Here is a 70,403-nt window from a genome sequence, read left to right on the forward strand (position 1 = left end):
CAGGCAGAAGGTAGCACTGATTACCCAGAAGCAAATTCCCTCTATATCAGCCCCGGAGACAGACAGCAATCTGCCTGATAGACAGAGAGAGAGATGAGGATGAGAGACACAGCAACAACACGGGTAAAGGAGAAAGAGAAAGTGAGAAGTGGGCGGACCTGCAATTTCCTGGAGGTCAACTGCATCCGCACATACACACGTGTGCACACAATTTTACAGATTTAAGAAGGGAGTGTCCTCAAAAGAGGTGGTGTTTTTGTTCACATCAGCAGAATGAAACACATAAAGGCCCACATGTGCTTTTATGTGGAAAATGTAATATTGTGACATGAGGAAAAGATGGTTGTTTGTTAGTGAAGGTGTTAGAGCCTAAAACATATTCTTGGGAACACATAAAGCAAATAAATATACGTATTATATTGTTATATATTACAGAAGCCACAATTGCACAGGAAAAAAATCACAATATTTATAGTTATTGTTGGATTAGATACAGAGAGTGCAGAATTATTAGGCAAGTTGTATTTTTGAGGAATAATTTTGTTATTGAACAACAACAATGTTCTCAATGAACCCAAAAAACACATTAATATCAAAGCTGAATGTTTTTGGAAGTAGTTTTCAGTTTGTTTTTAGTTTTAGCTATTTTAGGGGGATATCTATGTGTGCAGGTGACTATTACTGTGCATAATTATTAGGCAACTTAACAAAAAACAAATATATACCCATTTCAATTATTTATTTTTACCAGTGAAACCAATATAACATCTCCACATTCACAAATATACATTTCTGACATTCAAAAACAAAACAAAAACAAATCAGCGACCAATATAGCCACCTTTCTTTGCAAGGACACTCAAAAGCCTGCCATCCAAGGATTCTGTCAGTGTTTTGATCTGTTCACCATCAACATTGCGTGCAGCAGCAACCACAACCTCCCAGACACTGTTCAGAGAGGTGTACTGTTTTCCCTCCTTGTAAATCTCACAGTTGATGATGGACCACAGGTTCTCAATGGGGTTCAGATCAGGTGAACAAGGAGGCCATGTCATTAGTTTTTCTTCTTTTATACCCTTTCTTGCCAGCCACGCTGTGGAGTACTTGGACGCGTGTGATGGAGCATTGTCCTGCATGAAAATCATGTTTTTCTTGAAGGATGCAGACTTCTTCCTGTACCACTGCTTGAAGAAGGTGTCTTCCAGAAACTGGCAGTAGGACTGGGAGTTGAGCTTGACTCCATCCTCAACCCGAAAAGGCCCCACAAGCTCATCTTTGATGATACCAGCCCAAACCAGTACTCCACCTCCACCTTGCTGGCGTCTGAGTCGGACTGGAGCTCTCTGCCCTTTACCAATCCAGCCACGGGCCCATCCATCTGGCCCATCAAGACTCACTCTCATTTCATCAGTCCATAAAACCTTAGAAAAATCAGTCTTGAGATATTTCTTGGCCCAGTCTTGATGTTTCAGCTTGTGTGTCTTGTTCAGTGGTGGTCGTCTTTCAGCCTTTCTTACCTTGGCCATGTCTCTGAGTATTGCACACCTTGTGCTTTTGGGCACTCCAGTGATGTTGCAGCTCTGAAATATGGCCAAACTGGTGGCAAGTGGCATCTTAGCAGCTGCACGCTTGACTTTTCTCAGTTCATGGGCAGTTATTTTGCGCCTTGGAAAAGCACGCTTCTTGCGACCCTGTTGACTATTTTGAATGAAACGCTTGATTGTTCGATGATCACGCTTCAGAAGCTTTGCAATTTTAAGACTGCTGCATCCCTCTGCAAGATATCTCACTATTTTTGACTTTTCTGAGCCTGTCAAGTCCTTCTTTTGACCCATTTTGCCAAAGGAAAGGAAGTTGCCTAATAATTATGCACACCTGATATAGGGTGTTGATGTTATTAGACCACACCCCTTCTCATTACAGAGATGCACATCACCTAATATGCTTAATTGGTAGTGGGCTTTCGAGCCTATACAGCTTGGAGTAAGACAACATGCATGAAGAGGATGATGTGGACAAAATACTCATTTGCCTAATAATTCTGCACTCCCTGTAGAGATTTGAAATGTGGCATTATCAAAAGTTGGAGTTTTCCTTCTGGTGCAGAAGCATGCAGTTTCTCAGTGTGAGTTTCAGATAAGCCTAATTCCTCTTATTATACTGTGACTTATAATTTTTGACAAACTGTATCTGTATTGATGTTGTCGTGCCATGTCTGAGAGACGCAGAGAGACGGATGCACGCCGGCTTTCTCCGGTCTTAAAACTGCATTAGTTCACATTAAGCAGAGGGCCAATTAACTTATAGCCTCTACTGCCAAGTCATTACACTTTTATACGGTTTGTGTGCAATTCCTGATCGTAAACTTTAATAGCATCGGTATGGCCTTGGTATAGGAATGAAACAAACCATTAATACTAATGATTTAAATACCGTACACAACGTCTCTAACGTCACACCAATCAGAGGTAACCAATAACATTAGTGTTGAAAACAGGCCAGTATTTGGCTCTAAGGTGTGGAGCAGGGGTCCCCAATCTCAGTCCACGAGGGCCGGTGTCCCTGCAGGTTTTAGATCTCACCCTGGGTCAACACACCTGAATCACATGATTAGCTCATTACCAGGCCTCTGGAGAACTTCAAGACATGTTGAGAAGGTAATTTATCCATTTAAATCAGCTGTGTGGATCAAGGACACATCTAAAACCTGCAGGGACACCGGCCCTCGTGGACTGAGATTGGGGACCCCTGGTGTGGAGGATATTAGCAGCACTAATAATTAGTCTGGACAATGAAAGCAGCGTATAATTCTTTGTTTATGGCAGCCAGGTAGCCGCAATCTGTGGAGAGTACGATGAGCTGGCAGTAAGATAGATACTGAAAATACAATTGCCCAATCTTCTAATGTACTTCGGTGCTTTGATGCAGTTGAAGGTGTTTGCAGGCGGGACCAGGGTTGGACATTACCTCACTCTGAATGCTTTCTGGGGGGAGAAACGAGCGAGTAATTAGCTGATTAGAGGCCCGTCAGAGCAGCTCGAGCTCCAGCCAATCCCCAGCTGGCAGCGGCCTCCAGGGGTGGAGAAGGACGGCTGATGTAGAGGGAAACATACCTCTGTGGGTTAGTTTTCCAAGAGATTCGATGGTGCGGACTGACATAAAGAAACCGGTGCACGCGCGCACATGCGGGTGTCAGTAAGAGTAGCATTAAACAAGTACAACGAGGAAAAATCGTGCCAATGTGTTTTTTAAACGAATATACAGTTTTCGGGCTATTTTTCTTTCTAAAGGGGGGAGAGGAGAGCTTATGATTTTGTGACTGAAGAGCACGGCACAGGTGCGCACCTGGAGAGAGCTCGACTTGTGTTTTCTAAAGACTCCTCAGTCCCGCTCGCTCTCTCTGCTGCTGCTGCTGAAGCCATCATGGAGAAATCGAAAAACTTTAGAATCGACGCTCTTCTGGCCGATGAGACCAATCGGTGTGGTCGAGACCTCTCACCCGGTCTGAGCAGCGACAGCCCGGCCGGCAGCCCGATCTCCTGCCGCCGTGCGGACACTCCTTCCCCGCGAGGAGCGCAACTTCAGACCGGAATAATCCCCAAGCAGAGTGTCCTCAATCTCCCCCATCCGGGTCTTGCATCGCTGCCTCAGGGAGCGATTCCCGGCATGTATCCTGCACCCATGTACCCACTATCGGCGTTGGGTGGACAACACCCTGCGTTCGCATACACTGGCTTCACGCACCTATCGCAGACCTACCCAGAGCACCTGAAGGCGGCTGCCATGGCTGGATCTCTGCCCCTGGAGCACTGGATCCGTGCTGGGCTCATGATGCCACGACTGCCGGATTACAGCTGTAAGTATGATGACATTAGATAAGCAGAGGTCCAGAATAATCAAACTTTAAAATAAATAAATATATAAATAAAAAAATAGATATATTTCACATGAGAATTTATTTGTTAATTTATTTTATTTTCAGACAGCTGTGTGTTACACTGAAAGAGAAAGAATTTAGGCGGAACTTGTCAAGTTAATCTTGATATTATTATTATTATTATTAGTAGTAGTAGTAGTAGTATCATTTTTATTATTATCATTATTATTATGCTCAATTAATAACTAAATAGTTGTCATTTTGGGGGGGGTTTGTGTGTTGCTTATTTTTTCATGATAACAATTGCACACAGCACCGATTTATTGCTTAAATCACAAACCCGACTGACGAATCTGACATTGATTTTTTTTTTCTATTCTCCAAAGTTTTATTACATTTAAAAACCATAATAATTAAAAAATAATCTGAGAAAGAAACGGGCAGCATTTTGATTTGTTTATTTATTATTCATAAATACATTTCACTGGCAGCGTAATTTAAAGCCTTCGGTTAGCTTTGCGTTGTGCTCCTTCTGGTTTTTTTTTTTTTTTTGGTTTTTTTATCCAACTAAGTCCTGTATGTTGCGTTAATGGCAGTCATACATCGTCCCTCGCAGTACAGTGGCCCCTGTTTTACTGCTTCTCTGTCATATTTTAATTTTGCCCCATTTATTTCTCTATAAACGCCAGCCCGATGAAAACTGTCTTTGTGTGACGAAGAAACTATAAACAAACACCTAAAACGTTCTGTAGTTCATCAATAAAATCCCAAAAGCCTTCATTGAATTTTCATTAAGTTAATGGCATGCCTGTGTTTTTATGGCCTCTGCGCCCGCTTCTGCCGTGTCCCCCCCGTCAACAATAAACTGGAGTAAAGCTATTATAGTTAATGATGGCCCGAGAGTGCCGGCATATGTGCGTCTGTTCCCACCCACAACATTACCATGAACTTCTGATGTCCTTGATGTTACAGTATATAAATAAGAGTGGTGGCAGCCAGTGAGCAAATATTCCTGGATAGATCCTTAAATGAATCCAAATAATTAGGAAATAACTTTATAATATTAATATTCACATATTCACCCATCCTGTTTTTAGGTGATTTAGGTTTTTAGAATATACACTTATAGTCATCTTGCATGGGACCACACACAAACTGATAACTTTGCTTCCTCTTCCAGCGGGTGCTCAGTCAGGCCTGTTGGGGAAATGCAGGAGGCCCCGCACTGCCTTCACCAGCCAGCAGCTCCTGGAGCTGGAGAACCAGTTCAAGCTTAACAAATACCTGTCCAGGCCCAAGCGCTTCGAGGTGGCCACCTCACTCATGCTGACCGAAACACAGGTGAGCCAGACCAGAGACTGCAGAGCTCCTCTTTACATCTCCAGAACAAATTTATTGACCTGACGTAGATTATTCTCAAATTTTAAAAGTCAAAGCTAACTACAGCTACAGACCAGATGCCAGCACACTGTATGTGTGTAGTTACAGTTACAACAGTTATATCTATTTTTTTATTTTCTTAATAAGAATAACTTGGTAGAGTTAAAGGAGTGTGAAACCCAACACCTAATAACACAAAATGAGCCACAAAATCAAAATAGAAGAAAAAGAAAACAACCAATCAACAGATTTAATCTTTCTTTTTCTTTTTTTATTGTAGCCTTAAATAAGACCAAACCATTTTTTAAAACCATGAAAACAGCCAGCAGCAGTCTATTACATCAGCTTTAAATGTTACATTTCACTAAAGTATCTTCATTCAGTGATTTTTATCTTGTTGCAGTTAGCTGATCAGCAAACTGCTTCTCATGTCCAGGGATGTGGTGATGTCAATCATCTTTGGCAGTTTTCAGTGTTCATTGTTTACCTATCTTCATATATTCATGTGTGTAAGACTCACATGTCTTATGTTTCTGTTAATATTTATTTGTCGCTGATTGTTTCAGTGTTATGAATTCTAATATCTCTGGTAGGAGGAGGAGGGAGTATTTGTGATAATAAAGAGTGATGTCGTTAAGAGTGATGACCACAGCATGAACCCAAAAATAACACTTTTTATCCTCCCCAACACTGACATGCAACATGAAACATATCACCTTAAAAATGAAGGTAAAATAAACACTTTATAAAGCAGCTTTTATCTAACCAAGAAAAAAGAAATAGGACAGAGAGAGCTTCTGGAGCTGTGACCAAATTTGTCTTTGTTTCTGTTCAGACAAACCCCGGGTTGCGTTTCGTCTTTTAAACATGTGTTCTTCTTCTACTACGATCACTTCCCAGGTGAAGATCTGGTTCCAAAATCGGAGGATGAAGTGGAAGCGCAGTCGGAAGGCAAAGGAGCAGGCCACTGCCTCCACCCAGTCTGAGGCAGAGAGACTACGCAGCTCGGGAAAGACAGGCTCCGACAAATCCAGTGAGAGCAGACGAGCTTTGAACCCGGACGACCGAAGGATAGCTCTCGAATTGGAGGATGGAGAAGAGGAAGAAGATGGAGAGGATGAGGAGGAAGAAGTAGCGGAGGCGCCCCAGCGTGGCTTTCCTCTTTCTGCGGGTAACCGAGTTGGGATCCAGCAAACCACGGACTTCTTGCAGCGTAACAATGAAGCTGGCTACAGCTCCCACAGCCCTTTCTCTGATGATGAGCTGGATGGGGTGGAAGTGGGTGGGGGTGACAGGAAAATTGGGGCAGGACTGTGAATACACACCCAGAAAAAGGTTTAAAAAAACCCATGAGAATTACCTGAGTGTTTCAGCGACATCACACCGGGAAAGTCTGTGTTTGTGAGAGAGGACAAACCTAAAGATCTTCACCTCGTATGCTCTGAGAAGGTTCTTCCAATCAGGACATTTGTTGGACTCATTCACACACAAACAAATGCAGGATTATGACGCGTGTATAGTGCTTAAACTATTTGTGAATAGAATTATCACCAAGTAATTTACATTGCTGCAGCATGCTGGAAAAAAGTGCTTATTTCTTTCCCTAATTTTTGCTCTTTTTTTAATGCGCCAGGCATCCTCTGTGGCAAACTTGTTTCCTCCATCCACTCACAGCCTGAGCTCCACTCAGTGAACACATTTTTTTAGGAATAAAATGTTAAGGGGAGTGAACTGTAACACATTCAAACAGTTTGATGAGGTTCAGGAGGCGCACTAGCCGTGTGACCATTGATAGAACGGACAAAGGCTCAGAAACAGCTGCAGTTCCAGATGTTTTTGCTCCTAGACTTTGCACAGCATCCCATGTAGCGCATTTCCATTTGTGCATTTAATGTGAATATTCAGATTTTTTTTTTTCCAATAATATTTATGACTTGGTTGTCGTCACTTACATGTAAATAAATGAACTTAATTTATTCGAATGATTGCAAGGATGAATCGTACGTGTATTTATCTCAAACTTGTGTGGTGTAAATGTGAAATAAAGAAAATGGCAACAAAAGAGGTGAATTATTTCCATTCGCTTTGATGGAAATGTGTATACATATATTGACAAATACATTTGATTTGAATTGTTTTTAAAAATAAATAGAGAAAAAGAAATCACATATCTGCACCTGAAGCCTGAACTCACACAGGGGTGGTGCGCATTGAAGGAGCTGCTTACCTGCTGCCTCATCATTAAATTACCAGCTGACGTCTGCAAAGCAACATCTGAATGAGCCAGAATCCTCCTGCTAACAGCTGCTGTGGATGGATAAGATATACTTCTATTCATTCTATTATGAAATTCAATTTCAATTTCTGTCACAGGGCTAATACACAGAGAGAGAGAGACAACTTGTTATGCTCATATTCACACCTACGAATTATTGATAATCAACAAGCAAGTCTCTAGACTGTGGGAAGAAGCTGGAGTACCCAGAGAGAACCTATGGAGTTTTTCCTGAAAAAGCAGGGAATCATTTGCACAACTAAAATTAGTCCAGAAAGCAAGAAGAATGTAATTTTGATGTATTTTTCAGTCTGGACCAAAATGCTAGATAACCACTCTGACAGTTGTTGTACATAAGAAAGGAAAACCACAAACAGCTTTATCTCACTCCCGTGAAAATGCTCCTTGGCTACAAAAGCAATCCGCTGTTCATGTTTGAGTCTTTTTCAGCTCCCACCCATTAGCTCACATCCCTGCTGCCTCTGGTAGTAAAACAAAGCACAAGTACGCCTCATTTCACAGTTTTAATTTACTGCAGAGGCTCTCAGATATTAATTACTTGGTGAGGTTTACTGATGGCCAAATAATTAAGCTAATGAATAGGAAGTAAAGCAATCAAAAGCCTGATGGCGAGCGGTCACATAGGCCCATTTTAATTTCCAAGAGCAACGGCATGATGAGTTTGTGCCACCGCAAGAGGCTTTTTATTGGACCCCCATGTAAGGGCTGTGATTAAGGAGCAGACTGGAGGACATGCAGTGTGGTGAAACTTAACCCCTTCTCAGACCATGGTCACATATTTATATAGTGATTAAATGCATTCTTAACTGGTGGCAGTGATTAGCAGTGCTTTTAGTGCCTTTATGAGGCTCTTGGCTGTTCTGTCTTAGATATATAAGAAACTTAAGGGACTCTTAAGTGCATCACATGTTAAAAAATGTACTTTTAATGTGAAAATCATGTATATGTTTGTGTAGGATAAATAATTGGCTGAATAATAACAGCTGACATCAAGTACAAAGAATCACCTTGACATCAAACTTTATCGGAACAAATCTGATAACATATTCATTATGAGACCTCTGCTGAAATATTCCCAGTGTAGCATTTGGGAATATCTGCATATCTTTTAAACTTCACATTATCAAAGTATGGAATTGCCACCTTTTGATTAAAAGCTGACTTTTTCTTAAACGCAACTCTTTGTGTATTTTATTTATCCATCACATCCTTACAGCCAGCGCAAAGCAGCTCAACGTCTAATCTAAACTGAATTAGTTTGATTTGTCTGGCTTGAAATTATACTTCATAGTCAAACACACGAGCACAAATACATGAGCATTCATGCCATTGGTGCAAGTTTTATTTTCTGTGACAGTAAAGGATCAACTTCATGAAAAAAAGACCTCCAGAGCTTCTGAGGTGAGGCGTGTAGTAAACTATGAGGACCTTCTTAGTGGGACTACAGCGGAAATCCCTGCTCAGGGAGACCTCACAGAAGATCAAAGGTTTTATAACGAAGGGGGAAAAAGAAAGAAAGGTGGAAGCGCGCAAGGATACACTATGAGTTTTAACACGTGGTCATGGCTTTAGCAAATCTGGTTAAGATCGAAATGATGCTTAACCTGAAGCAGCATCAAATCCCTTTTTATTTATTTATTTAGCTCGCCAGTGTTTAACTCCAAAGAAGTTTTCGTTTAACTTTGACTTGATTTAATAGGAGTGAACGTAACACGCCTGCAGAGTGAGCCTCTATCAAACCGCAGCTTTTAATTTGGCTGATGAAAAATCTCACGAATCAATAGGAGCTCATTTAGTTGTGTGACTTGTCAGCTCTATGACGAATGCCATTTGGCCCATTTTATGACAGAGGGCCCTCTGACACAGGACGCACACACACACACACAAAATCACAGCTAATTGATAAGGCAGCGGAGGAATATATGGAGGTCATTGATTCTGTTTCTCCTCTAATTTAATCTGAATACACTGTGCGTGTTGATTAAAAAATTTCCCCCCTCGCGTAAATTACACTCACCGCTGATAACGCTGTCACTTTCCGGCAACAAAAAGTGCTGACGGGCCCCCCTGCCTCTCTCTGTTTTTCACCAATAATGCGCAGAGAGCCCGCGTCTTTCTATAAAAATCTTTCACTGTCTATTGAATCACTCAAGTCAGCCCCTGAGACGTCAAGAACGGTTTACCAGAAACCCCCATTTTCATGGTTAGACAAATAAATTGGCCTTCCTTTTTTTCCTTTTTTTGCTTTGTCGGATTATAAATCAGCTCGCCCTTAAAATATTTACACCCTGTAGTTTAATCAATCAGCAAAATGCCGGGCTCATTACGTAAATATGAACAGATTGTGCGATCTTTTAACGTAATCACACGTACCGCCGCAGGTTTCCCGGGGCCCTGTCCTGTCACTTAACTAATGGACAAGTAAGGCTGCAGTGAGCGACGGGGTCCCATAAATCCACATCTGTCCGACTTAAAACGCTGTTCTAAAGCACGAAAAAAGGCACTTTTTTTCTTTTTTCTTTGCCAGTAAAGTTTATTGAAGAGGCGTTTTAGGGGTGAATGTATTCATGGGCGTCATTTATTATTGCAGGAAAAGTAGGGTGAATTAAGGCTGATTGGGACAGTTTTTTTGAATTTCCGTCCCGTGTAAATGTTCGTGTCATAAATTTACTGAATAAAAAAATAAATAAAAATCATGATGGATTTCTGTAACGATGGAGAGGCCGTCCATCTGTGTGAGGAGGAATGAAGGTTATCTTACTTTTCAAGGAGACGTAAACTGACACCAGGCCTGTTTTCTTTTTAAGTGTTTGGATCTTCTGGGTGATTGGGACAACCTTTATCATTAGTAAGGAAAAGTTTGGGGGGGGGGGTTTAAATGATAATAAAATCTCATTTTTCGTGCATATTTATTTGCTTTCCTGATTATCATCATTTTTCTGATTAACTTTATTAAATTATAAAGCCACACTCTCACAACACTTCCCTTACGGTGACAGCTGGATGCTCTGATGTCAAAGCTTCCAGCATCACTGGGCTAAACAGCCTTCAGCATGCTCACCTTGTGTAACTGAGTCATGCCATTATCCAGAAAAGGGCCGTGCAGAGGTCCAGTCTGAACTGTAGAAGCAGGGGTTATGAGAACAAGGTTGTGGTTAAAGTTAGCAATGTGTTGCTTGAAAAATTCAGTTGGTTAATGAATATTTTCTGCATACAAGGGAAGTAAGGCCTGTTCCACCATGGTGTAGACAGGAAGCAAAATGTAGGTGGAGTGATCTTACAGAGTTGACAGTGTTAATATTGTCACTGTGACCATCATGGACAGGATTAGAAATTAGTCTATCACAGGGGCAGTTGTAGAAAAAGAGAGGCAAGGCTGGGATAGTTCAGATATGTTCAGGGATTAGTGAAAAAGCTGGGAAAAGGATGTTGAAGATGGAGCTGCCACACAGGAGGAAAAGACGAAGACCACAATTTGCTGTGCAGTTCATGGGTGTAGTGACACTCGCAGATGTTATCAGTCCATACAATGGGCGTTATTAGCAGATATCAGCCCCATAGATATGGGCCAATAGGGGCCATCTCCACCTGCTAGTTTGTTCAGAAGGTTGTTATCATCCATTCAGATGGAGGATCACTAACGGAAGCATGGGAAGACTCCAGATCCACTCTCGCCGGAATCCAAGGAGGCCACTCAGAGGGGTGGTGTGACAGAGGAGGGTGCTGGTGAGATGGAGGTGATGATGATCTGCGACCTCTAAAGGTTGCATCTGCACACATGAAGAGCACTGATGGGGCGTATGCAGAATATATGCATCTTTTATATTTTTGTTCACTGATAAAGCAATTAGGAACTTTTTTTCCCAATACTAGAAACAAAATATTAACACACATTTACTGGTTTTGTTGCAGCAGAACATCACACTCATGTTTCTATCAGCGTTTTGTGGAATATATTAAATACAACAACTTAACTTAAACTGAACCATGATGCCTTCGCAAACAACTTCCTGGTTGACACTCACCTGTCAAAACAAGGAATTTTGACTTCATGATTTTACAGATGAGCTTGGTAAAATAAATTAAGAAGAAGAAGAAGAATTTTTAATTTTCTGTCATCAGGTAAGAAATAAAGCCTGTTTAGGTACTGTTTCATTCAGTCACTTCTCCCAACCACTCTCTAATTTATATACTCTGTATTATAATAGCTTCAACTAAAATTCATGCTGATCGGCAAAAAGAAGAAGAAGAATAAGAATATTATTTATTAGTATATTATTTTTATTTATATGATATTTTTAATTAAATCTATAAATCAAGAATGAACTTATTATTAGGAGAAAGTGTTCTTCGTGTCACCAGGTGTATGATGTCAGTGAACTTTGCCAAGCTTCGGATTATTTGTTAATAAAACATATAAAGGTGAAATCCAAAAAAAACAGAAACACGCTGACAGGTGTACGAAGATGGTCCATGTCTGCCCTCTTGTGGCAAAACCAAGAATGACACCTCGTCTGAGTGGCCTTACTAGCAGGGCAACAAACTGCAACGCCTCCCCGGCTTATGATTGTAATTTTGCTGGTACATCCTCAAATTAACTCAAATCACAATTGATGATGACACGTTTACAAATCCAGTATTACAATTTGATGTCATATAAAATAAGCAATAGTAATTTTGAAATGCGGTGAAATCAAGACAACATAGCCAGTTACTGCTGTACTGGTGATATGAATGTGAAATTCATAATTTACACAGTTTCACATTTCAAGACATAAATCTAAAGGTAATTAGAAACCCTGCTGTCTATCAGTGAGAGTTTGTAGTTATTCTTATTATTTGTAGTAGTACTTATTGTTGTTGTAGTAGTAATAGTTTGTGTTCGTTGCGTTTTTCTAATGTAAATGCGCATTTTCTGCGCCGTTTTGCTCCTTTGGGTGCGCTTGTGTGCGAGGGGCGGGCCGGCTTCTGAAGGGCGGGTGTTCGTAGTTTTGAAGCGCATGATGAAGCCGTGAGCAGCCTGCAGCTTTGCCTCAGCCTCCTTTGCTTTGCTCTGCATCGTTTGCTAATTGTGAAACTGGGAGAAGCGTGAGCAGAGAGCCAGCCGACGTTCAGACAGACAGACTGCCCACTGTGAACACTGTGACCGTGAACATGGCTTCCTCGGAGCTTGGTGAGAGTTTCTCTGAGCATGAAGCAAACTTTCTGAGTTTTGGTGTCGCGACATGCAGGCTGCTAGCTGACTGGCTAACATTAGCCAACGTGGTTAGCTCCACCTCACTAAAAACGTGCATTTATTCTTCGCTTGCGTTTGTAAAATGACAAAAAGTCAGGGGTTAAATCTCTGCTCGTCCGTCTTTGCAGCACTTCTGAGTGTTTCTGACAAAACTGGACTGCTGGACTTCGCTAAGAGGCTGGTGGGTGTGGGGCTGTCTCTGGTGGCCTCAGGGGGCACAGCCAAAGCCCTGCGGGATGCTGGACTGGCCGTCAGGTGGGTGCTCCACTAGCCCTTAAAGTCAACGCCATAGGCGTCCACATGTATTACTGCAGTACTGTAGTTACCTGCAGCATGTGAGGCCTTCTCTAAGTTCTCAGAGTCTCTGCTTTGTGTCAGGGATGTGTCTGAGCTGACTGGACATCCAGAGATGCTGGGCGGCAGAGTGAAGACCCTGCATCCTGCAGTGCATGGAGGTATCCTGGCCAGAAAAACACCCAGTGACACCGCTGACATGGAGAAGCTGGGCTACAGCCTGGTCAGGTGAGACTAACACAGCAAACATAAATGTGCAAAAGCTTTCTAATACTCTGATGTGTACAATATGATGGATATTTGTGTGTACTTGCAGTAGAAAGAGAAAAAGCTGAGTGGAAATGAAACACTTGTGCACGTGTGACCCATGTCGAGTGCAGGCACGTGCTTTTTAATCAAGAAGCATGTCGAGTTGATTTGGCAGCCGGATAATTGGAAACCTGCTGCCCGTGCGTGCTCATCCTGTGACTCCTGTTCGATTGGAAGAATCTGATTAGATTTCACTGGGTCCTCAGTGGAAAATTAAACGACACGTGATTGAAGTTTAACAGATGACTCTTTCTTAACACCTTTTTGTTTTTTCTTTTAAAGACAAGACGATCAGTGGTTCCTGGTGTCAGTGCGCAATACTTGCTTTTTTTTTTTTGTCGGATTATTAAAAACATTTGGCAACATCTGAAAAAATACTGAAACTGCAGGAAAGTTAATGGATTTAATGATTTTATTTACTGACTGTTTACACAGGTAGTCATAAGACACGCTTGAGCAAAGCTCGTCTTGCTTTGTACTTTCTTTGCTAGTGGTCTCAAATAAAGAAGCGGAGAAATGTATTGCATGGACACAGGATTAACCCATTCAGTTTGTAACACCCTGCTACAAAACCTGATTTTGATCATTACAGGTTGATCATTAGAGCTTTTCAAACAGCAGGTGACCCTGCTGACTAATACCTACAACGAAAAATGCTCAGTGCCCACCAAAGATGTTTTATCCAGAACCAAAGGGAAGCACCAGCACGTTGATAAAACGATCTGTTTAACCAGTTGTGGTAATTTCATTCACATAAGTATGTCAGACACTTCTGCTCAACAGAATCCGAGGAAATGCGTGGATTTCTCTCAGACAAGTTGCTATAAGTTCATCGAGTTTACTCTACACAGTCAGATTATGCCTATATGCATAGACAAAAAACACTATGCATGGATAAGAGAATTAACTGTGAACAGCTTATTTTGAGCATGTGGATTCCCATAAACACCTTAGGTCTATGTAGGATCTCCCAGTGAACTGATCTCCATCTTTAACCTATCTTAAGTATGAAAAGATTTTCCTTTGTTTGCCCTTTTCAAGAGTGGTGGTATGCAACCTGTACCCATTCATAAAGACCGTCTCTAACCCGGATGTCACGGTGGAGGATGCCGTGGAGCAGATTGATATCGGTGAGTCATGCAGAGTAAATTTAAAGTGTTTTAAATAATGCATAGAAGTACACTCTTTGCTTGCCTATCTTACTAATGATGAAACACTTATTTATTTGTGTACTCTGTGTGTGTTAATAAAAACTGTTATTTCTTTTCAGGTGGTGTAACTCTGCTCAGAGCAGCAGCCAAGAACCATGCTCGGGTCACCATTGTGTGCGATCCTGCTGACTATTCGCTGGTTGCCAAGGAGATGGAGAATTCGGCGGACAAAGACACGACCCTGGAAACTCGCCGGACTCTGGCCCTGAAAGTGAGTTTGTTTTGTTGCAAGCATGTGACCTGATTTTCTGAGAAAGGAATTTTAGGAAAATATAAACTTGTAGGTTTTTTAAGGTGGGCATTTAGATTTAAGGGTTTAAATGTTATAATGCACTTTCTGGGGGAAGGGGGGGTTAAGGTGAGGGTTTGTTTTGGATTATGTTTTGAAAATGGGGTAAAAGGGGATGAGCTGTCACCTCTCCAAAACGTCATAGGACAAGAGAGGTGGACTTGTCACCTGTGAGTCACAGGGCTGATTTGTAATACCTGTATTTCTTTTTTCATTTCTTTATGAGTTTCTTCTTTATCATACCTGTCAGAGGGACACCATTTAAAGTGTCATTCAATTCAATTTTATTTATATAGCGCCAGATAAGACTAGACAAGATAAAAACCCTACAATAATACAGAGAAAATCCCAATAATTGAACTACCCACTGTGAGCACACGCTTGGTGACAGTGGGAAGGAAAAACTCCCTTTTAACAGGAAGAAACCTCCAGTAGAGCCAGGCTCAGGGATGGGCAGCTGTCAGCTGTGACCAGGTGATCAGAGACAAAATACTTTACAACTCCACAACTTTATTAGTGCAAAAAAAAAAAAAGACCCATCAATGTATTTTCACTTAAACAAGCAGCTGTTTTTTATGTGCATTAAAGCTATATAAACATTTAACAGTGTAAATGCAAATTCCTCGCTGACAGTTTAACCGAAAGGCATTTCCAGTGGAAACTGGCCGACATATCCTGAGCATAACCATGTATAATATCCACAAAACTTAAAAAGAGGTTATACACACACAACACGGTAATATTATGTAGAAGCACAGTACGTATCACTCCGCGATGCTCCTGACTGCGGTTGCCGTAATGCTCCGACATTCCATCAAGCGGTGCGGCTTCGTAGCTTACCAAAGTCGTACTAAAACATTTTTTGACAGATTTTTGAGCCACAAAAAATAAAATCACCACATAAAATCGGTTCGAGGTCAGTAAGCACAACCAGAATTCATACATAAGGCGCACCGGATTATAAGGGGCACACAAAGGATTGATTTTAAGTGTGCCTTATTTTCTGAAAAACGCGGTAAAGACGACTGCCCGCTGCATGCTCTACCAAAAAATGTGCTTTGGTGTGTATCTGACTTACAAAGGCCAAACCAGTTCCACACCACTGAAGTTGCAGCATTTTTACAAACCAATTCTGGTTCATCGGTTTCATTCAACGATCCGCTTTTGCCCTTCTCATTCTCCGTCGCCGCCGTGCTTTTTCTGCCATGTGCGTATGAAAACAAAGACACTGCACATTCGCGTTTTACTTCTATCGCGATATTTCATTTTCTTATCATTGCCTAACACTGTACTGGTATTACAGTGACCCAGCCCTATTGGGGGGGATGTCTTGGATGCCTGATCATGTATTGAAGGAGCCGTATGTTACAGCTAGTTGCCTTCAAAACGATGTTGCTAAAACTCAAATCTAACTGTAATAACCAGTTGAGTCAAAGACCGTTTCCTGATGTGATTAGTCATAATCCTGCGTGGAGAATTTTAAAAGTGCCGTTTCAGAGTTGATCACATGAGCCTCGAACATCCATTCACCTCTGTTCAGACTTGTTCCACTTTAAGCTCCATGATGAAAAGAGACTTTGTTTGGAGTAAGAGCGGAAATCAAGCCTCCGGCTCTTTTTTATAAGGTATCGTTGCCAAAATAGCTGCTGCTGCTGTTGGAGTCTTGATGTGTAGGGGAGTTCAGGGAGTTTGCTTTCTTTTGCTCAATCCTTCATAATCACAACATTGTATTGTGCTATTTTAAGCTGGCTTATGATTTAAAATAAAACAAAAAAACAAAAGCTTGAGGGTGATCGTTAAGGAGTTGCTCCTCCCCCTGTGGCTATTTGTTCTGGTTTTGCTGTTTGCTCAGAGATGAGGGTCAGCGAGTCCAGGCTGTTTATCACAGAGTGATGAAATGTGTTTAACTTACAGAGTTTAACATTTGAGGAGCAGTGAACTCTAACCTCACAGTCTGACTGCACTGAGTATTGAGTTAAATATTGATAACTGTCCCACTTTGCCTGCAGCCCTTTTTTCTTGTGGAGTGATGGTTGCTTTCCTAAAACATCAGAGTGATATAAGCAGTTTTTTCTTCTTCTTCTTCTTCTTCTTCCTAACCTTTCTCTACTCGTTCTGCTTCCTGCGCAGGCCTTCACACACACAGCACAGTATGATGACGCTATATCCGACTACTTCCGCGGGCAGTACAGCCGCGGCGTGTCCCAGCTGCCTCTGCGATACGGCATGAACCCCCACCAAGCACCCGCTCAAATCTACACTCTGCGCCCGGCTCTGCCACTCAAAGGTACCCTCACACCACGCCACGCCACAATCTGTCCTTTAATGTCACCCATCCTCTTTTAACGTTCCCTTTCTTAGTGGTCAACGGTGCTCCTGGCTTTATCAACCTGTGTGACGCTCTGAATGCGTGGCAGCTCGTCAGGGAGCTGAAGGGAGCCCTCGGCATGGCTGCAGCGACTTCCTTCAAACACGTCAGCCCTGCTGGTAAGAAAGAAAGACCCCATTCAGACGCACTCTTACAGTTAACATTGTCCGCATGGATCTGACAATGACAGCTGTCACCTTGTTTCTGAAGGAGCTGCAGTAGGAGTTCCTCTGACTGAGGAAGAGGCCAAAGTGTGCATGGTGCACGACATGCTGAAGGACCTCAGCCCACTCGCCACCGCCTACGCAAGGGCAAGAGGTCAAAAAGTCACCTATATAGCTGATCCCCTGAAAATGATTGTGTGCTGGGCTCTCTCTTCTTTTTCTTTTCTTTTTTTTAAAATATGTTATACATTTAGTCTTTGTGCCTCCAGGTTCAGACAGGATGTCTTCATTTGGGGATTTCATTGCTCTGTCAGATGTGTGTGACGTTCCCACTGCTAAGATCATATCAAGAGAGGTAAATAAGAGAGCAAGCTTTTAATTTTTTTATTTATTTATATTTTTAAGTAACATCATGTTTAATTGTGATGTTGTTAGGTCTCAGACGGTATCATTGCTCCTGGTTATGATGAGGAGGCACTCAAAATCCTTTCCAGAAAGAAGAATGGCAACTACTGTGTGCTTCAGGTGAGGGCGCTGTTTCCACACGTCTGTATTTCTCTGTTTTTTGGAAGCATGTCTTCGGATGACTGATTAGCTTAAAATCCTCGTAATTCTCAGACACATGCGGATTAAATAACTACCTCTCTTATTTCTAGGTAGATAATGTAACAGGACTAGTTCCAAGTCATACTGAAGATAAAAATGTGTACAGTACATACATACTATGTAAAGTGGCTTATGGGTTATGTCCGTGCTTGTGTCTCAGATGGATCCTGACTACGAGCCTGATGACACTGAGGTGAGAGTGTTGTTCGGTCTCTATCTCAAACAAAAGAGGAATGGAGGACGTATCGATAAGGAATTCTTCAGCAACGTTGTTTCCAAAGGCTCGGTAAGACACTGAGGTGTGTTAACTTTGTCAGACTGGATCGAGTCAGTAAAGATTTTCATGCCTTCTGTTGTGTCCTAAAGCTCTCTGAGGAAGCTGTGCGTGACCTCACCGTGGCAACCATCGCCGTCAAGTACACGCAGTCTAACTCTGTGTGCTATGCTAAAGACGGACAGGTAAGAGGTGGCGGATAAATGAGGAAGGAATCTTGAGGAGCCTCAGTCGTCCTCGAATCTTTCCTCACCTGTGTTTTCCAGGTTATCGGTATTGGTGCGGGGCAGCAGTCTCGTATCCACTGCACTCGGCTGGCGGGTGACAAAGCTGACAACTGGTGGCTCAGGCACCACCCTCGAGTCCTGAGCATGAAGTTTCGCAGTGGTGTGAAGAGAGCAGAGATGGCCAACGCAATCGACCAGTATGTGAGCAACACCATCGGAGAGGTGAGGGAGTAACATTTGGAGACGTGCACTGTAGTTACCAGTGAGAAAAAGTACAACTTATTTTATTTTGTTTGAATGTAAACATTTCAAGACTGCATTTGTGTTTATATGAATATTTAAAATGCGTATATACAACCCTTTGTGTCTTAAATGCAAAGAGGAACCCAGCTTCTGACATGGACACAAATAAATATGCAGTTTTAAGAGTGTTTTGTACAATAGATACAATGAAGAGTTACTGCATTTTGCGAGGAGTAGGATTTTTGGAGCATGAACACTTTAGTAGCTGTATGTAGAAACTAGAAAATACTTTGTCACACAAAGATTTGAGCAAACACATCCTGTGTTCCTGTGCGCATTCAGGACTGAGGCACAAAACAGAAGATTATTTATTACATTAATAGATTCTCACTTTTTTATACAAAAGATTTAAGATGTGCCCACCTCTGATGTTATGTCTAATCACACAGCATGCCAAGTTTTAGACTGTGTGAGTAAATGAAAGGCGGTGTCCTGTGTATATTCTGTCCTGTGCCGGCAGGGCCCAGACTTGGAAGTTTGGAAGTCGATGTATGAAGAGGTCCCTGAGCTACTGTCAGAGACTGAAAAGAAGAACTGGATCAGCTCACTGCAGGCTGTGGCTGTCAGCTCTGACGCCTTCTTCCCCTTCAGAGATAACATAGATCGGGCCAAAAGGGTAAATGCCTTGCACGAAGCACGTGTACATGCTGCACACATTTTGTCAATAAAGTGCAGAGGAAGCTGACCAGCAAATCTCATGCATGCGGGAATGTCACTGCAACTTAAACTCTGGTCTTTCTGTCATAACTCACATTTCCTTCCTGTGTATGTCTGTCTCCAGAGCGGCGTCCAATACATCGCAGCTCCAGCGGGCTCTGCTGCTGATGAGGTTGTGATCAATGCCTGTAACGAGCAAGGCATTACTCTGGTGCACACCAGCCTGCGACTCTTCCACCACTGAGTTCACTAAGCGTTGAGTTCGCTCACAGTTTTGTGTCTGTACGAAGGCAAAAAAAAAACGTGTGCAACATTGCTGATCTTCAAACATTCCTACGTTTTGCTGAACTGTAGAAACAGACGCACAATTTTGTAACACACTAAATACATTCCTGACTTGTGATCAGAATGTTTGAGAGTAATACTGTAACTGCAGCTGATCCTTGTAGGTCAGTCTTGCAACACTGTGAAATAAACTTGGAGTTTGACTATTTTGTCTCTTTCATTGTGCTAACTGCGTGGCACTGTTAGTCCATAGCATTAATCCAGACTCAAGGTCACAGTGCCTTATGGGGATTGCAGTGAGTTGTTCAGCAAAATTGAACTTGCATGAAAGAAATGTGGTTACAGTTAAATCATGATTCAGCAAGGGGAGCAATACATTTTTCACATGGGGCCAACCAGATATGGATAAATGAATAAATGTAAAATATGAATTATGAAAAACCTGAAAATGTAAGTGTGACAAATATGCAGAAAACTAAGAAATCAGGAAGAGGGCAAATATTTTTTTCCTGCCATTGTAAGTTTATTGTTGGCACCTTAACCCACCCCCCAACCCTAATAAGAAAGCGAAACACTGTGGTAATGTTTAAGAATCTCTCCAGCTTTATTAAAATAAGGGACTTCTATTTGTCATCGGTAGAAACACTTTGGCACAAAGTACAAAAATAGAACAGTTCACATTCTCACATCCTTGTTCAACACATTCACACGATGAGATCAAAGGGATAAATTAGAACTTCAGAATGTGTCAATCACACACAGTGCGACCCCTCTGTAATGAAAGAGGGGCTACAGAAAAGAGAAGCACATTTTCGAGGACAGTTTCAGCAACACTGGTAACAACTACATCGACATTTTTTTAGCACAGTGCGTACTTTATGGGTTTTGGTCAGGATACAATTGAAAAAAATTTAAATGGGAAACAAATGTCAATTTCACAGATGCGTAAATCTGACTGGACAAGTTCTAAATAACTTTAGAAAGTGGGGTTTTCTATTTCTAATACATCACAATTTCAGAAGCCTGGCAGTCGACAGTGAATAGACTCAAGTGAAGATTAATGATGAGGGGCAGCAGGGCAATGTGTCAGCAATGTGATAAGGCAGTTAGTTTGTTTCAGTCACAAACAGCGTGGCTTCTACAAGGTGAGACAGCAACTGGACGGTAAGGGAGCAAAGCAGAAGTCGGTTGAGCAGCTCATCATTCCCGAGGATTGTGAGGAACGTGTGCATCTGCCAGCAGTTCAGGCCGGAGGCACTCGATGGGGCAGTGAATGTTCTGGAGGATGAACAGTGGTACAGTTTAAAACTTTGACACGTGCAGACTATTACGCAACAGATTACTGCAATTTGAAAACTGAAATTTACAGTTTATATGTCTTCTGATTTTCAATACATTTCACTCACTTTGCGCAGTGTGTTGTCTCCATATCTGATAGGCTGCAGCAGACCGACATCGACATCACCACCTGGTCTTCTGCAGTTCTCGCATCGCCAGCCCTAATAAAGTCAAAAAAAGCATTTAACCATGCCCTCCATTCCTCTGGATGATGGCATATGATGTAAAGAGAACATGAGGAAGGCTCACGTGTCTTACCTGTTGTCCTCCAAAGCACGTGCAGGTGCAAATAGAACCCAGGTACTCCTTCTGCCACTGGTTGCCCACCCGGTAAGTTTTGCCATCATCGTAACACGTGGACTCATCTGCGTGAGTAGATATTTGGGTTAAAAATGACACGCAGCTCATTCACTTTGTAACACAGCCACAGAACATTTCAACTAAAATGTTAAAGAGGCCTTACGTGGTTCGCACTTAAACTCTCCTTTGCCGTTTCCTAAACAAGTGCAGCTCATTACGTTCCCGTTCTCTGAGCGACGGTCCCATTTCTCTCCAATTCGGTAGTTGTTGCCATTGTCGTGGCACCACTCTGAGAAGAACATACATAAACCGAGTGAAATGTATTCAAATTCCATCTATGTCCACGTATTGGGGAAAGATACCCTAAAAACCTACTAGATGAGTCACATCTGAAGTGGCCGCTGCCCAGGCCCAGACACCTGCATGACAGCTTGAAGCCTGTCTCAGACATTCGCTCCCATTCAGCACCGACTTCATGATGGGTGGCAGTAAAGGCATCGTAGCACGTGTCTTTATTTGAGGAATCTCCCTCTGTAACTGAAGGAAGAAGAAAGTGGGGAAAAAATTAGCCACAATGAGTTTCATTCAGTTTCCTTTAACAATATATCCAGATACATCACAGCTGGAAGCTTACTTGTGTTTCCAGCTGTCACTGTCTGCTCCAGAATCTTGTGTTTGAGGGCCCCCAGGACTGCCTCCACAATAACGTTATAGTCTGCTCCGGGAGTGAGTCCTACCAGGGTAGCAGTAGTGGCTGTGCTTGGCAGGCGGACCTGGATAGACAGGAAGAGATCATAGCTTATTCTCATAAATGAGAATAATGAGAATAATTGAATCATGGACTGGCCTCTTACCTGGAACATCTTCTCATTTAGCTGTGTGATGGGATCACAGGACACCAGGTAGGCGTTGCTCTGCCTGTAAGGCTTCCAGGAGACGGTGGTCTGAGTTTGGGCCTCCAGCGGCACACTTGTCTCGTTAAAGAGTATGGGTCCAACGGGCATGTCTAGCTTCACAATGGGCTTTCTGCGGCCCTCTGCATCAGGAAGGGGCACAAACACCAGGGGCTCACGAACTTGGCCATAGGGAGACAGTGGATTCCGATTATGTCTGTTGTCTCCATTGTTGTTGTACTCTGTGTACTCCACATGCTGACTCTGATCACCAAACCCATCCTGGCTATTGGTGCCCACTAACTGGACGTTGTTGTCCAGAGATTCAGGCACATCCAGCCTGCCATCTCCAGGGCGGTTAGGCTGGGGCAGAGGCAAAGGAAGCAAGGGGTCTTGAGCTGGCGGGAGAGACGGGGTTACGGAAGCAAGCAGGTTAGACGAGGGGGAGTTAAAGCAGAACAGCTCTAACACATCTCAGCCAAAAGGGATGACGGATACGCAGCAATGCAACTCACTGCAAAGTGTGTCATAATGCACTATTGCAAACACACGAGATATTTTGAATGACATTTGCGAGGACATTCAAAATAACAAAGTGGGTATTATCGTTTTAGATTTTGGATACACACTTGATCTAAAGCTCCATACAGCTCCAGCTGAGCAGATGAAAGCTGCCGTTCCACCCCTTAATCTTACCAGTAACTGGCTCGAACTCTGAATGGATCCTTTTTACTTTCACATTTATCACCATACAGAGAAAAAAGTATCAGTATAAGTACTCACGAGTCCTGCTCCTGCCCACCAGAGGTGTGCTTCTCTGCGTGTTTTGGATGGCGATGATCTTGATGATGTACTCCGTGTCTGGTCTTAGATCTGAGCAGAGGAAAGGAAAAGTGTTGTTTTTTCGTTAAATGAACGTCCCGCGCCTAATTGGTGTGTCAGGATAATCCTGCGTGAAGCTTTAAAAGTCAAATAAAAGTACTACCATTTATGGTGGCGTAGTTTTGGCCAGCGTGGGGTCTTGGGAAAAGCTCCTGTGGTCTTCCTCCCGACTCTTCATAGGTGACATAGTATCCTGTGATTTGCGTGGCAGGTGGCTGCCAGGTGAAGGAGATGGAGTAGGGGGTCACAGACGTAAACTGCAGGTTGGTGGGCGCCTGGACCAGCGGGGCGGCTGTAAGGACAAATACGGTTGTTAAACTGGCCGAATGCTATTTTTTTCTCTGTGTGTGCACACTAGGATGTGACCTGTGTGAGGCTGAAGCTGCATTTGTTGTGACTTAACCCTATATCAATGTAAGATCATATAAGCAGCCTGGATTTATTTTGTAATTTTGGCTGTAAAATTACAAATTATTTCTCACCCTAACACTGATACATGCATGCATTTTTGTGACCTCTACATCACGAGTGTGATTTTTTAATCTTTGAAAAACTGATGTACACAATCAGATTAAAAGTGCAAAACTGTCAGAGATTTAGGTAACCTCAAGCTGCTAGCCCCAAACAGGTCAGGAAACCTCACATGCCTCTGCCTCTTCTAGTTGCAGTTGTCTCTTGAATTACATAAATTAAGGAAACCTGGCAGCAGACTGTGATGTGTACTATGCAGATCAGTGTACTGTAACATTATGTAATGATAGAAATCAAAAACCAGAATATTACACTGAAATTAATATTTGTTAAAAAAAAAAAAAAGCAGTTTTTAAACCTGGATTTTTGCATTACCTGTTTGAATACTGAGAGTGAATGGGGTGCTCCTTGTGTTCCCACTCAGAGTGTACAGGTTAACAGTATAAATAGTGTTGGGCTGCAAACCTACAACACAAACACACACACTTTAAAGCAAGACTGAACTCCAAAATCACTCTTTAAGACCTTAAATGCGTTAAAGTGTGGCGTACCGGTGAGGGTGTAGCTGTAAGCTTCACTTGGGATGGTCTTGGTGACGGTGGGATGCGATCTACTCTGGGGACTGGCTTCAATAAGGAATCCAGTGAAAGGTTCCAGCTTGGAACGCCAGGTCAGCGTGAAAGAACTATCCGTTACTTTGGTGACACGCACGCGGCGAGGAGCGCTCAACGCTGCGTTGAGGGGAAACAGAAGCAAACTTAAAAAGATCTGTTACACCATGAGTGAGGTCTGCAGACGTGTCTATTTATGGCGCAGCACGTTACCTTGCAGTGTGGTGGCTTCTGCCTCCGCTGGTCTGCTTGTGACTGTGTTCTTCAGAGCGTAAACCTGCACCTGGTATGTGGTTGCCACCTACACAGTACACAGACACGCACCTCATATTTACTCACTGACCCATTATGGATCCATGTAAAGATTCACACATGAACTCTGCTCACCATGAGCCCTGGCACCACAACACGAGTGGTGTCTGGAGCAACGTTCATTTCTCTGTGAGGGCTGTTGATGTTCTTGGGGCTCACGACTACACGGTAGCCGGTCAGGCGTGCATCTGGAGCTCGCCATGACACAGTGAAGGAGGAAGGATTGACCTCTGAGATCGCCAAGTTGGTGGGAGCAGGGATTACTGAAGTACAAAGACACAGTGTCAGGGCCAAAGTATTAAGATGTGGATATCAAATGGAGACAAATGCTTTGATGTATTTCTGCTTAGCGCTACCTGTGGCCTGAGTTCCCACCAACGGTGAGCTGGGTGTTCGGTCATGGAGGGCAATGACCTTAACAGTATACTCTGTTCCAGGGCGAAGGTTTCTCAGCACCACACTGTCCTGGTCCCCTCTGGGTGCTGGGCGCAGCTCCCTCTCGCCTTCCTCTGCACTGGTGTACAAGACACGGTATGATGTTACTGCACCGTCTGGGCTGTCCCAGGAGATGCGCATGGAGGTGGAGTCGATGTCAGAGAAGGTGAGCTCCTTCGGACGGTCCATAGCTGCAGGAAAAGAGGAACAGAAAGATTCTTCAGTGCTAAATAGCTTTTTCCTGTTGCCTTTGGAGGAAATTTACCTGAATTTCCTGTAGCAAAACTGCCTTAACTGCCAAGTTTAGCTTTAACATGGTGCAAGGGAATCAGGACAATTAAAGTTAGAGCTGAAAGAGAAGTGAAAGTGAATTAAGTGAGACTAACCAGTGACTGCATTTTCTATTAGCGGGGAAGACGGCTGTCCATTATTGCCCAGGGCATAGACACTCACAAGGTACTCGGCAGTTGGCATCAGACCTGTGAAAGTCACCTCGGTCTGATCTGTAACAGGGGATCAGAAAAGGAGCCGATAAGGAGGGGATGCTGTGTTGTGAAAAATTAAATCAACATGGCAATCTGATTGTGAGCATCTGGCATTCCTTGCAGGCCTTACCAGGAGCCAAATCCTCAGAGTAGGAGGGTCCCAAGCCATTTTTGGGAATACTTGTGACTCTGTAGCCTCTGATTGGTCCCCGAGCAGGAGACCAACGTACTGTGATGGCATTGTCACTTATATCAGCCACCCGCATGTCAGGGGGGGCCTCGATATCTAAAGGAACAATGGATAAAGCTTTAGATTTACCATAAACACTGAACATTAAGTTGCTTTTCAGAAAATTTTTCCCGTATTTCTGTACCAGTCCTGTGTGTTATATAGACGGGGACACTGGTGGCAGGGTTATCGCCTCGTCCACTAACTGCATAGACCGTGATGGTGTATTCTGTGCCGGGATTCAGTCCGGTGATGGTGGCAGTTGTTTGAGTGCCTGGGACATTAATCTCCCGAGGAGTCTCGCCACCTGAGAAGACAGTAAAGAAGGCCCAAGTGTTAAACTTGTGTGCCTGACATTAGAGGAAACCAAGAATGCAAAAAAAATGTACAGACTTGTTCCTGCATAGGCGATCCTGTAGTTTCTCACTGAGATAGAGGGAGCATCCCAGCGTATGGTGATGGTGGTTGGGGTGGATCCTGTTACCACTAGGTCAGTGGGCGAATCAGAGACTGAAAAGCATTAAATAACAGAATGGAGAAAATCACAGAGGATAATTATGGAGAAAAAAATTCCATTAAAACAGATGAGGAATGATCACGCCCACTAACTAAAAGAATAGGTGAAACTCACTTGTTGCCTGTGTGCCAGTCAGAGGCTGACTCTCCTGGTTGCTGCTCACAGCATACACATATATCATGTATTCGGTTTCAGGTGACAGTCCAGTCAAAGTGTAGTGGTTTCTGGTTGGGGGGAGCCTCTCATCCTTGGCATGTCCACCACTGGTCTTCTGATAGCGGATTCGGTAGCCCGTGATTCTTGCCAGTGGAGCTTGCCAGTGAACTGTGAAGGAGTCGGTCCGAATGTCGGAGAAGTCCAAGCCAGTCGGGGAATCCAGCGCTGGAAGAAAAATGTAGTGAAAAACTGAGATACATTTTCAGTTACATACAAAGATAATGCCAAATACATTCTTTCTAGTAGAAATAAGCAAACGTTAATGTAAAATATCTGAAATGGATCAACTGATATTAATAAAAATCTAACAAAAAGTCACCAAATGCAGGCAAGCTCTAAACAGATTAGGTAACTCTGGAATAAGAGACAAAATATTTATTGTTGATATTATTTATAGTAGCATTGTAGTTATTCTGTTGTAGTTTATTCTGCAGGTCAAATATGAATTATCTGAAAATTTTGCAGTTGTTTTGAAGCTTTTGGAATTTCAGATGTATCCATCTAGTTTTTCATATTTTTTGAACTCAGATAGGACGAGTAAAAAGTAGATCTGACTGAGAATGTAAGGATAATACACACTCATACGTCTTGTCAATCACACTGTATTCATACTCTCGTTTAACACCCTTTTTACCCTAATGAACATTATGCCATATTAAATAAGTCCAGAAACTAGTGACTGAGATAATAAACTAATAACAGTGAAGCGAGAATTGGGATCTTTATAGACTCATATGCTTCTTTTAAGTTTCCCCCTGCCCATCATTAGAAAAATGATGGACATTTCAGACTCGGGGGGCTACATCCATCTTGTATTTGCAGCACCCTCGGTTCTTCTGTGAGGCCACCTGTGTACATACTCACTTGTTTTTTGAGTCCCTGTGGCTGGTTTACTTTCTCGTTCACCATACACACACACCACACTGATACGATAGTCAGTGTTGGGCTGCAGGTCTGTGAAGATGATTGGTACAATTAGTATTGTTCGAGATGGAGCAGTATAACGCACAAGTCATTTTGCCTTTTCAAGCCTCTGAGGCCTTCTTACTTTGCAGCAAGTAGGTGTTGGTAGCTCCTCCAACATTAACCTCCTTGATGTCATTATCAGTGGATACAGGGTGATAACGGATAACGAACCGAGAGATGTCGTTTGGTGTGGCAATTCTGGGGACTGACCAAGTCACCCTAATGTGGTCAGGGCCCACTCCTCCAAACTGCAGGTTGGTGGGAGCTGGAATGGCTGTAAAAATGAGGGGTTATAAGCTATAGCTATCACTGGTAACGCAATGAGGTTAAGAAAATAAAGGAGAACTTCTAGTGGCACAAAGAAAATATCACAGAAATGATTAAATTCGGATATTTACTGCAGTGTGACACACTTAAAAAAGAATAAAGGTGCCTCAGATCAAGACCCAACCCCTCCCCAGTGATGGACTGAAAGAATAAATCACCAGCATGCGTTTGCTTTGTGTGTGTGGCCGGCTCGCTGTCCCCCTCTTCTGTAATAGTGAAGATACTGATGTCATAGTCCACACCGGGCTCCAAACCACGAATCGTGTAATAACCAGCAGATGCTTCCACCATATCTTGAAAAATTGGCAAGCTCTCGCCTGAAGCTACTACCACTATCCGGTAACCAATAATGGTAGTACTGTTCAGAGGGATCCAGCGTAGGCCAATGGTGGTGTCAGTAATGTCGACAAAGTCAATTTGACTTGGTGCGGGGATGTCTGAAAGGGTTAGGCATGTTGCAAAGCGCAAGCAAAATTAGACAGACAGAAAAGCCCCAATTATTTCATTGGTTATATCAAGAACATTCATTTAATTCCCAATAAAGCATTCAGAGAACCTGAGTATAACAGTAACCATGCAAGACAATTACACATAACTGGATTGGAAAACATTCAGAATTAAAATTATAATTAAAGGTAAATATAAGGCAGTAATAATACTACTAAAGGACGTGCAAAAAAATCCCAGAAATATTCACCCTACCAACTGACGATTTCCATGCAAATGGTCAGTTTGCCAATAATCATGCTAGCAGTAGATTATAAAAAAGCTGCATTAGACATTTGAACCAAAACTGAGTTTAAAAAACACTGACATTTAGATTTAAATTGGTTGCCAAATAATGAGCTCCAGCACACAGTCCCATGTCTACCAAATGTGCAAATGGGTAATTTTTTCGCTAACTTCAAAATGTGTGTATTTTTGTACATAATGACATTATTCTTCTCTCTAGTGGGTAAAAATTAACTAATGCAGCTTTAGTTTCTTTTGAAACTAGGCCAAGCTCTGTGGGGATGGGAGTAGCAGGCTCCATTTTCATCGAATGGGAAAATTATGTCATTTGTTCCTCACAACGAACCAGATACACTAGTCTTTGTGGCTTTCTACCACGTGTAAATGACTTCCTGCGGCTCCTACCTGTGGTGACAATAGCGGACACAGGAACGCTTTCCACGTTGTTCTTGGTAGCGAACACGCTGATGTTGTACTCCATACCCAGAGTCAAGTGCTCTAGAACGACTGAGGTCTGATCAACTGCAACAATCTCTTCAAGGGAGGATCCTCTCTGGCCATTGGTTGGTCTGCTTGTCACTCGGTAGCTTGTAATACCTGCAGAGAGACGGGGAATATAACAAATTCAAAAACTACTATTAGAAATCAAAAGGAAATACCAGGAACAGCTTTTTGTTCTGGTGAAAAGAAAAAAAAACTATTTGAAGGCCAAGGTCTAGAGACCTTCTGTGATCCAATGGGCTGTCAGTGCGTGGGGAGCAAAGTCAATATTTACCTGGTGTTTTGGAGGCTACCCAGTAGGCTGTGAGAACTCCTGTGTTCGGGTTGGACTCAACTCTGAGGTCAGTGGGAGGAGATAGAGCTGCAACAAGAAACAGCAGACTATGACGCATTGAAAAAAACTTCAGGGCAGCAAAAAATGTCTGGCACAAAACCACGCCAAATGGTTTTAACGGCATCAACGGTATCAAATCAACCAGATGATTGGTTACACAACTGGTTTTACAGTTGGTTTTGTTCAGCAGTCACCACAGTGCCTGTCTTTTTATTTGTGAAATAAAAACAGATACGCACAAGTGACAACATTGCGGGTGATGGGATTTCCGCGGTTCTGTCCATTGTAGATGGGCTGAACACTGTAGGTGTACTGAGTTCCTGGAGTCAGACCATCTACATAAACACGTCCTGAGGAAGAGGTTTCTTCTCTGGGAGACTCGCCTTCCTCACTGGGCAGCACAGACAGCTGGGGAAATAAAATGGACATGAGAAAAACTGGAGAATACGCTTAAAAGAAAAAAATTATTTAGAAACAATTAGCAATGGCCTAAAATCTTCCCACACCAGAGGGTACATATCGGGCTCTTTTGCGCTTTACGGTTCTGCTATGTTCACCAGCTGGTTTCTAAATGTGCTTGGACACTGCTTGGAGATAAGTAGTTAGTGAACAGCTCCAGTGACTCCTTTAATGTAAAGAGCTAACCTTGTAGCTGAACCTGCGGACGGGTATCCAGGTGACAACGATCGAGGTGTCGGTAACCTCAGTGCTGAAAGTGGGAGCATTTCCCATCTGGGGAGCTGTAAGAACGGGAGGAAGGGGGGGGACAATATTTTAAAATGATTGCATCATTTTATTCCCGTCTTTACTGGTGTTCGGTTTCTCCAAATACCGACCGGTGGTAAAGTATGTGGTGACGCCCTCGCTGAGCTCATTTTCGAGATCAGAGTGAAGGGTGGCAGTGTACTCCGTATCTGGACGTAGATTCCTCAGTTGGTACTGGGTGACCCTGCCTGGGATCCTTTTTTCAATGGGACTTGAGCCTTCGATGCTCAGGAAAAGGCGGAAACCACTGACAATGGCACGAGGAGCCTCCCAGACAATCAGTGCGCTGTCAGGGCCGATGTCAGTGAAGCGTACATCAGTGGGTGCATCAGGTTCTGGAGGAGGCAGAAAGCATAACACATGTAAGGCAAAAAAGATCTGTTATGTTTTGGATAAAATCCCTGCGTTTATGTATTTGGGCCTTTTTCCAAAGTGGCACTTACTGGTAGCCTTTTCTCCTACAAGAGGCTCACTCTCCACTCCGCCGCTGATGGTATAGACGTAGAAGCGGTACAGCGTGCCTGGCTGCAAATGGGTGATCTCAGAGTATGCATTGGTGGAAACAGGCAGCCCCAGGGGCCTTACGTCAGTGCCATCGGACCCAACGGGGGAGAAAGTGACTCTGTAACCTGACACCTCATTGGGTGGACCGGTCCAGATGATGGTGACCTTCGTATCCGAAACCTCGTAGAACTGCAGGTCTGTGGGGGCTTGGACCACCTCTGTGGAGAGGAGAGCGCTAGGTTGACTAACAAGGGTCACAGTCAGACCTTAGAGTCTCCTTAGGAGTGTTTTACTATGTCATGGGTTACGTTTGGAGACAGAGACGTGAACTTCATACTTATTTTATTTATTAGGCCCTAAAGGTAAAAACATAACCTTTTAAAAAAATAAAACCCATACCTAAGTTATATAAAATAAGTATACAGAGTTAAATATGCATTATTAGGTGCAAATATTACTGCTGCTTTTTAAAAATCTTTAATTTAACTGTGCTTGGCTTAGATAAAATAGATGCTGTTAGCTTAGAGTCTAAAACGGAAATCCATTTAAAAATATTCTCAAAGATATTTGAATGATTTATGAATGATTTATGAATGCATCCTTGCCTTTCTAAGTGTTTTAAACTAAGTTTAAAGAGGTCGCTGTTTTGCGAGTGTGACTTAAAAGAAGTCATCTGAGGTCCATAATATTTAAGGAGACAGGAGGAAAAATATTACAATGGTATGGCTATAACCATAAAAGCACATTTTGACAAAGCCATGTTTTGACAAGCACTCTTAACTGAGCAGTGAAAAGCCCTTTGTAGGGCCCTATAAGGAATCTCCAGCTGCAAGTATAAACTGAATCTTTTCAGCCTTCACAGACAGCCGAAAGGCTAAGAATCACCTAAAAAGAATCCTGAGTGATCTAAAGAACAGCATATTGTTCAAATGTTTCACAAAAAGAAAAATTAAGTTTTACAGTGCTAACTCATGAATTTATTCTGTTTAAAAGACATATTATGTGTACCTTGCGGAGGAGATCCAGCAGTGTTGACCTGTACAAAAACAGGCTCACTCTCCTGGTCCTCCTCCACGGCGTAGATGCTGATGTTGTAAAGCAGACCGGGGCGAAGGTCAACCAGGGTCACGGACGTCTCTGACTCTGGGAGGGTCAGCTCTGTGCTGCTGCCTTCCACTGATGGTGTGTAGACCACACGGTAGCCTGCAGGCACAAGTATCGAGTTATACACACAGCCAGGATAAGGAAAAGGATTTATATCTCAAACAAATACAAAATAAATGGTTTGTTACCAGTAATAGGAGCCTGAGGTCTGGACCAGCTGATTCGGATGGAGGTTTCTCCCACTTCATTGACAACATGCCTAGTAGGTGCGTCAGGAGCTGCCCGAAGGATGAGAGGATCGTTCTTTCAAAAACACTGCATGACTATGAGCGTAACATCACAACATTGGAGAAGAGAGCTTCTCCTACCTGTGGTCTGTGAGGTAGTGAGGATGAGGTTGGGCTGCCCCTGATTTGGGACCTCAAAGACGCTGACGTTGTATCTGCGTCCAGGCAGGAGATTACTGATGGTGACAGAGGTGGATGTGCGAGGAACATCTGGAACACAGTCATAAGGTAAGTCAGAACTCTATATAGTAAAAACCGAATTGATCCGCAGGCAATATGGAGGCATTACGGAGGCTTCAGGGATGGTCAAAAGCTCTCACCCAGAACTTTAGGCTGGGACCCCTCCTCACTGAGCTCATACTCCACCCTGAAGCCAGAGATGGTTGTATCAGCTGATGTCCAGGATACAACAAAGCTGTTTGAGGTGATTTCTGTCACAGACTCGGAGGTGTCCAACACAGGAGGAGGTGCAGTCGTCTCTCCCTCATATGTCTCCACTTTTGAAATTAAGGAGCATAGTGTTATTTTAAATATTTCTTTAGATGTGCTGCTTTGGTGTAGCTGTACAGCTTACTCACAGGAGCCAAGGTTAGTAGTGAAATCGAAGCGTGTGACCTCCCGGCGTCCATAGTTCTGAATGCTGATGAGCTGACCCTCATATGTGATGCCTGGACGGAGTCCGCTAATGGTGTAGGAGTTGATGTTGCCCGGGATGGTGACCTCTCTCCAGGGAGAACGGGTGTTTTTCTGCACATTAGCGATAACGAGAGGTTGACGAGTTTAAACATTTTAATATGTGAAGATAAAGAAGAGGTACTCAACAAGAACTTAGGAAAAAAATGGAGCTTTAAACATCTATATTTACTTTATAACAAGGTAAAATCCACCTGTGGGCAAAGAGAGTGTTCTGACTAAATAAATCTTTTAAAATGTTTGTTTTTTATTATATAAATTTTATTCATGTCTTAATAAAAGGGTGTGCAGTGGAGTCATTAATTAGCTCTGGGAAATAAACCTGTGGTCTGTATATATTGGACACTGGGCAGCCATTCAGTGTCAGCTCTTCCATTAGGAGTATGTCAACTGGCTTTGAACTGTTAGAAAAATATAAACTTTTCAAGCAGGTTTTAGACTTTGAGTGGCTTTGCTGCCCAAGAAATACAGTCCAAACCCATAAAGCGGAAGCTACTTTGACTTCAGTTGAAGTTCATTAACATCTCAACCTGCCTCAAGACCTCTTTGAGGTCTTCAAAGAGAAAAAAAAACAACACTGGATGTTTATCTTGGAATCTGCTAAAAACCTGTGTCTGCGTGTACAGACTGCAAAGGCAAGTAAGTTTACTCTCTAATCACTTTGTTTGTTCAACCTTCAGACTTCACCAGAGGCACTCACCCTCAATCACAAATGTATCCGCCTTTACTAAATGCTACTATTCAGCAAAATTAAAGCCCAATTTTGAGCAAAGAAATACGACTTGCTTTCATTTCTGTAGGCAATTTGTAAAGGAGGGAAGCAAAAGTGAGACTCACAACTCTCCATTTCAGGATGTACTGGGTGATCTGAACAGATGATGGGGCGTTCCACTGAATAGGGCGAGAGTCGGACTGTTTCCCAGCCTCTGTGATGATCACCTGGATTGGTCTGCGGCCATCTAAGCAGAAAAAAAAAAAGATTTAGGAGAAGACATCAGGAGAGAAGGAAAGAGCAGAAGTGAGAAGATTTTTTTCACATAATTTAACAGCATTGTGTGTAGGGAGTGTGGGTGAAAGTTGGCTACTTTTTGGTGAGTTCCGTCAGAGGGATTCATTGCTCGGGGACAGAATCAAACCACCAGACGATGCTAAACCAGCTCAAACACCCACAGACATTTTCAAGTCAGATATAACGTCTGCATACTATATTCATCACAGTTTATCTGGTCTCTGTTCCCTAGGGAAGATAGATAGATAGATAGATAGATAGATAGATAGATAGATAGATAGATAGATAGATAGATAGATAGATAGATAGATAGATAGGATAGGAAGTGACTGCCTTCTAAGCCCCTCACCCTCGTTCAGCAATTCACCTTGTTCCAGCTTTGCAAGTCAACAAAACATCATTCAGCGACAGACAGGGTAACTCCAGCTTGCCAAAATTTCAACATCTGGCAGACTTTAAAGTTACACAAAAAACAAGAAACCCACAAACCCCCGCTTCCCTCCACCTGTCTGCCAAGGTTAGGAGTAAGTGGGAGGAATCAATAATGAATGGGAGTTCGTTTAGTACAGCAAACATGAACTGAGCACCAAAATCCATATAGGTCGATGGAAAAGCTAAAAGAAAAGACTATTTGAGAGAAATTGTAAAAGAATTTGGAATACACCTCTCACCATAAATACTTTGTATAATGGTACCTTGAAGTGATGCAGATTGTTAAGATTCACTGAGCTTCAGACCGATGGTTACAAATGAGAACCGCTTAGGTTTAGGCTGTTTTTCAGGCTAAATTTTGTACCTATTTGTTTATATTCTGGCTCATGTTTGACCACAGAAGTCCCTTAGATGCTGAAGAAACTATTTTGAATAAGTCGATCTGGCCACGATGGAACAGCTAAAATGCCAAAACTAAGCATTCAGAATGGTAGTCTAAAAAAATCAAAGGGCGAGAGTAGCTACGCCCATCTTTCATCTTGTACTCTCTACGACTCAGAACATGTGGACTTTTAAAACAGAGCTGTGCATCTTTACCTTGGTAGGTCTGCTGGGGCTCGCATCTCATTTCTCCAATCCCATTGCCATAACAATAACAGCGGTAGTAGATGCCATGGATGGCTTTGTCCCATGTCTCTCCGATCTGATAGAACGTCCTGGTTTGTGGTTCTTGACACTGATCTATTGCAGAAAACACAAGGAGACAAAAGAGTTGTCAGATGGGACAGATGACAGCGGGGTTGGTTTTCTGAAGCTGCAGCAGTTCTCAGCATTTAATCCCTAAAAAGCCAATCAGCAATGAGCCGTGAACGTACCGATAGCGTCACACTTCCAGTATCCACGTCCTTGTCCGAAGCAGGTGCAGTTCATCATGTAGCCTTGTTCGTGGCGCTTGGTGAATTCCTGGTTTACTTCATAGGTCAAACCATCAACGATACACTGATCTGGATGTACAGAGAAAAGACAGGAAGATGAATTCACCTTTTATTTAAAGTTTCACATTATTCGGAGAGTATTTGAAGACAAAATTTAAAAGGTTTTGTTAGATTTAGCCCTCTGACCTAAAAGCTGTGAGTAAGCAACACAGTTCCACTCCCCACGGCCATTTCCCAGGCATGTGCACTGCATCATGTGACCCAAGATGTCATGGCGTTTGTCCCACTTGTCGCCCACACGGTGCATTACTCCATCAGTGGTGGCGCATACCTCTTCATGGGCTGATTTAAAGAAAGAAACAGAAAAAAGCTATCAGTGTGTTGGTACATGTATACATTCACACGGTGCTGCATATGTCCAGACACAGAGTTTTTCTTGGTCCACTTCAACCCAGAGTTTGTATGTTACTGTTACGTAACAGCCTTAATAGTGTCATCACTCTCCCATGACCTCTTTAAGCACCAATTATTTACTCCCCAATTGTCTACAAGTGAACCTTGCAACCAAATCGTCATTATAGTCTGTGAGAAATGACTTGATGAGAAGAAGACAAAAAGCATTTTGTGCAATCGGAATGAAAATGGAAAAAGCAAGTTAGGGTCATTTTAAAATGCCATTCTTTCTAGACATTTAAATGCCCAACTGTGTTATATAACAATATACCAGTTCAGTACCTTCAAATGAGAAAAACAGCAAACACACTCACCAGCCATGGGACAGAATCCAAAACGCTGTTCTGAATCATAGTCGTAGGTGGTGCCACACCATCTCATGTTGTCACGGCGCCCATCAGTGGTGCAATCGGTGTAGTTGCGACCGCTATAGAGGAAGGGAAAGTGGCACAGGCCCCCGTTGGAGTTCCCACCCCGTGTTGTCACAATTGCTGGATTTAAGAAAGTACACATACAAGTTAATGCATGCTTATCTGGCTCTAACCACACAATTATTCGCGCAATATTTATTATGTGAGTGGCAAAACTAAAGATGCTAGACAACAGTAACTGCACATCAGTTTTTTGGGGAAAGTCGCAGTTTACATCTATGTTCCTGAGTCTCACCATTCTTTTCAGTGCAGAAAGAGTATTGCTGGTCTCTCTGATAGTCTGAGGTTGTAGAGCACCACAGCTGCCCGTCTGAACGTCCATCTGAGGTGCAAGAGTAGTAGGTCTTCCCCATGAAGACAAAGGGGAATACACAGGGCTGGCCATTAGAGTTCCCACCGTACACCTGGTTCCTGGCCTCTGTGTGAACAGGAGAGGGAGGGTGGGAAAAATGACTTCAGTATACCAAGCAAAGAGTAACATGAAGAGCTGAATGGAGCCAACAGAAAAGTGCAAAAGACTGCAATTTCTCTGGGATTGACTCCAGGAGCCACTTGAGCCAGCCTCAAGTGGCTCCCCATAGACTTCTGTATTAAAATACCCAATTTTATTTGCTTTTGGTACACACCCCATTCTTGACAGCTGACTCCATTGCCCAAACAGGTACAGAGCATCTGTTTGCTGCCCTGGTTTTTGATCCAGCGTTGTCCGTCGTAGTAGTAGGCTCCAGAATCTGTGCGGCAGGTTCTCTCAGCGGGAAGCTCAGGCTGCCGGACTGGGGTCAACACGACTCTGGCTGTAAACACATTTTAAAAGACAACCAACATCAGGTCTGTTAACAGCGACAAGCTCAGAGCTCTTGTTGAGCACTGGTTTCTGATTTTCAAGTCTCACCTCTTCCTGAGCTGTGTCCTTCACACTTTGATTCTCCTCTGCCGTTTCCTAGGCACACACACTGCAGGCGATGTCCGCTTGTGTCAGTCCTCGTCCATGTGTCTCCAATACGGTAGGACCTCCTTGTCTCCTGGTCATTGCAGCGGTCTGGTTGGTGTACAACAGTGGTTAGTAGCTGCCCCTGAAGAAAAGCTTGTGTTTGTGCTTGTGTATGTTTGGATTCTGCTTACTTATTGAGGTGCATGTGATGCGTCCATTCCCCTCGCCCATACAGGTGCAGTCCAGCATCATCCAGCCTTGGTATGGCTTCTCCCAGGTGTCTCCTACAGCATATGTGGCAGCTGCGCTATTGTCGTAGCACCTTTCACCTGCAGAAAAATAAACAAATCTTGATTTACTGAATCTGCAGAATCTAAATCACACTGGGAAATTTTGTTTTAGACATAAACCAAACAAAAATCAATAGCTGGAGTGAAAGATGAGCAAATCAGAGGACATGCCGTCTCACTCGCTTATCTTGTTTGACTGGACTCATGTCAAATATTTGCAGTGGTATCAAAGAGTCACGCTTCTGGGAAATGTGTGTGTGTGCATCCATGTTTGTGTGTATGATGAATATATAAACTTTGATCTTTTGCAATATTTTACATTTGTCTGCTTTTCAGAGTTGATATGTGAAATTTTCTTTTCTGCCCTGCAGGTGTAATTACGCTCACCAAGAGGTTTGCATGTCCACTCTCCTTTGCCATTTCCAAGACACACACACTCCAGCATGTTGGCACCAGTGTCATGAGGCCTCTGCCAAGTGTCCCCGATTTTATAAGACCTCCCACCATCGTGGCATCGATCTGTGAACGACAAAATGTGGACTTGCTGATTTCAAAGACCTCTTCTATATGCGAGATGGCACACATATACAAATTCTGGTTCAATGATTAAAACTTAATTTCAAGAATAAACTGAACCATGCAGAGATATTGCCATGTGTGTCATGCACTTTGGCGAAGAAAAAACTACCATGCTAAGACATACCACTCCACCACATTATGCTGTTTCAACAAGGTTAGTATTTAGTATTCTAGGAACTCACGCGCTATTGTGCAGCTGATCTTGCCGGAACCAATGCAGGTGCAGTCCCAAGTCATCCTCTCAAGTAATTTCTCATAGGTTTCACCCACCTGGTATGTCCGCTCATTGTACTTATCATAACAGGATTCCTCCACTGAGAGAAAAAATCAAACAGCAAAAAGTTAAAGAGGCTCTTACTGAGAAGCTGTTCTGGAGTCTTCTCTTGCTGCGTAAAAGCGCACAACATCTGTGCCTTTCTCCGTGTATTCGTTGCTTTTTGTGTGTATTTTGTTTTGTTTTTCTTTTTATTATTTTCACTTGTCGGGATCAACACAAGAGTCGTGAAACAAGTGATAGTGCACTACAAAGACGCACTAACCTTCAGGCTTAGTTTTACACTTGATGCCTGCTGCTCCCCTGCAGGTGCACACCAATGTGCTACCAAGGTAAGGTTTCTCCCACTGTTCGTTCACTCTGTATGAGCGACCGTTTTCCTCACAGCCGACTACAAATAATATATTATTAAACATTTTAACAGTAGAATGAACATTAAAGTTTTTGTTTGCTGTGGCTCACATGGAAAGAAATATATCGAAATCACGTGTTTTTTTTGTTTGTTTTTTTCATTTGACACAAAACGCACTAGAAATCTCTTTCTAATGCATGACGTTACACAGTCAGGGCCCCTGAATTCAAGAATAAGTTCTTGTACCAACCTGGATTAACAGCCGATGAGTCATGAAGCTCGGGATACACCTGATACTGGCCAGTTTGTCTTTTGTTCTTCTTTGGCAAGCCGTGAACTGCGCTGCTTACGCACAGCGCAAGCAGTAACCCTGTGAGCGGGCTACCCTTCATTTTATGGAACGGAGATTTCAATGAAAAGCAGAAGAAACTTAGTTTATGAAAAAAAAAAGCAATAGCAAAAAAAAAGAAGCAAGTGAAGGATTAAAGGGCTTGGAGAGAGCTGGTTCCTGCCCCTTATTCTCAGCTACCTCGGCTGCTCCTTCTCGGCAATTTACTGTGCCGAATCGCAGCTGGTGCGCCAGACCTAGCAGAGGGCTGCGCGCTGGTTTTATACTGGGACCGCCACAGCAGCAGAGGAGGGGTTTAACAGGAGACTGGAAGACCCGCCCGACAAAGTGTGAGCAATACTTATATTCCTCATTTTGAAGAAAAAACAACAAGCAATGAAGATAAATAAGCTTCTGTAATCTGTTCATCTGCACACATGCTACCCTGTGTAGGGTTGGGAAATCACGCTCAGGCGCAAAAATTCAGTGCAAGTCTTACATAACCGCAAAAAAGAAAAAAAAAAAGAAATAACATTTGTTATAATCCCAGAATTATACAGTAATGGCCTCATGTTATAGTTTCTATAACTCCCACAGCATTCTCCTATCTGGATTTGTGCAGCTATTGGGAACAATGGATCTAAATTATGAATTGAACATATTTTACATTAAATTATAATAATTTTTAAAAAAAACTGCAGTATGTGAATTTTACCCAGCTCGGCACAGTCGATGAGTAACAAAAAGTGGAACTTTATGCCTCCACCATGTCTGCTCACGGATTTCACAGACATATATTTTTGTCCATGCTATAAAATCCGGCATAATCATCATTTTTTTCTTCAGTGTTACGTAATTTTGTTTAAATTTTATCTTTATTCCTAAAACTGATGCTTCTTTTCGAAAATACTTAAAAGTAAGTAACTTTAAAATACCATAATACTTAAAGGATTAAATGGATAGGCCTACTGCTATTTTTCTTTTCTTTTCTTTTAAATTATGTTCTTCTAAATGTTAAGAAGTATATTCATCATTGGATGCACATATGGTGTTTTATAACCACGTTCTTTTACCTAATGAAATCATGTTAACCCAAATGTTACCAAATTACCTCAAATCTGGTGTGATCCTGAGGACTCTAACACACTTATCTTTACTTATATATATATATATATATATCATTTCCATGGCATGAAATAAAATATATATATTCATATTAAATATTTCAAAAATGAAGTGAAATAACATTTCCAAGGTGGGCGGAAACAGTAAACCAGAGCACATTGTGCTGTTTTGGACAGGTCAGGAGAGCAGCTACTGTGTGCGCGACTGCGGACTGTAATAATTCCTGTCTCAGGTTCAAGGAACAAGTTATGCCAGAGGACTGAAGAATTAAACAGCAAACAGATGTTTTTTGGGAAACAGAGGAAGAAAAACAGCAAAAGCCAAAAGCACAGTGAGTGCAACTGAGTCACCAATCTCCCCTGTTTGGAAAAAGCCTCTGAATTCTTTCCAGTTGTGCAACAGCGCCAAAGCGTGGAGACTCGAAACACCAGAGAGTTTCAAGCGGCGAGCCTTTAAGTGTTACTTAACATTAACTTCCATATTCACTGCTGTGCAACAGGTTTCCTGAACGTGCGCTCATGCATTTTCGGGAGGGTGATCCTGGTGTAAAAGAACGCATAAATATTTGAAAGAGAGAAACATTTACTCCACAGAGTAAATGTGCATTTTGGGTATGACTTAATTTCTTGGGTTGTTATGTCTCTGTCAGATTTATGAGCTGTCTCTGTCAAAGCCCCTGGAAGGCTGCCTGGCTTATATCATCTCTTCTTTGCTCACTGTCTCTGTTTTCCATACATAAGATCTATTTTGCAGCAAAGATTTATCTCTCACGCTGGTTATTTTCACAGCGATTTCTTTGTTCCCCAGAATGATTTGTATTTGAAAGCTCAGTTGGAAACCTCATTATCTCTGAAAGCTGGAACTGCTGGGACTGTTTTCTAAAGTATGATTGATTTAATTTAGTGTCTGTCATCTTTTTCCACTGATATCAAAACAACACTTTCTTACACAAAGGTATACAGTTGAAAGCTAGACGGGGGGATGTGGAACATCTTCACTGCATTATCACCTGACAAACCTGTATTTGTCTAAAAAAAGCCCACAGATTTAGATCACCTAAACAAGTATGTACAACTTGATGTATGCACTGCACAATATTGTAAAACATCAAATGTTGAGCTTTCCTAAACAGTGTTTGCAGTTTTCTAACTTGTATTTTTATTCCCAAGAGTTTGTGAGAAGACCTGGGAATTTTTTTTTCTCTTTCATGGTAGAAAACAGTTCACTCCGTGAGACAGAAATCTGCCCCAAGTCATTGTTAGAGTGATATGTTTCATCCTTATAGCCACATTTACAGAAGGTTGATCAATATTGGAATTACTGGAATACTTTTTAGCTTTACTCAAGTTAAGTCAGCATTCGTTAAAATATGTTCAACACGATTCGTTAGTGTTAGAAGATGGTTACACTGTAGTTGAAAAGGGATAGACATGGTCAGCAACAATACTCAGGTAGGCTGTGGTGTTTAAACAATGCTCAGTTGGTACTAACGGGCCAAAAGTGCACCAAGAAGATATCTCCCACACCATTAAACCGCCAGCCTGAACTGTTGATACAGAGCAGGATAAATCTGTATTTCATGTTTATGCCATTGTGGACTCGCTTTCCTGTTCTTAGCTGACATAAGTATCGCCTGGTGTGGTCTTCTGCTGCTAAAGCCCATTTGCTTCAAGGTTCAAGGTGCCACGCATTCTAAGATGCTCTTCTGCATTAGTTAAAAGGAGTCGCTATTTTTGAGTTACTGTTGCCTTCCTTTTCCTTTTTCCTTTTTTCTGGCATCAACAAGCCATTTTCACCCAGAGAAATGCCACTTGGTGGATATTTTCTGTTTTTCAGACCATTCTCTCTAAACCCTAGAGATAGTTGCACAACAGTCCCAACAAATCACCAGTTTCTGAAATACTCAGACCAGCCCATCTGGCGCATAAATCTATTTCAAAGTCACTTGAACCAACTTTTTCCCCTATTCTAATGCTCAGTTTGAACTTCACCAGGTTGTCGTGACCATGTCCACATGTCTACATGCATTGAGTTACTGCATTAGTTGAAGGGGACATCCATCCATCCATCCATCCATTTTCTTCCGCTTATCCGGGGCTGGGTCGCGGGGGCAGCAGCCCAAGCAGAGAAGCCCAGACCTCCCTCTCCCCAGCCACCTCCTCCAGCTTATCCGGGGGAACACCAAGGCATTCCCAGGCATCCTTGTCAGATGCCCGAACCACCTCAACTGGCTCCTTTCGATGTGGAGGAGCAGCTGATCTACTCTGAGCCCCTCCCGAATGGCTGAACTTCTCACCCTATCTCTAAGGGAGTGGCCAGCCACCCTTCGGAGGAAACCCATTTCCACCGCTTGTATTCTCGTTCTTTCGGTCACTACCTACAGCTCGTGGCCATAGGTGAGGGTAGGTGCGTAGTTCGACCGGTAAATTGAGAGCTTCGCTTTTACACTCAGCTCTCTCTTCACCACAACAGACTGGTACAGCGTCCGCATCACTGCAGCCGCTGCACCAATCCGTCTGTCGATCTCCCGCTCCCTTCTCCCATCACTCGTGATCAAGACCCCGAGATACTTAAACTCCTCCACTTGGGGCAGGGTCTCGTCCCTGACCCGGAGTGGGCACTCCGCCCTTTCCCGGCTGAAGGGGACAGTGAGTGTTAAAGGTCCACAATGCAGAGTTGGTCAAATCTGTCCTGAAGGTTTCTGACAAATCTGTACAAAATCCAAAGGGTAGAAACAACAGCTTGTGAACTATTTGTTGCTAAGCTAATCAGTTAGTTGCTCTGTAGCCTTAGGTTAAGTAGACAAAGCTGGTGTTAATTTCCTTATTAATTTCCTCATCTAATTATTCTCTGTTGAACTACTCAAACTAAAAGCTATAAAATGTGAAATGAAGTGTTTTGTGTGGAGTTTCCTTCTCCAAATCTGGAAGGATTTTTTTTTTTAAGGTGGACCAATCTGTAACATATGTACAGCCTTCTAGTACTTGTTTGTAATGCGTGGTTCTCCACCCTGGCTTCACCAAACTGTGTACAGCCAGTTTGGAGAAAGAGAGCCAAACGCCCACAGCTGGATGGAAAAACTGGAGAGATGAAATACAGGATAGGGGTGTGTGTGAAATGATAGAGAAAGATGGAAACGAAAATGGAAAGTGTTTGAAAAGAGAAAGCTGGAGTGTAATATGTCTGGCTTATAGACTGGAAGAGTGAAGGAGGAGATGAGCAGCAACCATGACTGACTGACTGTCACACCCACTTATGGCTGTTCTTCCACTGTTTGCCTTCAGCTCTCTGCCTGGAATGAAATGACAATCTGAACATGAAGAAGGCGCCGCTCTTCTAGAGGAATAAAAGAAACATAGAAAACAAAGTTGTTATGCAGAAGTTCATGCTGCAGACAGTCAGTGGATGAAGACAGTTGAGCAAGATAATTTAAGGTTGTCAGCATTCTCAATGATCCTCGTCATTGCTCACGTCTGAATCAGTCAGAATTTTCTGCACAGGATGCGAAGAGCTGCTGCTCTGCTGGGAACAAATGTTAGAGGTCGGTGAGGAGGGATGGCGGTTGTGAATGCAAACTCTGACGAAGCACTTACCAAAGATTCCACAACACACCGCTACAAAGCACAGTTACTGTGGAAACCAGATTGGGGTGGGTCATTTAAAGAGTGACAGTGAGGGTTTGATTTGACATGTGAGGGGTACTAATAACTGTGCTTCATCGCCTGAATTATATGTTGAGTCACACAAGAAAGTCATACACCCGTTAAATGAGCTAACCTCATGGTCAGGAGTCCAGAGGAGCAAAGAGACCAGGCAAAATGTTGGACACATCACGAAAAGCAACTGAGTTTATAAGCAAATGACAACTTAAATGCAATTTTGTCAGCCCTCTGGATGCTACAATGACATATTTTCTCATGCTTTCTCATTCTTACTTTTTCAACTTCACGGCTGAAAAATGCCAACATGCCAGAATCTATCCGGAAAAGTTGATTTTTTGGGGATTTCTTTACCTGGATGTTAGGGCTTGCATCAAGACATGCCACAATCTAGCTTGACAAGGGGTTACTGGAGATTCACTCCTAAAGTGAGTCACCCCCATAGACTCTTATGTGAAGATTTTCAGCTTTACAGCAGGAAAAATTCAATTAAAAAAACATGTATAGGTAGCTATAGCTGAAAGCTGTTTACTGTGTTTCACCTAAGCTGGTGGAAGTCAAGGAACTTGAGCACTCAGCTTTGTTGGTAGTGGCTGGCGGTACAGTTAATGGTGCATCTTAAAAGTCACCACTTCAGGTTTGCAGGGGAAACATTCTACTTATTTGTCAGTAATTATGGTCTATGTCTGTGTGACACACCTATGCAGTCTATGGATGCACCTTGCTAAGTTAGCAAACTTGTCAGCATAAATGATAAATACACCTTGCTAAGTTAGCAAACACTTTAGCATTATTGTTAGCATACTTGCTAACTTAGCAAGGTGCATTTATCATTCATTCATTTTTGTCACTAGGTTAGCAAGCACACTAGCATAAATGAGAAATGTCAACCAATAACAACTAATGCTAATAACACTCTGCTTAAAGATGGCAAAATAGAATCAGATCATTGCGTTCAAAGGTGCTAAAAGAGATGGAGGCAGTAGCTTTGAAGAGGAGCGTCTCAGCAAGCATCCCTGCTGAGACAGCTTAGACTAATCTATCAACCCAATCTGGGCTTTGACAAGCAGGAAAAACTCAGTGAATGAATGAATGCTAAAATATGGGAACCTGCATAACAGATACTATTTAAATGTAAGCAGTTTTTATGTTTAAATGTTAACCTCAACGTGAACTGTTGCAATATGAGAAAGCATCACCTCTTACACCTCTCTGAACTTTTTTAGGGTCTGTTTCAATCTAAAAGCAGCGTCCAGCTACTGTCACTAAAAAGTTAACTATCACCTCCCCTTCTCCAGACAGCTGTGTTTCCTCAGGCCAGACACAGTTTATACTTCAACAATTCCAACTTAATCCTATCTGTACCGCCATTTGCAGGGCAGCGGTCTTTCCTGACACCTCTCTCTCTCGAGCGTGGAAACCTAGTCTGTGTTTTTTACACTATGACATCAGATGTAAATAAGCACACCGTTAACAGGACAGCAAATGTCTGTTTCCATTTCGGCAGTGAGTTGGTGTCTTTGTGTGAGAGAGTAAGAGACAAATTGGGCCTGATGAAGAGGAGCTGTGGTCTTGGTGTAAGAGTACGTTGTGTGCTTCTTTAACCTGTGTCCTCACGCACGCCATCCACAGCCAGGCCGATGTGAATCACTCCACGTAGAAAGGAGAAGCTGACTTCCTTTGGGGTTAATTTGCCCAGACTGTGCCCGTTATTTTAATAAGGCTGATGGGAAAAGTAGAGGACACAAGTCTGCATCTTGTTTACCCACTGGAGTGAAAAAATAGCCACTTTGTTAGGGTTGCAAGAATGAGCTTCACAGACATGCACAGAATTTGTGACCCATGCGAAAGTGTCTGTCCCTTTTCCTGTTGTCACACCAGCTAATAGTGATTAATTTGTTCATCACATTAATGAACTCGTGATTCTGCCGCCACTGAAAAGGTGATGATCTTCACATGGACAGGGCACATTTCCAAAAGACTTGCAGGAAGCCCTAAAGGCAGCGAGGTAGAGAGTCACTCAAGCCTGACCAGTTACTCACACTGTTTGGTGTGTGTCTGCGATGTGCGTTTGTGTGCGCACCGCTCGCCGCAGCTTGCTTGCTTCGTCATCTCTCATGGAGAAGGATGTCCTCAGAAGATGCTGGAGGAAGCAGACAAAGAAGTGCTTTGAGTGGTCAGGACTTTTACTGACCTCCGTCTGAGTGTCTGAACAGACCAAGAAAGATTCAGATGTGCTGCTGAGACAGAAAAAAAACACACACAAACACACACAGGCAAACACAAGGATGGCATTGTTGCTAATGAGTAAATATAGTTATTCCATTCTGCAATAAAAGCTCATTTTGCTCAACTGCTGAGAAAATTTCAGTCTTTGTCCTGATTGTTTTACTTTTAAAACCTTTAGATTTCCACTATTTTCTGTTTCACAATGTGTTTTATTAGTCATAGGTTTTTATTCTCTAAATCGGAGTAGGCCAGTGGTGCATACATAACATTCAGCACCTTAGAGTGATCCAGGTTTCCTGTCTGCATCCTGAAGCTTTCCACATCCACCACGTAAAGCCTTTTCCCAGTGTGAGCCCCACAGGGAAGCCAAAGGAAGGTTTGCAGAACCTTCAAAAGTTAAAAAGAAAGTATTTCAATCTTATCAGATCTCTTTCCTCTGTGTGTTTTCTCACTGTCTGCTCTCTGCCTATGTTCATTTAAATCATAAAAAGGACTATTCCCTCAACTTTGTGTGCAATAAATTCCCAATATCAAGAATTTTTTGCAGCTGTACCAGGATGATGCAAACACACTTTCCAATCCTGTTAGGGGAAATGTCATTAACTGTGTACCTTTTCTTAAGCATCACCATTAGTCACTCTCCTGTCTAGACAGCAGGGACATGCCAGCTCACCTGGGGCCGTATGGCGAAGCAGGACTACCTGCTTTATCCCAGGTGAAGTCAGCCTACGTAGGAAAATGTACGACATACATCATGATATAACATGCAGCACTGTGGCTCATAACATTATCAGCTCACAGAAACAAGTACAACCACTGGAAGGTATGTCTGTTTGGAGTTTGTATGCTCTCACCTTGTCTGTTCTGGTTTCCATCAAAACCATGACAGGTAAATTGGCCTGTTAAGTGCCCCTGACCAAGGCATACGCTCAGTGCTGGAGCTGTTCCCCAGGCACTGCAGGATGACTGCCCAATGCTCCAAAGACTTGGCTTACAAGCGTGGTTAAAAGTTTACATACACTCGTCATGGGCATGAATGTCATGGTAATTTTGGGCTTTTGATGAATTCTTTGAACTGTTCTTTTTCCAGGTGGAGTAATTGTACATTTACTTTCATGACCTTAAAACATAAGAATCGAGTGAACAAGTTAATTTAAGGGGGATCCACACAGGATCAAAACTATAACATTTAACCAAATAAAATAATATTTGGTTAAATGTCCTTTAGGAAGTTGAAACTCAATTAGACACTTTGGTAGCCATCAACAAGCGTCTGGCAAAATTTATAAATTCAGAAATGGTAGAGTTCATTCAAGTTAGTTGGTTGGCTTGGCAACATAGTCTACAAATTTTCAATAGGACTGAGGTCAAGAACATAATTCCAAAGGCCCAATGTTAGCCTGCCTTTTCCATGTCAAAAACCACAAGTTTTTATGTGTGCTTGGGATCATTGTCCTGTTAGAAAACCCAGCTGTGTCCAAGTTTTAACTGTCTCATGTTGATTTGACATGAAGTTGAAAACAATTTCGAGGTAGTCCTTCTTCATTATACCATCCACTTTGTGCAAGGACCAGTACTACTGGCAGCAAGACAGTCCCAGAGCATGAGGCTTCCACCACCATCCTTGACCATGTATGGTGATTTTAAGATTGAAAGCCTCGCCTTTAGTCCTCTAAACAGATCCCTTGTCATTGTGGGCAGCTGCAAATTTCAGTCAGTTTCAAATGTGTCAATCAAAGTTTGTGTCTTTTTCCAGACCTTGGCCAAGTGGTGACACATCAGAATAACTTGTGCTTAAGTATAGTTGTTTGAACTGATGATCTTGGAAAATGCAGTTGTTTAGAAACGTCACCAAGAGACATTTTCAACCTTCATCACCAGTTCGCCTTCTTATATCTTCACTGAGTTCTTTGGACTTTTTGTTCCTTTTTTTTTCTAGATGTTGGTCAAGCTGATGAGTCCTGTCAAACAAATCTTCTTTATTTTGGCAAATAAAAACTACCAGGTATCCTTGGCCTTGTCAAGATAAAAGATACTGTAGAACTTCAGCAGCACTTGTTAAAAGACTGAAGCTAGAGTGCATATATATTTGAGCCTCTATGTATACTCCTTACCCTAGATTAGAGAAAATTCTAAATAAATTCCCATTTCTGCACCCATTTTTGGTTTTTTAAGTCATTAAAGATGTATGCTTTACAATCATTCCAGTCTGGGAAAAGAACAGTTCAAAGAAATAATGAAAAGCCCAAAATTGCAGGTACATGCCTCGACAGTTCTTTCAAAAAACTGACACACAGTCAGACACTTCCAGAAATATACACACTGCAGACACTACAGCAAACATAGTCCACACAGTTGTTTGTCCTCTGCCAGAAAAGTATGTTAGATGTGGCCACCCAAGGATCAAAAACTGGACTAGTTTGAAGTAATCTTACTTCAGTGTAAATGGTCTGATTCTTTTCTACTCTCCCAGAGGATGTTATACAACCTCCCTCATTCACCCAACCACTTTCTTCTATGCTTTCTATGTAGCATTCACACACATCCATACTCCAATGAATGCATCAGAGAGTTAGTATCTTGCCCAAGGATATTTGGCACGCAGACTGGGGCAGCCAGGGATCGAACCACCAAACCTTCTGATCGGCAGCTGACCTGCTCTACCTCCTGAGCTACAGCCATGTCTCACATTGTGCAGACACGCTGTGTTTGCATTCTGTTTTGACACCACTACTTGAAATAATTCACTGGCTTCCATATCTGCAGTGCCAGCGTGGGCACAGCAGGACTGGGCTGCTTGAATCAGAGATGTTAAAGGGAGGTGAGAGCAGAAAGGGTGTGGATGAGCAGTCTGCTGTAGTTGGTGAGTGAAGCTTGGATCACAGTTCACACCCACACAGTGATTTTACCAGTGGCTAACAGTGGGGATATAATGGCATTTCTTCAGCTTTGGTAGGGTCATGAGGATGTTAGGACTATAAACTGTGACCTCTCATGCAAAAAGTATCACAATCCTATTTCTAAACCAGAAAGTCGATATTACAGGACTAAGCAAACTCTCAGATTTGGTTAGTTTGGCACTTCTATTGCATTTATTTCCACCACTTTTGAATGTCTTTCTTCTACAGTATTTGGATATGGCATCTAGAGTAGTGTTAAACTAGGAGAATTATGGCTGTGAGCTGTGGTTTAGGTGGGTTTGGTTAATGTTAGTGCATTATGCACAGAGAAAGTTTGTGAAGGGAAATTAGAAGCTGCCTTCGAAGATAGAGGCTTATCCACCATCCCAGCCTTCACCACTCTGCTTTTTACCTGAATTCATTAAGGAATTATGTATTTAATATTTCTTTAATTATTTATCAACACAAAGAACAGTGTTACAAATTAACTACAAATTACTCCTGCTACCTTTTTTTAGTCTGAATTGCTTTCAGTAGTTGGAGTAGAAACTGGAAACATTTGGGGGGAAAACTTTCCACAAAGAATTACTAAAGCAGACGGCAAGATTGTTCACATTTCCCTGAAGTGGTTCAAGTCCCATTTATAGAGCAGAAACTAATTTGTCCCATGTTTTGCCTAAGTTACACATTCAAAAGGAATATGACGTAAAGCAGTCTCCCAGGCTTTTATTCTTGTAATTTCATTACATCAAATAGTTCAAAGAACACTCTGAAATCTCATATTTTCAATGTGTGATTTATCATGAATGCAACATTAAGGTTCTCAGAGGACTTGTTCTGGAAACTGCTACCATGCAGTATAGCTGTCAAGATAGTGATAAGGTAGTCAGGTGATGAACACATAATTTCTTTCCATAATAGTTTCATGGGATGTTGGAGGTGGAAGTAAATGTGTTATTTATTGATTGATTGATTTGTTATGATATTGTTGAATTGTTAGGATTAAATGTCCTGCCAGCGATAACTGATGTCATAAGCTTCATCACAAAGAGGCAACATTATGAAAGCTGGTGGATACTTAAGATTTCACCAAGTGCATCTTGGTCTGCTGTACGTTTCACGTTTGCTTTGTAGGGCAGTGATGCTGCTGTAAGTTTATTATAAGCTTGTTTTTGCCACTGAAAAGAAAAAAAAAAACAAGTCAATCTCCCAACATTTTGACTTTACAACTTAAAAGTTTGAGTCAGGGATAATTTTGCAGTTTCAAATGATTTGTCTTGCAGTTTCAACTTACTGTTACTTACAATTATGCATGTAATTTCTGGAAATGTGCTTTTGTGAATACTTTTGAGAAATTATCGGTCCATATTTTAAGAAGAGGGTAAGTTTGTTTGAAGCTGTTGGTACTAACAACAGTATTAACAGTATTTGCTGAGGGGGTTTAAGACCACCATTTCATCCATTTCATTCATTTGTTTGGCAACTAAATTCCCAGGGAAACAGTAATGATAACTGTAGCGATGTACCGATCTGAAAGCTGATTCTGAGTTTATATTTGGAAGTATTAAATCAAACAAAACTGGATTTACTGGATTTGCTTCAGAAGAACTGGGTATGATTTATTGACATACAAAATTCATCCGTTTAAAAAGTTAAACTCTGACGATCCATCACATCAGAACAGAATCCCAGTGTTGAAAGGAATAAGAACAACACCCTCAGAGTATAGGAGCTAGTGGTGGTGAAGATGAAGAAAGCGACCTGGATGGAGCTCTGAGTGACAAGGGTGAAGCGGAGAGGAGGTGGGTTCTATAAATGAGAGCCTGAAAGGGAAAATGACAGAAGAGCAGAGAGATTTAAAGTATACCGAGTGGAGGCTGATTGGCTAAAACAAGGGGGAAGAAAATGATAGTCAAAGTGATGTAAACAATCACAAGCTTCTTTTTTTCAGCCACATGAGTTGCCCCTTTGTGGCATTTAAATCCATCTATCCATTTTCTTCATCTTATCCAATTCAGGGTTGTGGAGGAGCTGAAGCCTGTCCCTGCTGTCGTAAGGTGAAGGGCTGGGTACACCCTGGACAGTCTGCCACAGAGCTAACACAGAGAGACAGAAAACCATTCATGCTCACAGTCAAAATTTGGAGTCACCAGTTAACCTAACATGCGTGTCTTTGGACTGTGTGAGGAAGGAAGGAGGAACCCACGTAGACACATGCCGGGAAAAGTGTTCGACCTAGATGGTCCTTCAGACCATCAATGGTTCAAATAGCACTAAAGCAAATGGAAAGTGATGACGCAGTAGCAGCTGCATCATCAGGGAATAATTTAATGTGGGCGAGATATCATTCCACCTTTTCATGTTTTATCCCTCCTTGTTGTTTTTGTTGTTTTTTTGCCAATTTCACCATCCCCCACTCTTCTCTTCGCTTCTTCACTTACCTTTTTTGGTCTCAGTCTGAGTACTCCTCTCCATTTGGCTCCACTGACTGCACCGCTCCTCTGACCATTTGCCGTAGTCCTGTTTTCTGAAGGAAATGCCAGAATGTTTTACAGTCTGTGGCACAGAGACCCAAACACTTTAACCACAACACACTGAGCTCACACTGAGTACTTGAATGTGACTATTATTTGGTTTACCGGAGTGCATTTTTTGATGTCCTAGATAGGCAAATAAACCGAATTTACTGTAATAATAAACTTTCATTTGGGTAACAATAGGCTGCAGCAGGTTTGATATTGCTCACGTGTATGGCAATGCAGCATGACAAAATCATAGCCAAGCTGCGGGAGAATGACTCACAGTCTGTGGATGGGCACACTGACGGTCCTGATTACACTATTTCCCAGCAGAATAATTCTTTGCATGGAGAAAACATTAAGAATGAAACGAAAAGAGTTTCCTAAAGCTTTCCCTGTTTGGCAAAGCACTACACTTCACCACAGCAGAGTGGAGTTACAAGCCCTTTAAAAAGCCTCACTCTCTTGGAAAGGAAATTCTTTCATAATGAAACTATAACAAGCAACAACACAATGAAGCAAACGAACAAACGAATAGAGGCCTTCGTAACAACATCTGAACCCTGCCTCACATTCACCCTGCCTTACTTTGCAATTATTTTTCAGACACAATACAAACTCACAGTCTGTCTCACTGCACAGCTTTGAAGGCTATTAAACAGATGATGATAGGAGCTCGGAAAAAGCATGACATCATCTCACCGTGTATGCGAGTGCATTCGCTTGTTTGCACCGTTTTGATGTCTCTCTCTCCCTTTCTTACCTCCTATAATTACAGCTCTTTTACCCCCTGAAGACAAGCAGCAGATGTTAACATCATCTGACCATGAGCCATGTTATTTATTTCAAGGTGAAAAGTTGGAACATCTTGATTTTCTCACACACTAGACTGGAAACAGTGACACCATGAGAGGTGTGAAGCATGGATCCAGGTAATAAGTCATATATGAGTGATCAGCACATGTTCCTACATGTAAAAGGAACTTTTATCCTTGTGTTTATATCGACACAGTATTTCAGGCTGAACTACATTTGACCTAAACGCTCCTGAAGTCGCAAATGTGACAGTGAAATAGTGAGGTATTATGAAAGTTGGAGTTTGTTGTGGAGATGCTTCGGTCAGTGATGAGTGCCTCACTGCCAGAGAGGAAGTCTGGAGAATGACAAGGTCATTCTGAGAAGACACATTACCTAATGCCTTTGTGCAAATAAGCTTATACGAAAAGTGGAAGTTAGCGTTCCCTTTTATGTATTTATTAATAAATTTCACAAGAAAAACAAAGTCTGAATGTGCAGTTATAAAAAAATGGAAAAAATACAATATTTTTAGTTTGAAGAGAAGCTTGAGTTCCTATTTAAGCTTTCTTATTTTTCTTGTTGAGTCTGTTCATTTCTTTCCTGTTTTATACATCGGCTAATCATTGCATTCTGCATTCATGACTGTACACTCCCCTTACAAGTTAAACACAGGACCTGGCAAAGTCTTTACTGGAGGCCACTGTGAAACTGATGACAGAGATTAGGAATGACAGAAAGTTGTATTATCAAAAAGTGTTCTAATATAGGCATAGTAGTGTCTCTGTTGGACAATACCACAAACTGTCGCGAAAAAGAGAAAGTACAAAGTTCAGTTACAGTATAAGACTTTACATTGCAGGACATAACAAGAACCATCTTTTTCTTAGCAGGCATTTCACAAAATGTTCTTAATTATTTAACAAGAATTCAGTTGAAATCCAGAACATGTGTGTGGAAAACTACATCTTTACTGCTTCCATAGAAACTAAGAACATAACAGCCAGCTATATCTATATCTATTAAAGTCAAACACAATTAATTCAGCAGTCAGGTGTTGCAATGATCTTAAAAGCAGTTATTAAAAGCACCATGAATAAATCAAGCGAATCCCAGCAAATTCATTCCAAGGTCAATGTTAAAATTCATGATAGTACAGTTAGAGAAAACAGACAATTATAGCTTGTTAAGGTTGCCTGGAGAAAAAGGAACATTATAGCACACTTTTAGGTTTGCAAAGCTGAATCTGAAAAAAACAAAAGACATCTGAAACAATGTCATATGAGACCAAAGTGGAGGTGTTCATCTATAATCCACAGCAGCAAAAAACCTCCACCAACAACAAATGGCATGTCAGCTCATACCAAGCACAGTTTGTTTTGCAGCCATGGGACCTGGACACCTGTCAGTCATTCTGTTGATCATGAATTCCTCTGTATACCAAAATATACTTGAGTCAAATGTGAGGACGTCTGTCTGACAGCTAAAGCTTGGCTGAAACCGAGTCATGCAACATGGCAACGATCCCAAACATTAAGATGTTGATGTTTGATGGATGAATAAAAGTAAGTTCCAAAAAAAGAAAAGAATGGCTTGTAGTGACTGGTGCTTAAGGTGGTTCAACAAGCTACTGAGCTGTAGGATGTACTTAGTTTTTCACACACTGCTTCTGTGTTTTGGTCTAGTTTTTTTTAAATAAATAAAACAGTGTACATGGTGTAATATGTCATGTGTTGTTGCTTTATTGTGTCCTCACACATACAACCTTAAAACTGGCGGAGATTATTCTTTCTTTTTGCCATGACTGTAAAAGATGGACATAACCTTTGGGTCTGAAAAATGAAGCCAGAGCAGCAGTAACCATGTGTGATTGTCTAGCTGTCTACAGCCCTGGTCATCTCAGAAAGGAGTTTATAGTTTTAATAGCTAGTTTCAGGCTACAAGTCCATTTTGCAAAGCTATTTTAGTGCACAGAGAGAAAACTAGAAGATAAAGCAGGGTGTGGTTTAGTGAGTGGCATTCACGGTCTCATCATTAGCTTTCCCAGTCCCTTCTGTTCATAAACTAAAGCAGTGGTGGGAGAACTGGTTTTCTCAACAGGAGCATGATTAAAATTGACCCTGAATGCAACTGGGAGAGAGTGATGTAGGTTACGTGGAGTTAAAATTTTGAATCTTGGCTGTACTTCTGGGAAAACTCAAGAGACAAGAGGTGTTCATATTTTCTAACTACTGTTTTTTTAATCCTCTTCATCCAAACAACTCTATCAAAATGTTCAGAAAGCGTACTTACAAATGTATTACCCAGCATATCACATGGCACAGCATCATTATCTGGCAGAAATATTAGGCTTCATAAATCCTCTGCACTGACATTTTGGATCTACTTGATCTGTGTAACAGGAAACTTCCCACCAGTATCTCCAGACTTCCCCAAAACTATCATAATCTGTCAGGAATTCCAGCTATATAATAAAAAATACAGTATTTCATGCATCTGACTCAGCAGGCTTTTCTTTATTTGGCTGTACTTCGACTGATATCTAAAGGAGAAACTTGTGTGCGTGTGTGTGTGCAGGGATATGCGGGAATATGTCAGGAGTTCATTGTTGACTTAAATAACACCAGCCCAGACGGTGAGTCCCCGAAGGCTAGACCAATGAAAAACAGCACCTCTGTTTTGTGGTTCTGTTCGGCAGACCCTCTTCTCTGTGCAAACGCAGCTGGTCCGACTGCACATACAAAACCCACACACACCCACTCGCTTCCCCTCTGCAGGCCCTGCGCTGTGGTGGAAACTCTGTGGACGCTGACATCATCATTCCGAGACCACTGAGGAACATTACAGACGGAGAGTGGAAATATAGTCCCGGGCAACGACATCACACTACGGTTACTGTCATCGCTGTACCACAGAGACGGAGGCAGAGACTCCAGGATGCACCAATCACAGGAAGGACCAGCGTACACAAACAAAGTGCAGAAATCCAGCAAATCAGCGCTCTGAGGAGACAACTCTGAGCCCTCTAAAGTCCTCACTGCTTTCCAAAGATCTTGCTTCATGATAAAACCATCTAGAAATGAATCATCGTTGCTGCTTTAATTGCATGTTCTGGACAGCACCGGATGACTTTTGTGTACTTGTTCACTATCGAATCCCTCCCTAACAATCATTTGTCCATCCAGTATCTCAAGAGGCACCTTTAAACAAACACTCTGGTGGGGGTGAGCTAATCCCTGATGTGTTTATCTGCCTTGAAAGATAACAGTTTCTGGTAAATTCCCGCACTTATTTGCTCTCTCCTGTGGATTGGAAGCATATGGCTTCATTGCATAACGCTGACAAAGAAGGTAATCATGGGGAAAAATGACTTCACGTTATTAGAAGGAGTAGGTGTGCAGGCTCCCTTTGTGAATTTTAAGTTTGGCCATTAATCTTCTGAACATAACCTGATCTATTTTGCACATGTCTGAACACAAATGAAGTCTTAGTCAGTGTTTCCGTTTCCAGGTAATTGGCAGTTTAAAAAAAAGCCCAGAGGACAAAGCATTCCCCGTCACAGTAGAACGAAAACAAATCGGGACAGTAACAAAAAGTTTAAGCCAAAAATTAGTCTCTAAATGTGACGTGGTTCTAACACAGACGGTTAAACATAATAATTACCATGTTTGCGTTTTGGTCTGGTCTGCTGTTACACCACTTCACTAAATACAGACCAGAAGCTTCATTTACTGGATAAGTATATTTAAAAAGAGAACAAATTCAAAAAATTCAGTGTTTACACTGAGTCTGGCATAACACTTGAAGCATTTTTTATGTTATATTTTTAAACCTTTAAACGTTCACATCATTTGCTACTATGGCCTTACTTTCCTTCTTATTTTGTCCAATCCTCTGCATAGTACCAGGAGCACAAGCAAATCTATTTGATTTCATTCAGCACTCACAGTCCTTAATGAAAAGATCTAATCAGCCAATCAAATGGCAGCATCTCAGTGCTCACTTCAAAATTCTGCACACAATACCCTATAGTGACAAAGTGAAAAATGTTAGATTGAAATAATGCAAATGTATTAAAAACAAAAGACAAAAGTATAACATTTACCTAAGAATTCATAGCCTTTGCCACAACACTCAAAATTGCGTTCAAGTGCATCCTGTTTCACTGATATCTGTCAGATGTTTCTTCAACTTGCCTGGAGTCCACCCATGGTAAATTTACTTAATTGGACATGATTTGAAAAGGCACACACCAGTCTGCATAAAGTGCACGTGAGAGCACAAACCAAGCCATGAAGTTCAAAGGATTTTCTGTTGACCTCTGAGACAGGATTGTATCAAGGTGCAGCTCTGTGGAAGTGTATAGAAAGGTTTCTGTAGCACTGACAGTCCCAGAGTCTCAGTGCATAGTGGCCTCCATCAGTCTGTAAATAGAAGAAGTTTGGAACCAACAGGACTCTTGGAGGTTAACAAAAGGCACCTGAAGGACTCTCAAACCATGAGAAACAGAACTCTCTGGTCTGATGAAATAAAGATTGAAGTCTTTCACCTGAATGTCAAGCATCGTGTCTGTAAACCAGGCACCGCTCATCACCTGACCAATTCCTCCCCTACAGTGAAGCACGGTGGTGGCAGCATTATACTGTCGGGATGTTTTTCAGCAGCAAGAACTGGGAGACTAGTAAGGTTCAAGGGAAAGATGAATGCAGCAATGTACAGAGACATCCTTGATGACAACCTGCTCCAGAGCACTGTGGACTTTGGACTGGGGTGAAGGGTCATCTTCCAACAGGACAACGACCCTAAAAGCACACAGAGATGAATGGCCAGAGTGCCTCAAGCTGATATAAAGCCAACAGTAACTCAAATAACCACTTGTTGCAACCAAGCAATCCAAAACAGTATCTCTGAACACACAGCACACTGAACCTTGATGCGCTGTAGCAGCAGAAGACCAGACTGGCTGCTAATGTCAGCTAAGAACAGGAAACTGAGGCTACAATTTACACAGGCTCAGCAAAATTTTTCAGCAGAGCATTGGAAAAACTTTGACTGATCTGAAGAGTCTCGGTTGCCGCTGCAACATTTGGATAGTTAGGTCAGAATTTGGAAGAAACAACATGAAAGCACTTCAGGCTTCTGGCCATTTTCTTGGCGCACTTTGGGCTCCTTAATACCAATGGGCATCATTAAAGCAGCACAGCCTACCCGAGTATTGTTGTTGACAATGTCCATCCCTTTCTGACCACAGAGTTCGCATCTTCTGAAAGCTGCTTCCAGCACGATAATGCACATGTCACAAAACTAAAATCATCTCAAAAGAGGAATTAAAAACGTTCTACAAAGAAAAGTGGATAAAGCCTGGTGTCTGGTGCATATATAAGGGACGAATAAAGTCATAAAACATGAATCCCTAGAGGCAGAATAACTACTTGCTTCCATTTTTGCAATTCATTTGTTCTCTCTGTTTTTGTTTTGGTGAAAGAGGCTAGAAGGCAGGTGGTAACTGATGGTTTAAACTATGATCATTTTCTCTCTGACTCTGATTAATTAAAAGCTTAAGAGGAAGATAAACAGGGCTGAAATCTTACTAGCAGAAATCACTGATGTCTGCTTTTTCAGAATGTTGGATGAAGCCAGGTTCAAACTTCTGCTTCTTTTCACTGACGCATTAGAGTCAAAGGTCTAATTTATTTATTTGCCTATTGTGTCACATTATTGCTTAAAGTCCATAAAGTATGGCCCAGAGATGTAATGCCTTGTTCTAACAGTGGCAGGTACCATCTATCACATCCTGTATATGTTTGGAAGAGAACACTGCAGGTACAAAGCAGCCTGAGCTGAACTAAACAGGATGATTTAAGATTGAAGCTCTGTTTATATCTTGGCTGAACAGATTTGCTGAGAAGGGAAGGACCTTTGCAGGTTAAGGGCATTCTGCCTGGAGGGGCAGGGTGCACAAGAACAGACACCAAGCTGACATACCACAGCTGTCTAACAGATTACATTGCATTTTAAAACATCCAAATGGTTCGCATTTACTCTGAATCATTTAAAAGGTGGTGAGGAAAATGGGATTGCTCTAGGAAGACTCTGGAAAATCAGATCTGGGTTCACAGGCAGGTCCTTACCAACCCAAAGAGATGCGCCTCCAGATGTGCAGACCACAGGCCAAACTTCACAGCTTCGTGCAATAACGAACAAGCAGAAATAGTTTTCCACACCTTCAGCGTATTGTGGAGATCTCCACATGTGGAAGACAGAGAGAGGGCCGTGATATCATCCAAAGCTCCAATCGCTGGCTGTTCTGGAGTTTTTCTTGTTTGTCATGAAAAGGAAAATGATCCTTCTCTATCCGAGCACTTAAAGGAACTCAGTTTATGCACAGTCTGCAAGCAGCTCTGTGAGGTTTTACAAAGGCAGCCCAACACTTTGTGCTGAATATCAGCCTAATACCAAAAGACATAAAATAAGTAACAGGATGCTAAAAGAATTTCACTGTGTAACAGTAGAGGTGGTAGAAGTATAACTTCCAGGCATAAAAAGACTGTCTAAAACCTCACATTGGTGCAAACTCAGCAGTGCTTGAAAATAACTGGACATTTCAAAATAGATGACGCAGTCACAACCTCAGTGCTAACTGATTGCGCAATTTAACATACCAGCATGTGATAAGTGCCACAGAACGCAATACATACCTGACACTATAGTAGGAATTAACTCTAACCCTAAAGATACTGAGATAATTTAATGTTGACCAGCACTGCATGTTCTCAAATGTCATGGTGGCACAACCATAAACATTAGACTTTTATTATGAAGCAAAACAAACAAAAAACTCATAGAGAGAACTTATGTGACTAAAAAGGTTGATAAGTGTCTTGTGAATATGGATTAAAAAGATACTAAAATTTAACTCAAATACAGGCTGGTACAGTTAAATGTCAGGTGGTAGAAGCAGTGTAAATCTGGGAAATCATCAACTTACCATAAAAATCATGTGTGTTCTTTCTGCCAGTCGCAAGCGTTAATACATGTGTCCAAGTAAAATCATGTTTAAATTGAAAGCAGCTGCCAAACTCAGGCGGCACAAGTGCAAGAAATGTTGCTTACATAAATCATTAATGTTAAATAAACTCTGAGACGACCTATTCGGTTTCTAAAACATATAAAATATGATCATTTATGGAAAAGAAACACCTACAGATCACGAACTGAATAATTTCATTTAAACAGAAAAGCTGCACTCAGACATTATCGCACCAGTGCAAAACTAAAGTCAAATCTTCCCCAATGCTGGCATGAGATCAAAACCCAGAGAAGTTTATTGCGATTTATTGTTAAATATGTGCACTAAATTTAATAGCAGCCAAGCTGGTGAGATATTTTACTAGAAATTCTTAGTAGTGCTGGAGAAAAAGGTATTTCAGATTTATTATCTGGAAACCAAATATGTCCATATCACAGTTTTTGCCCATTCATCAAGATTTTTCCCATTTTCCAGAATCAGTAAAACATTTGACCTGATATTGCCTGGATGAAAAGTCTCTGGAGTCATCGTCTGCAGATGGTTTGTGCAAAGTTTTATGGCGAACCATCAAATATTTGTCAAAATATTTCTGATTGGATCAAAGCGGTGAGTAACTGAACAAAAATCCTAAGAGCCATTTATGAGTATGGCTAAAAAAACCCAGGTGAAGATCATGTGAGATGATGAAAACCTCCAGAAACCTAATAAAAGTTAAAAGTTATGAGATGTGATTCATTTATTTATTTATTTATTTGTCAACAGCATTTTAAGAATTTTTAAACTGTTCACAAAAACTTTTTTTTATTGCTATAATTTAAATTGTCCATCTGGCAAAAGCAGACAATTAAAAAGCTTTAACTCTGTCATCCTCTGGCTCCGCTCCACTAAGGTGGAGCAGAGTGTTGTGTGCTTGGCTGTGGCCCCGTGGGAGCAATCTGTCTTCTTGAACCACACCAAACAGCTCCAGCATTTATTAAAGAGCCTGCCTTGTTTTACGCCTCCCTCTTTAGCTCATCTCTTTGGAAGTCCTTTGGAAGCAGGGAGAAAAACACTTTTTTATGAAAGATACCACGAGCTAGTGTCTTTTCAGTTTCCTTGCAGGAGAAGATGTTGTTAGATTCGGGGAGGCAGAGGAGATGATGTCTGACCACGAAGGATCACCTGGGTGTATACTCAAACATGGAGAGGCAGCAAACTTCCCAAGTCATCTAAGAAAAAGAAAGCAGACCGTTCTTTTCTCATTCTCAGAAAAAGTGTCCAACAACAAATACGTTCAGTTTGGAAGTTTCTGGAGGGTGAAGATAACATTGTTTTGTTGTTATGGCTGCTGCTCCATGTGCATGACTGGTTTTGTGCTGTAATCTCAGGGAGACATCTCCTGACATTTCCAAAAGAATATGTCTGAAAATGCCTCCAGTGCAAGCTAGCAGAAATTAAAAAAAAATACTGTATCATGATTCAGCACTAGAAATATGAAGGTACACTTTGTACCTAAATACACAGACTTGCTGCAAATGAATTGGCCCTTCATGCTGACTATGTTTTTAGGTAAGTGAAGCATGAGTTATTATTGAAATATCATGATATCCATCTGTTTATACAAAAGAATCAATTATAATAAGCTCCACTGAATGCAAACATGTTATTACAATGTAATAATAATGCAATATTCATACATTTGAACTAATATTACAAAAGAAGCTATGGTTCTATGGACTATATAAATGGTAATTAGGGATTTTTATTGCTACTTCTGTATGTATTTTGGTTTCTGAATGTACGTCGTGGTGTAAATACACTGTGGTTTACAACATTGTTATCTGGAACTATAACTATGTCTTTATCGGGTGTGAAAACATAATATTTTTACAAGATGGTCTCTGTAGGTCTAATAGCTGATGAAAGATGAAAGCTCACCAACATGAACCTCGCAGTGGAGCTTACATCAGAGGCCTCTCACAGAGATCTTTCACAAAAAGTAAACATTTTGGCCTGTTGGTGACATCAAAGAAAATCAGTGATGTCAGTAACCACTGATGTAATGTTAGGGTTCATCTTCCAAGCACTAAGGAAGTTACCAACTGAAAGTTTTCACCCTAAAGCTGTCAAGATGTTTGGTTGAAAGCGTGAGAGTCAAACACATTCAGTAAAAAAGACTAGATGTTACAGTTCCTGATAATGCATTGCTTTAGATGGAGAGACTCTTGAGGGATGGCTGTTATGATCAAAAGCAGCCCAGAAACTTTGCCAGCAGCACACATCGTTGTGTGCCTCAACTTTCTGTCTTTTACCCAGGCTAATCTGCCATTTTCCTTCCTTGGTTAGGTTTAGGGATTAGAGATCTGATCTAGCTTATCATTTTAAAATTTGGGACACATCGTCAGTAGTGGACCTTGGATTCATCGGGTGTTTCGGCCATTATCACTAGACACCCTCATCCAAGGAGGCCCTGTCAGGGTTGATCGGGCCCTGGAGTGTGTAACTGGTTTATGTTAACTTGTTATTTCTCTTCTTCTTTCTTCTATTTAGTTTCCTACAGTTTATTTTCTATCTATTCACTGCAACTGAGAAATAATACTTGACTCTTTAGCATTTATGGAGCCTAACTTCTTCAAAGGGATAGAAAAGGTGATAGAGAGAAGTAAGACAAAAGGGACAAGACAGGAGAGAGCAGAGAGGAGAGCTGGAAGGGGGGGTGCCCGATCTGGCTTCCCACACCTCCCCGCCGGATCGGGCTGTACGCTCTACCTCCCCACTGCCTCCCAGAAAAGGGGAGAAGAGCAGAGGGGAGAAGAGCGGAATATTTCTTTTCTCTCATGGTTAGCTGACTGCCTTAGCTGCCCAAGTGATGTCAGCCCTTTTTAACCATAGCCAGTGACTGGTCCTCTCAGCAGTGTTAGCTAGTTCTCTTATAGCCTGCCGTTGCGCCTGTCCTCTGATCCCAATCTCTCTAAGCAGTTTTGCTGTTGTACTGGAACAAAGCCCCACTTCCATATACTCACCACACACTCTGTGAGGTATACACCTGCTTACACTGGGCTGGACTGTCTTAATTCTTCATGGCATAGATTCAGTAAGGTGACGGTAACCATATCCATGTCCATATTGACATGACACCATCACACAGTCACTGTAGATGCATCAACTGCACCCTTGGGATGCTCTATGCTACGGGAAGCAGCCATCAATATGTATAATCTGCATTCATAATGAGATGGTCATGGCATCTGCTTCTGCTTCTGTCTATTTCAGTTATTATTGCCTTCCTATCACCTCTAAGCAGTCTGGGTATTCTCTTCTGACCTCTGACCCTCATCAACTGCTTCTCACTGGATATTTTCTCTTTTAAAAACCATTCTCAGTAAACCTTAGAGATGGTGGAAAATCTCAGTAAATCAGCAGTTTCTGAAACACTCAGACCATCCGGTCTGGTACCAACAACCATGTCACATTCAAAGTCACTTAAATCAACTGCACTGAGTTATTGCCATGTGATTGGCTGACTTGATATTTACATTAACAAGCAATTCAATAGAGTGCTGAGTGTGTGAGTGCATCAAAATAACCCCATGAAGAATTTCAGAAAGGGAAAGACAGGTTACGTTTATAACCAGAGATTATCATCCCACCACATTCTTACATAAACTGATACTTTGAAATGTTTATAACTTTATACATTTACAAAATGTTACTGATACTTTTTGGTGTTTGCAAAACTACAGCCTGAGTCATTATCAATTATTAAGAATGCCAGGCTTTTACTGATTTCCTGTTGGCTTTTCATTAATTTTTCATTAATTTAGGTCAAAGAATTAGAAAGGGTACTCCAGCTTCCTCCCACTATCCAAAGATATCTAGTTAGGTCAACTAGGGATCATGAATTGGACATTGGGGTGAATCTGAGGGTGAATTATTGTCTCTCGCTCTCTCTCTCTCTCTGTGTGTGTGTGTGTGTGTGTGTGTGTGTGTGTGTGTGTGTGTGTGTTAGCCCTGTGATGACCTGGTGACCAGTCCAATGTGTGCCATGCTTCTCACTGTATGACAGCTGGACGAGGCTTCAGTTCCCGGCAACCATGAACTGGACAAGCAGTTGAGAAAACAGATGCTTTCCAGTCTGTGTGACCCAGCTGTAAAATGCTTCCCGTACATCTTGGAATTTCATGTTTTTGATATCAAACTCTTATGAATTATGTGTGGGCTTGCTTTGTCATTTCCAAATGTCTTTGAGTGTGCTGCCTAATTGAACAGCCCTTTTTATAAAAAAATAATTTCTCACAGCTTTGGGTTGCAGAGATTTTGGTGAGGAGCAAAAATGACGTAGCCCAAAATACCTTAAGGTTGACAGAAGGGCAGGAGACCACGTCTGTCATAACTATCTGTCCAGTTAGTATATACTAGATAGAGAGGAGCGAGACCATATGCTCCACGTTCCTCGCCATCACTGGAGTTGATGTGATATATGTTGTTTGTCTGGCTGAGATCCTGTGAACCCATTGTGTCTTTTTTCCCTTTTTAATGAACTAAGACGAGCATCGGCTGTTAGGCTCAGCTTTTGCTGTTAGAAAATTAGTTCACCCACACATAAACACGCCTTTGCATAAGCTGAGAATGAGATCTCTGTCAAGATGCTGTATGTTCAGCCATGTAATTTGTAAACTTTACTGTTAGTGCAGCCTCTCAGTTCATACCAAGGTCTACAGTAATACATCATTACTTTATTTGTTCCTCCTTTCTAGAAAAGCTGTTATCTGTGCAGTTTCTTTTCCATATCCTCACCGCTGATTCACATACGAAGTGACGCAAACGTCAGCAGAATCACACTAAAAAGGACCTTTCAGTCTCACTGATTAGTCTTTTTTTTAAAAACAGGGAAACATCATTATTACTCATATTTTTCCTGTAAACTGACTTTGTGCAAACAAGTCTTTCCTTGGTCAAGAAAAACCTTTCACAACATCTGGCCAGTTGTCACTGTCAAAGTCTACAACTGAGAGATGTTTTCATAAATGCAAGCACAGAGGGTTTACAACAAGGTGCAAACTACAGAGCTGTACTCTAGAACAAATAGGTCAGCTTAGACTTTCCCAGAAAACAGAGTCTGCACAGTTCTGGAAAAATTCTTTCAACAGATGAAACCAAGATTAACTTGTACCAGAATGGCAGGGAGTGAAAAGGAGATGACGAAAAACATCCTGTAAAACATCTGTCAGTGTTGTGGCATGAGCATGTGTGGATGCCAGTAGTATTCGTTCAGTGGCAGTTTATTGATGATGTGACTGCTGATAGAAGTCGCAGGATGAACTCTGAAGTGTTCAGAGCTGTACTCTCCCCTCAGATTCAGCCAAATGCTGCAAAAGTGATCCCACGGCGCTTCACAGTGCAGATGGATAATGGCCGAAAGCAAAATGTGAAAGCAACCCAGGAGTTTAAAAGGACACAGAAATTGGATATTCTTCAATGTCCAAGTCAGTCACCTCATTTCAACTCAACAAAGCATGCTTTGCAGCTCCTGAAAACAAACCTGAAGGCAGAGAGGTCCACAAACAAGCAGCACTTGAAGTCGGTGAAAAATATATTAGTGGTCCAACTAACTTTGAGCACCTGAAAACGGAGCCCTTCATATAAAAAAACATCAGTCCAAAACTTTTATAAAACCCCTCAAAACAAAGCCTTAAATTAAGTCTGCGCCTCACAAATGGTTTGATTTCTTTATTTCTATAAGTACAGAAGAAAAAAAGAATTAAAGTTCTCTCTGTGTGTATAAGAGCGTGTGTATGCATATGAACCTTTGTTTCTTCATTAGCTGAATTATGTAAGTGTATTTTATATAAGAGCATTATAGTGTTGGGGATTCTCAACCATTTCAAAAGAAACAGCTCCAGGCCCTGAGGAAGGAGCCCATTTTTACCAGGTCAGCAGTCAACTGATTTTAATACTGTATTGACTGAAGGTGGGGATACTGGCCCTGTGGCATGTAACCCTGTCCCCATCTAATGGTCAAGAGAGGCGTTACACGAACACACTGAGGCTATGTCCACACGTACCCGGGTATTTTTGAAAACGGAGATTTTCCGTTTTCGTTTTAAAAAATAATCCCGTCCACACGTAAAGGCAGAAATGAAGGAAAACGCTGCTAGGAACATGCCAAAGCAGCAGGTGGCGCTATATTCCTAACCGTGTAGAAATGTTGGCCAATCAGAAGTCTAGAAGCCTCGGTGGGAAAAAGTAAACAAAGATGGGGCATAGAAGCAGAACCGAGTCGTATATATGAAGGGACAGTAACTGTGTGTGTATATGTAAGCATTTAAACACTGCAGAGAGTACAATTAACAGTAACAGTATTGTAGAAATTCATTTCACCGAAACAACAACGTGGCGCACACTGTGACGTCAAAAAAGGCGCACACCTTTGACACTGCGTTTTCTCCGTTTTTCTCGTCCACACGTAAATGCAAAACCGGAGTTTTAGAAAATATCCACCCTGGCCGGAGTTTTTAGAAATCTCCGTTTTCAGTGACCGAAAACGCCGTTTACGTGTGGACGAAAGGTGCAAACGCATAGAAAAATCTGCGTTTTCAAAAATACCCGGGTACGTGTGGACATAGCCTGAGTCTCTGCTGAGTCAGCTCAGTGCCATTAGAAGCTTTGGCACAAAAGAATAAAGTTGTTTGCCTTCTGTGATGTCTGTAAAATATATTCTGATAAAAGCAGTTTCTTCATGGTAGTTCTTTTTTTCCCAGTTTTTGTTTTAAGCTACTGAAACCACCAACAACGGAAAACATCTGGCTGCTAATACCTGAATGTTCTGTAAACACTACAGTTGAGTATCAGGAGTAAGGTGGTCATGTATATTGTGCTGGCACTTATTTATCAATGTTCAGTTGTTTTTACAATCTGTTTCAGAATAACTGATTAATAGACTGCACTGCTTAGTGCAAAATGTCAACTGGACTCCAGTTTCTGACAGACATTACATCACCTATAAAACCTATCTGACATTTCTGGTCCTTTCCTATAAATAGCTGGGTATGTTTTTGCTTATTCACAAGTTGGCACTTTTTGCGTCGCATTATCTGACAGGTTACTTTTCTTATATTTGTAACATTGTCTTGGATTAAGCTTTTTCCAAGTGTCCTGCATTAATTAAACTAGATTTCTTTCCTCCTGTAACTGTTAACAAGTTCAGTTCACTACAAGTCAGTCCAGACACAAGCACAGGAATTACTGTCATACATACATTTATTTTATATAAAAGAAAACAAGGGTTGTAATATTAACAGTTATACACACACAGCCCAATCACTGGAAAACTACTGTATCCAACATGGCAGCTAGGCACTGAACAATGTTGGATGTCATTAAAACATCTACGTGCTCCTCCAAGTGCCTCTTGGGATCCTGTAGATTAAATAACAAAAATTTTAAAAAATTAAAAAGATGGAAAACATCAACCACAGGGTCAAGATTTTCAGATCCTTTTTGAGAATTCCCTGGTTTCAATAAAGTTTATAATAAATACATAAATAAAAATCTACCTGTTTTCCAACATTCTTGATTGCCAGCTGCTCGGGGGTCATTTTGTCCTCTTCTTCAACGGCCTGAGGTGGAAATATGACAGTATGTCAGTATTGTGGAACAGTATGGTAAAAAAAATAATAAAAATAAAATAAAAAAAACACTATCTGCTGCTGAATTACACTATTTCAAGTCGTACCTTATTGTAGTTCTTAGCCAGCTCCAGCATTTCTTTGACGATGGTCTCATTGAGCTTGCAGTGCTCGCTGTAGTCCTGCAGGGTCAGACCCTCCATCCAGCTCTTCTTATGCAAGTTCAACAGCATCTGAATAAGAAAAGTCATGTTTAATATGTTCTACCACAAATTAACAAAAGCAATAACTCTTTAATAGGTTGTGAGACTCAAACCTTCTGCTCCAGCTCATTTTTCCTGTAATTGATGGTGATGGAGTAGTAGTGTCTGTTGAGTCCGTGAATCAGGGCCTGAAAACACAAGAAACATCAAGTTTAGCATTTTTTTCCCTTTTTGGATAATGTCAACAAACATTGTACAAAAACATCCCTAACACTGGATTTGTTTTGAATTTTAAAAAAAATCTTCTTTAGATCTTTTACATTGATTTAGTTTCAATACAATGGCTGGAAATGAAGTGTGATGAATGGCGGGGCGCACAGCTGTTCCTGTTCTTCACGTGTCTCTGAATGCAACCATACTGGTGCCAACTGCTTCAGGTATATGCTGCTATGCAATGATTTAACTGCATGTAAATAAAGTTAACTGAATTGTGTTTGTTCATGTTATAACAAGCTGGTTGTTGAGGCTAACTGAACACTAACAACAAAACACCAAACAGCTGATGTTATCTGCAAATATTCAAAGAAAAATCTGAACATAATTTTATGGAGAAGCATGAGTGACTATTACTTTGCATATGATGTTCAGAAACTGGAGATAACAATACACTTTGCAACCATCTGTTAGGGGATTTTAAGAAAAAACCCATGTTATAAGAACACAAACAGCAGGTTACCTGTATTGAAGGCTTGTTCAGATGACCCAGGTTGGATGTGGTTTGTCTTGGTTCGTGACCCAACACCATCATGTTGGCATTGATCAATCTGAAGGCATCAATAACAACCTGAAGATGACAGTGGAGGAAAAAACATTTTACAATTAAATGATCATCATCACTAATTCATTATGAATTCTCACTTAATAATTGATCTTGTGCGCTGCACTTGAAATAATAGAGGCTGATTAGAGGGTTTCTCCTTGGTACCCACTCATCCCTACCTTCCCTTTGACGCTCTGAATTGGATCAACGACCACTGCGACGGCTCGCTCTGACAGAGCCTCAAAGCTCTGCTGTGTGTTGATGTCCACACCAGATAACCAACAACCAAACCCAGGGTGACTGTGGTACCATCCCACCACCATCTCTGGTCTGTTAAACAGCACAGGAAGAGGACAGCAGACATATGTGAATATGATTTTAGAGACATTTAATGTAAATTTTTTCATGAAACTTTTCAATTTCTCTTGTAAGCCTTCAGTTTATACATCAGTTACTAGCTAAGCAGGTATTTGATCAAACTGTCCTTTTGAAAATGAGTTTTTATTCATTTTATATAGTTTCAAGTATTAGCGTGTTACCTGCCGGTCTGCTTTAGCATGTCCAACATCTTGGCCTGAAACACAGGATCCACTGCTTCGACACTCACACCCTGTGAGGCACAAAATTGTGATTTTGTCAAAAAGTATAAAGTCAACATTAATCATCACAAATTTATTTCAAAATTGGTCATATCATGATACAAACAAGGTGTTTATTATCCAACTGTGCACTCCTTGGTAATCTAGAGGAGGAGATTGGGACAAATGAACTTACCGTTCCTGACTGCGGCATGGCAAACACATCAATCACTCGCACTGTGTAGTCATCAACAAATTCTCCCAGCATCAATCCCATGACCTCCATGGGTACACCAGCACGCCCATGTTTCAACATCTGAGGAATAGCAAATACCATGAAAAGTCATCGAGATGGTTTTTTATGGACATCATATATTTACTGCTGATGATGTGGTGCAGAGGTGTTACCTTGAGCAGGGCAAGAGAGGAGATGTACACCTGCTCTGCTGTGTCCACAGCAGGTGCATCTGTTGGGGGGCCCTGAGGAGGCGGAGCAGTGTTTTTTTATTAGTTCAGGCGTTTGTAAGACAGCAGCAGCTTTTACTAATCACCACAATCCAGGTATCAGTTGGAATTATAGACCATACAATGTACATATGCATTATATTTTTTCTGGTAATATTTATTTTAATGGCAGTAACCATCTGGTAAACCTGCAGCACACAAACACTCCCCTTTAGCCGGTGTATTTTCTATGTAATGTAGTTATACTGTTGGTTATCTTTATGTTACCTGGCCAAGACCTGGCATTCCACCTCCGAGCCTAAGCAGCCGGTCCATAATGAGATGTGTTAACTGAAAAACAGAAACAAACAAAAAAAAAAAACTTTGTTAAACTCGTGATCAGGACATGATTTGTGAAGATAAGGAACTATTACATATAACTCCGTGAGTCCACATTTATTCAAAGCAAACTTATAAAGATCAGATTTTACTCTGTTTGGACAATCTCCAAATTAATAAGATTACCTATATATTACCTAAAATTATATTTAACTGCTAACATTAAAATAAATGTACCTTATACATATTTTATTTTAATATTTTGGTTAATTTTGTTTTTTATGAGATTAGACGTTATGTATACAGTGTACGTAGGCCTAACGAGTAAACTCGAGCAGAAAATTCGGACTATTTCTAAGCTCTGTGTGCAGAAATTGAGCTAAACTGCACTGTAAATAACACAAAGAAATACATTAATTAATCAAATATCCATTCTCCGCAGAAAGGCTAATGACAGTTAGCTTCAATGTGCTAATTCACACATAATCGTCAAACGCAATACGGCAACATCATAAGCCTGATAAAACATTATCGGCTCCTATGTTTTAGTTAATGTATCATTACATGCCTGTGGCTGATGACTATAGTATTAGCTTGTTTACTGCCTTAAGCTGCTTTTAGCTCAGTTCATGGACACAATTAGCGAGGTGCTAGCGCTAGCCTGTTTGTGCTAACTTAGCCTGCACCGTTTAGTACAAGAAAATGACTAACAAATTGTTTACACTAATTCCCTTTCATCAGATTTAATGACTTCTGTGAGCTATGTTGAACGTCTGCCTCCACTTACCTGCTGTCAGACCTGTGTGGTATTCAGAAGAGTTTGTTTTTCTGGTCGTAGCCGTAACAAACCACCCGGCTACAATGAATCAGCCAGAATCGTCTTTTTTCCCACAGAGTAACTGTCGCACTAATGACGTATATTGGTGGAGCCCGACTGGCATTTGCAACATTGAGACACTAGAGGGAGCCACAGTTATTTATGTAAAGTCATTTAGGACAACAAATCGATTATGTGTAGAATTCGACAACAACAACACGAATAAGAAGAACCAGATTTATACCAAATTTCTTAATAATATTTTATTTATTAACTTTTCTGTTAATCTAACCAGTTGAATTATGGCTACTTATATATCAGCTCATCTTTCTGTCAATATATACATATTTTTGAAGTCATTTACATACCCTCATCATGGACATGACTGTCATGTTAATTGTGGACAACTCGGCCCTTGTGTATGCTGTATAGTTTTCCAGGGAGGAATGATTGTACAGGTTACACATTTAGTGACTCAAGAAACAATAATTGGGTGTACAGGCTTGAATTTACTTTGGATTTTCTCTAAACCACACAGGGTCAAATATAAATATACACATCAACTTATATTTAAATGTCTATTAACAAGCAACACCTTGACCAGATGCTTTTGCTAACCATCAAGTCAACCCAAACCAATTGTAAC

General features: G+C 41.6%; 4 protein-coding genes and 1 long non-coding RNA gene across 6 annotated transcripts; 2 read left to right on the plus strand and 3 right to left on the minus strand.

The window, feature by feature from the left end:
- The first annotated feature begins 1,999 nt into the window (after window positions 1-1,999).
- mnx2b (motor neuron and pancreas homeobox 2b) lies at window positions 2,000-7,313 on the plus strand. The gene is made up of 4 exons (XM_019357116.2): window positions 2,000-2,125; window positions 3,291-3,856; window positions 5,058-5,218; window positions 6,158-7,313. The coding sequence occupies exons 2-4, from the start codon at window positions 3,424-3,426 to the stop codon at window positions 6,572-6,574; spliced, it is 1,011 nt and encodes a 336-aa protein (XP_019212661.1). The 5' UTR covers window positions 2,000-2,125; window positions 3,291-3,423; the 3' UTR covers window positions 6,575-7,313.
- A 5,192-nt stretch (window positions 7,314-12,505) lies between these two features.
- On the plus strand, window positions 12,506-19,982 carry atic (5-aminoimidazole-4-carboxamide ribonucleotide formyltransferase/IMP cyclohydrolase). Its single transcript, XM_003445732.5, has 15 exons — window positions 12,506-12,726; window positions 12,918-13,044; window positions 13,168-13,311; window positions 14,434-14,522; window positions 14,663-14,814; window positions 17,023-17,179; window positions 17,254-17,379; window positions 17,471-17,578; window positions 17,694-17,779; window positions 17,860-17,949; window positions 18,191-18,316; window positions 18,397-18,489; window positions 18,571-18,753; window positions 19,295-19,450; window positions 19,616-19,982. Exons 1-15 carry the CDS (start codon window positions 12,708-12,710, stop codon window positions 19,733-19,735), a joined length of 1,776 nt encoding a protein of 591 aa, XP_003445780.1. The 5' UTR covers window positions 12,506-12,707; the 3' UTR covers window positions 19,736-19,982.
- On the minus strand, window positions 18,610-19,286 carry LOC112846113 (uncharacterized). The gene is made up of 2 exons (XR_003218944.1): window positions 19,198-19,286; window positions 18,610-18,781 (listed from the first exon to the last, which is right to left on the minus strand). It is a non-coding gene; the product is annotated as an uncharacterized LOC112846113 (long non-coding RNA).
- Window positions 19,983-20,356: 374 nt separating the features above from the next.
- Window positions 20,357-38,956, minus strand: fn1b (fibronectin 1b). Of its 2 annotated transcripts, XM_019357120.1 has the most exons (46): window positions 38,615-38,956; window positions 38,278-38,403; window positions 37,921-38,052; window positions 37,547-37,678; window positions 37,061-37,198; window positions 36,831-36,977; window positions 36,565-36,732; window positions 36,174-36,356; window positions 35,822-35,998; window positions 35,241-35,396; window positions 34,995-35,123; window positions 34,717-34,860; window positions 33,516-33,637; window positions 32,564-32,732; window positions 32,306-32,482; window positions 32,067-32,195; window positions 31,887-31,976; window positions 31,603-31,797; window positions 30,534-30,812; window positions 30,162-30,425; window positions 29,971-30,065; window positions 29,565-29,733; window positions 29,266-29,352; window positions 28,896-29,087; window positions 27,917-28,195; window positions 27,514-27,705; window positions 27,330-27,419; window positions 26,364-26,630; window positions 26,126-26,242; window positions 25,878-26,039; window positions 25,634-25,789; window positions 25,405-25,521; window positions 24,940-25,209; window positions 24,659-24,846; window positions 24,485-24,572; window positions 24,212-24,391; window positions 24,036-24,125; window positions 23,293-23,481; window positions 23,091-23,180; window positions 22,269-22,705; window positions 22,049-22,187; window positions 21,790-21,951; window positions 21,578-21,703; window positions 21,373-21,479; window positions 21,183-21,275; window positions 20,357-21,054 (listed from the first exon to the last, which is right to left on the minus strand). In XM_019357120.1, the coding sequence occupies exons 1-46, from the start codon at window positions 38,754-38,756 to the stop codon at window positions 20,977-20,979; spliced, it is 7,359 nt and encodes a 2,452-aa protein (XP_019212665.1). In that variant the 5' UTR covers window positions 38,757-38,956; the 3' UTR covers window positions 20,357-20,976. The 2 variants fall into 2 exon arrangements, with proteins under 2 accessions (XP_019212665.1, XP_013127089.1); XM_013271635.1 differs by lacking the exon at window positions 27,917-28,195 and having other exon boundaries at window positions 38,615-38,955.
- Window positions 38,957-66,170: 27,214 nt separating this feature from the next.
- psmd14 (proteasome 26S subunit, non-ATPase 14) lies at window positions 66,171-69,880 on the minus strand. The gene is made up of 11 exons (XM_003445731.5): window positions 69,728-69,880; window positions 68,890-68,952; window positions 68,566-68,637; window positions 68,354-68,473; window positions 68,119-68,189; window positions 67,759-67,909; window positions 67,496-67,603; window positions 66,873-66,947; window positions 66,664-66,789; window positions 66,485-66,547; window positions 66,171-66,347 (listed from the first exon to the last, which is right to left on the minus strand). Exons 2-11 carry the CDS (start codon window positions 68,935-68,937, stop codon window positions 66,249-66,251), a joined length of 933 nt encoding a protein of 310 aa, XP_003445779.1. The 5' UTR covers window positions 68,938-68,952; window positions 69,728-69,880; the 3' UTR covers window positions 66,171-66,248.
- Between the last annotated feature and the right edge of the window lie 523 nt (window positions 69,881-70,403).

The sequence above is a fragment of the Oreochromis niloticus genome, linkage group LG1, assembly GCF_001858045.2.
Source record: "Oreochromis niloticus isolate F11D_XX linkage group LG1, O_niloticus_UMD_NMBU, whole genome shotgun sequence".
Lineage (NCBI taxonomy): Eukaryota > Metazoa > Chordata > Actinopteri > Cichliformes > Cichlidae > Oreochromis > Oreochromis niloticus.

Coding starts and splice junctions, on each gene's coding strand:
- mnx2b (XM_019357116.2), top strand. CDS start 3,424: ATGGAGAAATCGAAAAACTTTAGAATCGACGCTCTTCTGGCCGATGAG. Junction 3,857..5,057: donor ACGACTGCCGGATTACAGCT/GTAAGTATGATG, acceptor TTCCTCTTCCAG/CGGGTGCTCAGTCAGGCCTG. Junction 5,219..6,157: donor TCATGCTGACCGAAACACAG/GTGAGCCAGACC, acceptor ATCACTTCCCAG/GTGAAGATCTGGTTCCAAAA.
- atic (XM_003445732.5), top strand. Junction 17,780..17,859: donor CTAAGATCATATCAAGAGAG/GTAAATAAGAGA, acceptor TGATGTTGTTAG/GTCTCAGACGGTATCATTGC. Junction 18,490..18,570: donor GCTATGCTAAAGACGGACAG/GTAAGAGGTGGC, acceptor TGTGTTTTCCAG/GTTATCGGTATTGGTGCGGG.
- psmd14 (XM_003445731.5), bottom strand. CDS start 68,937: ATGGACCGGCTGCTTAGGCTCGGAGGTGGAATGCCAGGTCTTGGCCAG. Junction 67,604..67,758: donor TTCAGAGCGTCAAAGGGAAG/GTAGGGATGAGT, acceptor TGTCATCTTCAG/GTTGTTATTGATGCCTTCAG. Junction 66,948..67,495: donor TGAACAAGCCTTCAATACAG/GTAACCTGCTGT, acceptor TTGTGTTTTCAG/GCCCTGATTCACGGACTCAA.
- fn1b (XM_019357120.1), bottom strand. CDS start 38,756: ATGAAGGGTAGCCCGCTCACAGGGTTACTGCTTGCGCTGTGCGTAAGC. Junction 31,798..31,886: donor ACCTCAGGCTCCTATTACTG/GTAACAAACCAT, acceptor TTGTGCCTGCAG/GCTACCGTGTGGTCTACACA. Junction 28,196..28,895: donor GTCCGCTATTGTCACCACAG/GTAGGAGCCGCA, acceptor TAACCCTTTCAG/ACATCCCCGCACCAAGTCAA.